We start from the raw sequence: 70379 nt of genomic DNA on the forward strand, positions 1-70379 counted from the left end.
GTGATGTGATGGTGCTAGTGACGTTTATGGAGGTGCAGATGACGAAAGAGGTGAAAATGCACGTATTGATGAGGATAATGAAGTGATGGTGATGGTGGTGAAGATGATGGAGGCATTGACGGTGATAAGTCATGGTTCTGATGATAGCGGTGAAGATGAAAATGATGATGATGGGGGACCACCTGCAACCAATTTCTTAGGCCTCCAGCATGCAGCCACCAGTGACCCTTGCTTGTTGGATGCCTGGGGTCCCTGGAATGGATTTCTCCCTTTCCTTGTTAGAGCGCTTAGCAACTGACTGAGTCACAGGAAGATAGTGAAATGCAACCATCCTGTGTGTTGTGTGAGTAGGCATTAATCACACCCCTTCTGAGGAGCTTAATCAGCTTCTCCTAATCACTCCACTTCAGGGCAGATCAGGGAATTCCCTGAGCCATTGTACAGACAGCAGTCAAAGCCCACCTGGTGCTAATGAAGGGGAGTTTCAAAGGCAGCATGTTTGATTTTGAAAATGCCTTTTTAAAATTCCTGTTAGCATTTTATTTCCTCTGATTGACAATATTTCCATATGTCTATATAGAGTAGAGACTTAATCCATGGGGACTAGGAACTGGGACAATAGAAATTAACATTTTTATGTTTACTGATTTCTGACTCAAATGGTCTTTTCCTTCTCTTGAGAATATTAGCAGCCTTGGAAGTTTGTTTCCAGTAGTTTATATTTCAAGTGTTGTCCACTCTCACTCCAGCCTCAAAGCTTCAGGGATGGTCTTCGAATATGGGCTTTGATATCCAGGACAACTTGGAGTACTCACACTGCTATCGCCCACACCTGTGCTGTTGATGTGCCACTGTAACTAGAGTTCTTTGAGGCCTTGTGTGTCTGTTCACTTGAAACAGTGGACTGCAGAATTTGTGGACAGAGGCTTCTATGTGATGCCTGACAGTGTGACTATGCCCAAACCCACGGAATGTGCAGCTCCAAGAGACTAACTCTCAAGTGGAGAGGGGATGTCTGTTGGTACAGTGTCCACACCAACCCTGCCAGACAAGTCACCCCACTGACAGAAGTGAAGGACGGGGGACCACAAAAATCACGTGGGACTCAACAAAATCAAGTCTGTTACCTTTTTTGCTTCTACTAATTGTGAAATAAAAGACCCCTTGGCTGCCAACCCCCACCACACACACACACACACACACACACACACACACACACACACACACACACACACACACACACACCATCTTGGAGCAACGCAGGAGTCTGGGAAAGAGGCTGTGGGCCAAGCCAGCAAGTCCACCACCAATTGACCTGAAGCCTGTGCCTGCCAGAACAGATTGCTGCTTACCTCTGCATGTAAGGAGCAGGGCTGAATATCATGGAGTCACTGCAGATGGGAAATCACTGGCAGTTATAAACACAGCATAGTGAACATCCATGGGCACACATGGAAGGTACCATCACACTACCCGCCTCCCACACAAGTGCCAGAATCAGCCTTGCTCTTTGACACACCTGCTATGCTCCATCCACAGCCATGAAGATCTGAAATTATTTTCCCACATCAGTGTTTCCCATTCTGAATGCACACGTGCTTCACTTTCAGCCATTCCAATTACAGTAATTAAACCAAAAAGCTCAACTCCGAGAAGAGGCAAGGTGTTTCCAATTTTGGCATCAGTAACATAATTAACATCTGTCCAACATTCTAGGCACTGTGCTGGTGGGTAAAACTATTTTCGCTCCCAGTAAACACAAACCCAACCACAAAGCCCCAGAGAGGGCAATACATTTTCCTGTGAAAGATCAGCTTCACAGCAGGCTGTGGATGTGTAACTTAATAGGGTCGTTTTCATCCATATTTTAAAATCCCGGAACCAAATGCAGCTCAACACTCAGGCTAAGTGATTAGTCTGCTTTGGAGCTGATGTGACTGAAGCTAGACTTTAGCACATTAAACATTTCAGAGGAAAACGTACAATATGGAGGAGGAGGCTGCCAAGCCAAGAAGAGGCCTGTTGTTTGTGGGAACGCTGCCAGTTAGCAGGAGCTCTAGGGAACAGCGTGTAAGACGGAACACTTACAACCAGTCAGTCGCCAGGCTGAGAGCAGCACCGTGCCTCACCTTGTGCAGAACCCAAACCACATGTGATAAGATTGCAGGCAGGCAGAAGACACACCGAGGCCAATGTGGACTGTGCTTAATGCATCAGGCACCATGTGCTCGGACTCTGCCTGCTTCATGTTTACTGCAGGAGCTGCGAGTGTGTGGACTGCCCCAAACTGCACACACGGGAGGCTAGGTGCAAGGAAGGTGATGATGACTCTGAATCAAGAGTACCTTCCTGGCTGCCATCCCAAAAGCATGCTGTCATGAGTCCAGGGCAGGGTGCAGGACTGGGCCCCTTGCTTTATCCCTTGGTCTAAGGCACTCTGAGCAGCATGTCTGCAGGAGGACTATCTGGAGTGCCTGATGGGGTCTCCCTCCCACTAGGGTTTCTGTCCCTAGTGACCACTCTTAGCAGCTAATCTAAGTCTGGACACAAGAGAGGAAGCCCAAGTGAGGCCTTGGGGTCAAGGTAGAGCTCAGCCTTGCCCTTGTCTTACCTGTCACTGTAAGTCACCATTATGGCCCCTGCTTGAAAATAACCCATATTTGTGACCCATAAGACCCAGCAACCATATACAAACCCATGTCCACACAGAAACCATGCACCAGTGTTCTTGGCAGCTTCATTCACAATGGTGTAAGGTGTACCAACAGATAGGTTATTGTGTATGCAGAATGGGGTGTTGTGGAGGCAGGTCAGAAAAAATGGACTTTCTCAACTTGTGCATGGCCTTGGGTTCAATTTCTATCACTTCAAAAAAAACACCAACCCAAAGCAACAAAAATCTTATTGCAAATTGTGGCATTCCCATGTGACAGAACGTTATTCAGTCTTAGAAAGGATGGAGCATAGGTGCATATAACTAACACGGATGAACCTTGGTAACGCACGACCCCAAATCACATGCAGTGTGACTACATGGACACAGGACATGAACCACCAGGATGGAATGACTCTCATGGCAGAAGTCAGAGTACTGGTCATGAGGGCCTGGGATAAAACAGTTAAAAGGAGGAGGGAAGGGGAATGGGGGAAAAATGTACAGCTCAATAAAAATAAGTAAAATAAATAATAAATAAAAACTAAAACAACAACAAAACCGTTAAAAGATGTGTGTTTTCCTCCAGAGGACATGGTGATGTCCTCAAATAGGCTATAGTAGTGTGTGTGTGTGTGTGTGTGTGTGTGTGTGTGCCCGTGCACGCACCCCACTCATTGTACTAGTCATTTGGCAAGCCCCACAAATGGTCAGGATGGATCTCTGTGGTGAGGGCTACCAGGAAAGACTCATACTTAACAAAGTCTACCAGGGTTCCCATGGTCCGGTGTCTTCACTGCTTGTACCACCTGCCGGCTTCTGGCCTTCCTGTTCCATGCAAGACTAAAGAAGATGGACACACTTTCTGTGGCTTCCCAGTGATCTTCAGGGGCCTTCTTGGTGAGCTTGGATCTGTCCCAGAGTAGGCCCTGCTGTGTGTGCTCCCCTCTCCCCAACCCTCTCCTGTGCAAGGATGTAGCCCTTCCGCAAGGTTGGGGATATGGGCTGCCAGTCCTGTGCTCCAGAAACCCAGGACATCTCAGACCCCTCTGTCCCCGTCCCTCTTCTTTCCTGCTACCTGGGACTACCCCATCACTACCACCGTACGGGCCTTGCTATCATGTCACCTATATACTCCAATCATCCATGACCTTTGTTCTGTGGGCAGCTACCTCTCTGTCCTAATGTCCACTCTCAGACCTCTATGTTTCCAAGTTCTGGTTCCCACCTGTGCCCTACAGACTAGGCCTCAGGCTGTGACTGCCCCTCCCTGCTCTCTTCAGACGAGCACACCGGCTCCTCAGCCTCCATGGACCCCTCCAGCTGTGGACACCGAATCTGCTCTGCCATGGACTTCATTGGGCCCCACTCCCATGCTCTGACTCCAGGTTGATCAGGAAGGTCAGAAATCCCACTCTTCCTGCTACTTCCTAGAATCACAAGGAAGGAAGCCTTCCCTGTGCCCTACAGTGGTCAGGGCCTGCCCGCCCTAGGAAGATCCCAGTGTAAAACCCAAGGCAGTGTCAGGCAGGCAGCAGCTAAAAATAAACCAGCTGGGGCAGAGGCTGGTTGGCGCCTCCAGAGGGGGCGGGCAGGAAGAGAGCCTGGGCTGGTGACAGCAGTAGCCATAGTCCTAGGAGTGGCGGGGTGGGGGTGGGGGGCACTGACTCTTCCTTGAGCCTACAGAGGCTGTGGAAGGAGGAAGTCGGTCCCGGATCAGACCTGTGGGCAGCCCCCCCCCCCCCCCCTGTAGCCACAGCCCCTCCTTCTGGCTGGGCATTGGTCAGCTCTGGAAGCTTCTTTGGGTTTCTGGGGCACAAAACAGCTTAACCCTCCTGAACAGATGACAGCCACTTTCAGCCAGGGAAAGGCCCAACCTAGCTATTCAGACAGCTCACCCCCACCTGTGTGTGTGTGTGTGTGTGTGTGTGTGTGTGTGTGTGTGTGTGCTCTGCCCTGTGTGTGTGTGTGTGTGTGTGTGTGTGTGTGTGTGTGTGTATGCGCGCTCTGCCGTGTGTACCTTCCCTCTTCCTGGCTCACTCCTTTCCATGGCAGACAGGGACAGGGCAGGGGGAGGCTCCCATGGGAGGCAATCTCATTTAAGCCATTGCTCTTACTGCAGTGTCCAGAGGGGCAAGATGCCATTAAACACCAGGCAACTGTAAGCAGCCCAGGAGTTGGGCAGGCAGGGGGAATCCCAGGACATGGAGAGACATGGGGAACATGGAAGAGAGAGCCAGGCGGAGCTATTTGGTGGCAGGAGGCCAAATCCGAAGAGCAAACATCTGTGAATGCCAGAAGACTCTGCTAAGGGGGAGCAAGGCACATGTGGGTGGAGCCCATATACTTTTATCTTCTTTTACTTTATTTTACTAATTTTCTGCCACAAACAGCGGTTACTTCAGAGTAAGAGAAAGAGAGGTCCTGCATAAACCACACAGGGTGTGGCACCACTTGGCAGCATCTGGAAGTGTCCAGACTGGGGGCTTTCCTTCTCAGTGGACAGACACCAGGGGCTAGTTGGGGGGGCCTAAGCCCTCCCTTTTTACAGTTATAGTATAGGGCCTCAGGCTTGATGTGGGACCCACGGTGTAACCATGTGTCCAGCCCACAGGAATGACTCTGCCTCCCACCTCCTCCTCCTTCCTTAGCCAGTAGACCCGAGAGAGCTAGGCTGCAGGGCTAAACAGATGCATGTGCATAGGGGTAGCTGGGGTGGCGCCAGGAATGGAGAGCCAGGTCAGGTCTGTCCTGGGGCCAGAAGCCCTGTTGTCCAGTCTCATCCTGCCCCACATCGCTACAGTCTCAGCACCAACAGCCTCCAGGGCCATCTGAGCCCACAGGTAAGGACATGTCCTGGCTGCAACCTGGACGTGCAGGGGGAGTAGAAGTTTGGTAGGCTGAGTAGAAGCAGCTCAGGCAGGGGTGGGGGTTGGGGAGGCAAGTGACTGAACTGTGTATGCTTGAGACTCCATTACTCGGGGCTCTGCCACAGATCCTCCATGTCACGCTCCATCCAGGCTGCTCAGATCATCAGGCTGCTCAAGACATAACTGCTGGCCAATCCTGGTGGAAAGAGGGGATGGTGGAGCAAACGCTGGCTGTAGAAGGGGAGGACCATGTCACAGCTGCTCACATGAAGGACGCTGGATGATTGGTGGAATAAGTCTGCTCTCAGGGTGCCACTGTGCTGGGAAGGGATTGCAGCCCCACATGGCTAGAGCCCCACTCATGCCACCTGCCTCTGAAGGTGAAGGTGTTAGAGCTTCTGTGGTGCCACTCTGCAGCGGACGACTGCAGAGACCCAGCCAATTTCTGTTCTAAGTGGATCAGCCCTTTCTTGTTGGAGTCAATGGGAGTGGGAGGAGCTCAGAACCAGCTCTCTCTGCCTGTCTTTCAAAATTCACACAGGACACACTCCCCACACGCCTGGCTAGTACCTGAAATCCAAGTGTTTGCTCCTGTCGTCTCTCTGGGAGCTCCCCGCCCCCTCCTACCAGACAGTGAGCAGAATGAGAGCTATCAACCTTGGATAGCCTGTCTGTGTATCAGACAAAAGTGCTGGCAGCAGGGCCCGGAGGCCATCAAGTGTCTGTCACCTGAGCCAGAGCAGAGCATGGCACCCAGGGCAGGTGGGTAGTGAGAGGCGCATGGAATGGCCTGCCACCACCGACTACACAGAGGCCTGCTGTGTTAAGTGTTCTAGGTGTCAGGGTCTCCAAGGGGTGATTCACCAGGACTAGGAGGAGGGTCACCCTGAGAGTTGTTCAGAAGAGTCAGGGCTCACCTTCTGGGGACCCCTCCATTAAGGTCAACCTACAGGTAAGGGAGGGCCTTGCCCTCTCCCTCTCTCCCACCCCCACATCCCCCAGCTCCTGTGCACTGCTGTGAAGTCAGACTAAGCAAGCACCAACATACTTCTTAAAAAGGGCAAGCCTCATGTTCAGGAGTAGTTGACTAACATCCAATAAATGCCACAGTTTGGGGGTTGTTTGCCTGTTTCTTTGTTTTTTTAATGTGTGTGTGTGTGTGTGTGTGTGTGTGTGTGTGTGCTTTTATTTGGTTACAGTTTGATGTTTTTCATAGATACCAGTCCATGCCACTGTCACTGGCCTAAATCCTGTCAGCAGCTCTGGCCTAGTAAAGGTTGTGTGTGGCTAAGAGCTACCCAGCAGCAGGTGCTCCTGGGCCTAAGCTCCCTTAGCAGAGACACTGGGCCCCTAGGACAGGACCTTCCCAACAGATGGGGCTAAAAGAGGGTGTCTGGAGACAGACTGCACAGGGAACTCCTCTTCTATTTTAAGGAAGGCAGTCTTCCCCTCTTCAGGCCCTACAGGCTTCAGCCAGGACCTGAGTGCTATATGTGGGTGCTATAGACAGCTATGGGCAGAGGGCAGGGCCAGCCCCCTCTGAGTTGCTATAGACAGCTATGGGCAGAGGGCAGAGCCAGCCCCCTCTGAGTTGCTATTGGTGTCTTCAGGTTATGCAGCTCACACATCATGCTGACTTGTTTCTTTAGTCCTCAGTAGAGCCTGGGGCTGGGTGCCAGTGGCCTTTCCTGGTCTTCTTTGTTTGTTGTTTTTGTTTTTGTTTTTTTTTTTGACAGGGTTTCACTATGTAGCCCTGGCTAGCCTGAACGCCACTGTTAGGTCCTCTGCCTGTTGCACCTGGCTCTGGACTTACGCTCTTGAAGGTGTGCAATGCACTCCACAAAGCACACACAGTCTACTTGGTTCTGTTTGTTTCAGATATAGCCCCACCCCGTGCCCAGCAGATCAGGCCTCCTGAAGAGACAAACCTCTGTCCCAGGCCCCAGATGGCAGGGACCACTTGGCTCAAGATAATTGGAAGCATGAATTCCCCCAGCTCAGCCTTTCCTGGGGAACCCCCAGAGGAAGAACAGCAGGCAAGGATGTGGTACAGCACGTGGCTGCAGGGCCCCGGTTGGCCAGAGGCTGCAACTCACTCTTACTAGGTTGTAGGACAGCGGTGGGGAGGCCATGCCCAGGAAACAGATGTGGGTAGCTCTTCCACCCCCCTCTCAGAACGAGGGAGAAGGGAGACATAGGCAAGGCTGGCTGTGCTCATTCTCCAAAGCCCCTCTCACGCAAGGTCCCTCCCTTTTTTTTTTTTTTTTGGCTTTTCGAGACAGGATTTCTCTGTATTGATTTGGAGGCTGTCCTGGAACTCCCTCTGTGGACCAGGCTGGCCTCGAGCTCACAGGGATCCACCAGCCTCTGCCTCCCGAGTGCTGGGATTAAAGGTGTGTGTCACCAACGCCTGGCTAAGGTCCCCACTTCTATGTGTGCGTTTTCCAAGGTTCTCAGGACCAGACCTCTAGCCATGGAGGAACCCCAGAATCTGCCAATCACCAAGACACATCCCTTCGGACGTGACAGACTCCAGGCTGGTGGGGGGAGACCCTCAAAATAGAGTGTGTGTTTAGGGCCTTAGGGACAAGTATCTGGTGTCACTTCTTCCTGGAGGGCTTGACTGTGGAGAAGGCTTTGCTGCCACAAAAAGCTGGGAAAACATTCTCCCAACTCCAGAACCTCAGGGCACCATGAGAACAGCCCTGGGCTGATCAGGAATGGATCTGCAGCAAGCTCCCTCTCCAGTGCCTGGAGAAGCCCTTGAAGACATCCAGTGCTCCCACCTTGGCCACAGGTTCCTCCTGACGGCTATGGCACCCCCAACACCCAGAATACTTTCCATTAAAATCAGAACAAGAAAAGCCACTACCGAGATCTCAGGGCATCCTCTAGCTCCGATTGAGCAAAGGGAGAAAAGGAGATGGAAGGCTTCTTAGGAAGAAAGAGCCACACCATTCCATGCCCAAGCCTCTGCCTGAGGGACTTAGGGTACACCAGAAAACCAGGAGGGAGGCCTGAGGCAGGGGGCTGAAACCACCACCTAGAACAAGGAGTGGCGCTTGTTTCAGATATGGATCCCATCAGGTGACTGCCGGTAAGCAATACAACGGACACAGTACCACCTCCACAGGGGTTGGCCGTAGCCCCTCTTCACCCCATTAGGGGACTGCAGCCTCTCTCACAGATCAGGCAGTGCAGTTGTGAGGCTATTCGGGCAGCAGACTCCTGTTTATTCCTCTTCATGCTTAAACAAAGGCGCAGAGACGGTTTTCATTTCTTTCTGTTTTCTTTTTGGTCTTGAAAGTGACAGAGGGGAAAGGAATGTGGCCTCACAGGGCAGAGCTGGTATGTCCTAACCTGAGGCCTGTTTTCAGTTCTGCCCTCCCCCTCTCTCCCCCTCACAGTAGGTGACATAGCAGCATCTCAGATCTAGGCGGCCTTACAGGCCAGGGCTGGGAGCCCAGGGACCCGTGCTTTGAGTGGAGTGTGGAAGAGATGCAACTGGGCTCCAGGCTCAAGTGCACAGACAGCCTACACCCAAGGGCTGGGTAAGGAGAAGCCCACACGTGCAATCCTCAGGCCTGCAGAGTGGCTCTAGCTCAACAGCCGAGGCCAGGCCCAGGAGGGTGTCCTGTAGCTACGCCCAGCACCCACTTAGAAGCCTCACAGGCTGGGCAGAAGGTTCTGCTTCTGTCTGAGGGTACCTAAGCCTTGCAGCTCCAGGACACTTCTCAGCTAGGAATGCTGAAGCCTGAATCGTGGGAACAGACACATTCAGTTGAGAGGAGCCAGGTGACCTGAGTTTGGCCCCTCCCCAAGCACACCTGCTCCTCTGGGGACCCGGAGTCAGGCCGAGCACTGTGCCCAGCATGTTTCTGCACACAGCCAGCCAGAGAGGCACATGGGCCACTTGGATGGAAGTTCCAAGACAGCAGCTCCGTCCTCATTGCCGGTGACCTTGGGAGAAGCAGAAAAGGTAGATGTTACCAAGCGGTCAGTTATAGAGAACAGGACCCTAGCAGGTTCAAGCATGTCCATGTTTGTATCAGTGTCTCCTCACCCGTCTCCCTTGGGCTCTATGGCTTTGCAGAGACTCTAATGGCTGTTCAGTCTCCCCACCAGCCCTCACCAGGCCGGTGAACCATACCTTCCTTGTTCTCACAACTTCTGGTGCCTATGGCTTAGCCATGCCTGAGGAAAGTAGAGGGTCTTATATAGGAGGCTTTGATCACTCGATCAACCAAGTCCAGTAGGAGGGTCAAACACTGGAACACTGTGGAGGATAGTCTGCTGTCCCAGCAATGAGCTCACTGCACAGGGAGCCCCCAAGTCCCCCATTCACCACAACATGTCCTCTGCCCCTAGGCTGAGCGAGGGCAGACCTGAGAATAGATGACGACGGTGAGTATGTGTGTAGAGGGAGAGAGGGTGTGGCACCAGCCCCTGTGTCTCTGGCTTATGGATACAGTCATTCTGCAGCTCCAAGCTTGACCGTGGCGGCTACCCAATGAGCACAGATATCTGTAAGCATCGTGCTTAGCTGAAGTGTTTTGGAGAGATGTGTCCACTCAGCAGTCTTAAGCTAAAATGGATACCTAACATGTCTGAAGCACTGAAGAACTTCTTTTCAGAGCTGCAGATTTGCAGGCAGCAGGACTATAAAGCAAATCAGACAGGAAGTAGGGCCATAGCCAACTTTGGGGAGCAGAATCCTTCATGATCTACACGAGGGGTGCCATTTACTCACACAAACACCGTCTCTCGTTCAGCAAGCTAAAACTCTGTACGTGTTGACAGGGAAGAATGCTCAAAGGACACAAAATCCCCATCTCCCATAGGAAAAAGGCTATAGGGAATGTCTAACCTGAAAGAACCTGGAAGACAGGAGCTGCAGAGGCTTGCTGTGCAAATTTGAGGACTGGAATTTGGAGCCACAGTACCCAGATGGGTGTGGCAACTCCCTGTGATCCCACTGCAGACGGCACAAAGGGATCCTCTGGTCATGTACATGCATGGGCATGTTTGTGTGCATGCCTCCATGTACACACTGAGCAATTGCAGCAGGTCATCAATCTGCAGGACCTCAAGGACCTTGGCTGTCTGGGCCTCTGAAGGCTCATAAGAATCAAAGGAGGAATTCAACTCATCAAGATGCATGTTAGAAAGCCACATGCAAACAGGATCTGGGGCAAGGAGCCTCTCCCATCACCCCAGCAGCAAAGGGCAGGTGGCCCATAAATACACCACACAACCCACTTGGTGCCCAACATTCTGACCTACCCTGGTCCCACAGGCTGACCTCCATCCAGCCTGGAACACATGTGAGGAGAGATAGCCACTGAGGGTGGGGAATCCCAGATCTCTGAATGGCCTTGGCATGCCTGTAAGGTCTGGCTAGATCTGTGCAGATGTAACATGTATAGGTGGGAGTGGGTGGGTAGCATGAGTAAAACCCACTTCTGCCCCTTCTAATGAGTACTTTAAGGTTTGAAAGGGGCTCATATTGAGGCCATGCTTTACTGCAAAAAACAAAACGAAAAAACCAAAAAACAAAACGCCTGTAAACACCCAGCAGCAGAAACCTTCATTGGGGAAAAGGACAAGCTTTGAGGAGTAGTTTCCAGCCTCTCTTTGTCCTACAACGTGGCCTTCAAAGAAGCCTTTCCCCTCCTCCTCTCAGGGAGCTGGCCCCTTACCAGCACTGTGACCAGCACAGCAGAGCAGCTTAGCTGCTCTGGGTTGCTGACACCCTAGAACACCAGGCCTCCCCAGATAATTGCAGAACATCAGCCTTATCCTACCCCAGCCCATCCAACCCTGAAGCTTGGGGCACCTCTCTACCCAGACTCAGTCTTCCCCATAGCTAAGAAACCTAGAGGGCTCACCCTTCGGCTCACCAGAGAAAGGACAGGACATAGTTGCTGTTTGCTGCTGCTCAACTCTTGAGCTGGTGTTTATGAACTTGCTTGTGCAAAAATCAGAGGGACAAGCCTCCCAGACTAGGATGCCAACTCTAGCGGGTCAGGGGGGACCATGAGGGATGCCAATCTCACAGCATTTCAAGACACAACTAGATTTTTAAAATCCAGTAATGAATGCAAATGAAGTAAACTTGTATTGTCATGTTTGTGTCACAACTTGACTCAGACAGGAATTGTCCTCAAGGCCTTTGAAACACAGGAATGTGGAGGTCCTAGACTGTTGTGTTATCACTGGGGCAATCTTGGTGGCCAGCCCTCCTGATGGATGGCATTAGTGGTCTTATACCCTAAAACTATCATATTATAATACAGTAAAGAAAAATCATGTTTTGCATATACAAAATTAGTAACTGCATTATTATAATACCATTAGGAGTTAGAGCTTTGCTATAAAAAAAATAATTCCCATTACCAGAAGCTAATAAACAGCTCAGGAGCAAGAGCAAGCCAGGAGCAACGAGCAGCCTGGACCCAGGCCTGGGTTCTCAGGAACTGTGAGGGCCTCAGGCCTGACCAGAAAGTGTACAGAGTACCAGAGTGAGATGTTGGATGTGGCAGGAAACAGGGCTGCCACGAGATGCCGTGGTCACTGAAGGCCTGGGGCTGATGGGACAAGTGACTTAGGGTGGGCAATCTCAGCGGCACAGGACTCTCGCTGGCTGCAAGCAATGGGGCATGTTCACAGCACTGTGCTGTTAGGAAACACTGGCTTGGGATGTAGCTCATGGTTCACTGGGCATCTGCCCTGCTAGTCTGTCACGAATCTACCCACTGTTCAGCCAGGCCTTGCTGGATAGCCACTGAGACTGAGGGGGTAGAACATGCATGGTTCGGGAAGGATGACACAGTCAGTTCACCAGTGACTAGGTGAGCCTTGAGACCACCATAAGTGGTAGGGACTGGAAATAGTCTCTATAGACAGCAGCCTCAAGTCACAACCTTAACCTACCAAAGAGAGTGGCTTCTTGAGGGGCAGTCCAAGGAGGGGTCTATGAGATGAAGCCCAAAGCAGGTGGGGTCAGGAACTAACATACAGAGATGGGTGTTAGGACCATGACCTCTCAACAGAAAACAGGCAGTCCTTGGCCCAAAAGGTTCAGACAAGTTCAAACATTCAGAAGTTCTGGAAAGAGCCCCTCATGTCCCAGACACTTTCACACCTGCTGTTTCTCAGCGCCCCTAAACTGTCCTGCCCGCCTGCCTGCCTGCAGGTTCTCACATGATACTCAGTGGCAGTGGCAGTGGCAGGAACAGGCCACCGGGAGCCAGTGGGTGGGAAGGCCTAAGTCCCCATAGAAGACCTAGAATTATAGTCCTTAGTTTCCTTCTGGAACAAAATAATTACAACCTTCCCAGAGAACCTGAATTCCCTGAAAGCAACGCAGAAGTCAGCTGAGAACCCACGGGGAAGCACAAGTGCTGGAAGGAGTTGGTTTGGTGCGTTCCACTAAGGAGTCTGTCCAAAGACTGCATGGGGAAGACACTGTGATGATGTGGGCGGGTCTGGGGGCATGCTCCCCTCTCCACCCAGCAGGCACAGTGCTCTAGCACCCGCGATAGACTGGATCCTGATGAATATCTACTTTCCCAGGAGAAATAAACATCAAGAAGCAGGAAGGCAAAAGGGGCCATCATGTTCCCTGAACTGGCAGATGTCTTCACAGACGGATCTTTCTGGAACAACAGTTCCTTCGCTCACAGCACAGACCCCCTGGAGCTCCACAACATAATGGCTCTTTGCAGGTGCTACTGTACAATCAGGCTGGTGTTAGGCATAGAGGCAGTGGCCCTTGATGCCGCTGTGGGTCCTGGGCCAGTCTATCCTTGAAGCTCAGTCTTCTGTCTGCTACATAAGAGGCTGGGCACAGGCAATCAGTGTGTGCAGGTACTCTGATGAACAGTATGAATGTTGACTGAAGGGGATGAGTAAGAGGTGGGTAGTATTAGACCCTAGCCTCTGGAACTTGGGCATGTCACCTTCTAGGATATACTTGTAAAGACATAACCCAATTAGATATTTCTGAGATGAGTATATTGAACTATGCCATTATGGGTCCTTGTCAGAAGGGCAGCTTATGATACCACACTGAGAAAGAGGAGGAAGCTCCAAGATTATGGAGGCAAACTAGAGTGCACTGCCACAGTCAGGAGCACCTGATGCCACCAGGAGCTGGAGAGTTGGCTACCCTCCCCAGCTTTCAGAGGGAGCCCAGCTGGGCTCAACCCTTGCTTTCAGGCCTCTAACTCCAAAGGACATGGGGGTGTTTGTAGGCCATATTTTGTGGCAGTCTGTTGCCATGGCCACAGAACAAACTGACTCTAGGGAGGATGACAGCCCAGGAAAGGGGAACGTCCAGGGCATGGGTGTGCTGTGCTCCCTGGGAAAGCTTTCAACCAAGCAGCCTGGCCACTCAAAGGTGGGGCCTGGATGCTCCCATGTTTGGGGTCTGTGATGTCTCTACTGTCCTGGGATGGTACCACATCTTCCTTGTAGGGAGGTGACATAACTTCCAGTCCATGCCGCAGCCAGGCCACTGTGTTGGCTACCTGCCAACTCTGTGCTTCTGTCCACAGATGGCCTGGATATTCCAGAAAGCAGAAGAGAGGCACCACCAAGCGTTGTAGCTCCCAGAATACCAGGGCAGGGATGCTGTATCTCTTAAGAGCACTGCGGTACCAGGTGGGCAAGGGTCCATCCCATTGCTGTCAGCCCTGAGCCTTCCGCTCTGACCCTATATGGCTTTCTGTCCTGGGGGTAGTCAGCTCACTCTCTCCTGGACCCTCTTCCTGCTTCCATGGTGCCATTCTCTTATCACTCCCACCACATCCCTGCCCACCGAGGCCCTGAATAGAGCCTTTCCTGCCACAGCAAGGTCCTCCTTCCTACTCTGTCTCCCACAGTACTGTCCCTACCAATGTCATATTGAAAGCCCTTCACCTTTAGCCTGTGGTACCAGGGCTCTGAGCTTTCCACTAGAGACACTTTAAGCCAGTCCTTGGGCACATTGTCACCTCCATTAGCCCACTGGGGTCACCCTGAGGTCAGTATCGTTGGTCAGGGAGAGGTAGCACCCTCTTGTCTGAGGATTTAACACCATACATTGCCCACCTTCCTTAGCTTGTTTCAGCACAAATGACTGGGCCTGCTCACTGCTCTGAGTCCTGTATTACAGGCACCATTGTTTGTGGGGTCAGGCCAGAGTCTGTACCACCTGGAATAGGGTCCGCCCTGGAACTGCCTCCCACAATCCCTTATGCCCCATTTAGATCTCAAGTCACCTTCTCCAGATAACGGTGTAGGTCTGGGTTCCCACCATATGATCTGCTTCAAGTCCCTGTCCCTTCCTTCCCAGAGCATGCCTGTGTGATTATGACATGCTAATTTGGGAACTGTGACTCACGGATGTCTCCAGGATTCTACCCATTCTGCTAGCCCATATCCAATTGAGTATTTGGAGGGTGGGTAACAGACACACCAGCTAGAGGAGGAAGACAGTAGCAGGGACTGTAGAGGAAGTATCATGGCCTCAAGGTCTGGTGTCCCCACAGACTCAAACCAGCCCTTTTCAGTCTTTGCTGGTCTGGGAGGTAGGTAAAGCCAAGTCCTCCATTTGGGGAGTACCCACTCATTATGTAGGCCAAAGTTGGCTGGTCAGCTTCTACAGGGCTCCAGGCAGCAGCATGGGCAGGGCCCCACTTCCATACAAGAATCCCAAGAGCTTCTTGTCCAAGTCACTAAACTCACACCAGAACCCCTGGGTAAACAACCCCTGGTGCCTAGAGAAGGTATGGTGGTCACTTCCAAAAGCAGCTACCTACAAATTCATTCCTAAGCCTACAGTGTTGCTATGACCCTCATTCACCCACAAGACAGGTGCCATTGCCACCCTGTGGCAGACAAGAATTAACTGAGATTCCTGTGTACGTGTGGAGTGGGGGCAGCCTAGTCTGTACACTGTGATCAACACTTACTTGAAATAGTCATCGAGTCTGACACAAATGATACCATGTCCCAGGAAAGACCTTGATAAGGGCCAGGACACCCCCTGCCCACCCGAGCCCTCTCAGCTGGTCTTCAGACCTTCATCAAGATGAGTACAGGGTCTCTCAGGGGTGGGGCACTGAGCTCAGTGCCTTTGGAAGGGAACGTGTGGCTGTGCTTCCTGTGATGGCTCCCAACACATGTGAGAATGGCACAGACACTCCCAGACCCTGAAGAACTGCTGTCCAGTCACAGCTGTCTTCAGGCAGGTGCGGGGCCAGATATGGCGTGCCAGTGAGCTGGACCTGGAAGCCGTTCCTCTCCATCAGGCCTCTCCTACCTGAGCTCTCTCCTGGGGCAGCTTCCTGTTCTCAAATGTCCAGGCCAGCAATTATGCCCTTCACTGAATCCCCGTCAGCATTTCAACAGCTCCTGCTTAGAGAGGGCCAGATCGCCTGTTTCTCCGCCTGTGCAAGCTGAAAGGGCTTAACTCCAATATAAAGCACATTTGTCTACCAGGGGACCCCAATTCATACAGCAGGAGGTTCTAGCTGCAAACACCAGCTCGGATCACTGATGAGCACTTGACCTGCCTGGCAGGAGCCTCCTCTCCATGTTTATAAAGTCCTTACAAAACCAAAACACCAGCCAGACAAGCACCACTGAGCACTTTGCTGCTATAGAGACCCAATGCTCTACACTCCCAGAAAGCAAAGGGCTGCTGGGTGCATGTTGGTCCAGGCACGGCACAGGACCTGGGGCCAGGCAAACCAGTTGGGTGAGATTTTTCCCTCTGCTTCCGGCCCAGAACCTACAAGGCTGCATTCTCCAAAGGGCAGCTAAGGCCTGGCTGGGCTTCCAGAGCCCAGGGGTCTTTGGATAGGCGTCTCCAGTCACCATCTGGGTCTACACAGCTGCTATGGTGGGAATTGAAAGTCAGACTAGACTCCATCCATCTCTCACCAGGAGTTGGGTTTACGCCACATAACTGGGGCACATGAGGGGGGCTCTCAGCCTTCATCCATACCGCCTCCAGCCAAACAGCTCCCTGACCAGCTGCTGAACAGTCAAGGCAGGGAAGAGTGGGGAGGGCCCAGCAAGGCAAGGCCAGGTGGGGAATGTGCCAGGACTGGGCTTGGCTGCAGCTGAGGTTCTACTATAGGCAAGATACAGGATGGGGACTCAAGGCAAGCCAGCTGACCTTTCTCTGATTAGCCTGATGGATGCCCTGCCCTAAGATATACAGAGATGACAGGCGTGGTGGTGTACGCCTTTAATCCCAGCAAAGGCACAGGGATCTCTGTGAGTTCAAGGCCAGCCTGGTCTACAAGGTAAGTTCCAGGACAGTGAGGGCTGTTACATTAAGAAACCCTATTTTAAAAAACCAAGAGAGAGAGAGAGAGAGAGAGACGAGAGAGAGAGAGAGAGAGAGAGAGAGAGAGAGAGAGAGAGAGAGAGAGAGAGAGAGAGAGAGAGAGAGAGAGAGAGAGAGAGAGAGATGCAGAGGCTGCTATCACAGCCACCATGCCTGTTTGTACCAGCCTCATCCCACACAAGGTCCCAAAACTGAGGAGAAATTAGCTTGCTTGTGTAGAGAAAGAGATGTTTATACACAATCAGGAACCAGTGGAGGAGGTAGACGCCAGAGCAGCCTGAGAACTGGCCCCAAGGCCTGCCCCCCACCCCCAGTATTGCTTCCTCTCCTGGCACCTCCAACACAACTAGAGAGCAGTGAGCAGGTTTGAGAGGTATCCCAGACTCCTCCTGAACCAGGCATCACCTGGCTCTGCTAAGGCCTGGAAGACTGAAGAAAAGATGTCCTCTGAGAAAGCACCACGCCAGAATGGTGGAGTGAGCAAGTGGCATAGGCAGACAAGTCGCTGAAGGAACTAGGATCAAGTCAGGGGTCTGACTGGAGGTAGACGCACTGCTCTTGTCTTCTGAGTATAGTCACCTGACCCAACCTCCAAGTCTCTGTACTATTTGATCACATTAAGCCAAGGATTAAGAAAAAAAAAACAAAAAAACAAAGAAGCTGCTTGGAGCCAAGAAGAGAGCCCTGGGCCAGACCTCTGTAGAGTCAGCACCAGGGCCAGGCAGTCACAGCAGCAAGTGGCTATCAGATGTGAGCATGGCCACTGAGAAGTGCAAGTTGGTTGTACCCCTCATGTTTCCAGACTCCCCACATGGTGGCTGCAGATCCACCAGAGATTGTCCCTACTCCATGTGACCACACCCCACGATGCCCCACTAGCCTGAATGACGATGACACTCCCTTACCACGCATGCTGCAATGCCCAGACCCTAGATAGTCCATCTGAGGATTGACTACTAAACTACAGAGTTGTCCTATGAGAGATCAAGACACTATATGGAGCACCCACCACTCAAAGCTGGGTGCACCTGGACACACTGCATTCAGAACCATTCAGGAGCCAACACCCTTGCAAGTGGAGGGAGGGAGCCTGCCGAAGGGAACGGCCCGCTTGAGGAGCTGAGACCAGCTCCACTGGAGGTAGGATGCTCTCCTTGCTATGTCCGGCTCCTCCCTGCCAGTCAGATGCCTGGCCACCACCGCATACACACCCATAAGCAGGAGTTTTAAGGCAATTAGTGAAGAGGATGAAGGCTACTAGGGAAGAGAGTAAAAGAAGTTCCCTCAGAGTGAGAGAAGATGATGGCCTGCCCTCTGTCCTGCTCTCCCTTTACCCGAGTCAGGCAAACTGCATCCCTTTCTCTAAAATCCTAGCAGACTCATAGGGAGGGCTTCCTTTGATTAACTGGCTGCAAACTCAAACGAAAACACACACCCGATAATCAGAGTCTCTAAAGCACCTCTGCGGGGATGTATGGGCTCCAGGGACAACATCAGTGAGGGCACTAGTGTTTAGGACAGCCCCTGCTGAGCATCAGGACCAAAGTCTGGCTCTCTGGTGGCTGGATGCTGATACAAGCTCAGGATCACTGCTTTGGGAACAGCAGGCACCAAGTGGACACAACACTCACCTGCTCCCGGAAGCAAAGTTACATTTCAAACTGGGTCAAGAGCTCCCTTATTTCTGGGGCCACATGTTGTGTGGCATTGGCAGCCTCAGTTATAGCTTTCCGATACATCCCCTTCTTCTTACGGTTAAATCTCAGTTTGAAAAATTCAGAGAAAGGGGACAGTTTTGAAATAGACAAGAATGATGTAGTTGGAGACCCAAACCATGAGACTTTCGCTTCTTGCCAAGAGGGCTCTCCATCCTCCTTCTGGCCAAGGCTGATGTCAAGGACACGTGCTGGCCACCAAGGAAAACCATGAATCTTACCCCACACAACGTCCCCTACAGCCACCGTCCTTCCATCTTCAGTCACACATTGCGAGACACTCTGCGTGTGCAGCCTGACCGTGAGGGGAGGGACTGTCTGGCGAGTGTCAGCAGAAGATGAAGGAGCAGAGGCACTGTCACCTGATGACAGGTCTCCTGTGTCTGGAGACGTCACTTCTGAACCAGATGATTTCATCTCATCCAGGCTGTCGGTGCTGCAGACAGACTCACTGGTACAATCTGCTCTCCTCCCAGGGCAGTCAACGAGAAAAGCCAAGCTATCACGTCCGTGTTTGCCTTGAGGACACCTCTTGAGGTCATCGTCCTCACCGGAACTTCCAGAAGACAAGTCCTCCAGCCCTTGGGTAGAGCCATCAGCAAAGAGAGCAGGAGAGCTGGCCAGGGGGCCTCGTGGGCCTCCATTCAGCTCCTCTACCAGCTCTGCCCTGTAGAGAGGCTCATGCGCCCCATCCCTCAGCCGGTGGGGCTTCAAGCGGATTTTGGGAGGCGGCAGGTCTGAGACAGGAGGCACCGGGCGAGTCAGTTTCAGCTTGGGAATGGAATGCCCGCTGGGTGGTCGGTCACCACCACCCTTGGGCTCCACATCCCTCACTATCTCTAAGTCCTGGCTGCCATTCTGAAGAGACTGTTGGGGGCAGAAGGGCTCCACAGAGCCGTGCACTCTGGATGGGATCTTGACCACCTCACCCTTGCCCTGTGGTGTGCTATAGGAGATCTTGATGACCGGGCTCCGTGGAACACGCTCTCCAGGAACCCTGTCTTCTTCCCGCTTCTCCCTCTTGCTCCTCCTTGGGGTGGCTGCAGCTACGGAGTCACTGTCCTCTGGCTCCTCTGGCTTCCGGTGCTCACTGTCCGGGCCACTGCCTAGCCGCCGGCGGGGTCTGGAGGTGGCCAGGGGGCCAGGACTGGCCTCCTGAGGGCTCACAGTACTCTTGCACTTCTCACACAGTACTTGGCGTGGCCGCAGACGTATGGTGCTAAGAATGAGTCTACCAGGATCCCGGTTGCGGGATAGTCGCCTACGGGTCCGCTTGATGGTCCTGGGGGGGGGCTGAGGCACCCACTGCTGGTAGGTGTTCCTCAGCCATAGTGGGTGGGGAAAGGGAGCACCCTCAAAGTAGGGTGGAAAGGGAGGCAAGTTCCCAGCAGGCAGAGGAGGTATGAGTGGTGGGGGAGGCTCGGGCCCAGCTGTCGTGGGAGGCGGATCCTTCTCGGGGGACTGGTCTTTGTGGTGAGGAGGCAGAGGTCCTGTTCCCAGCTGCATTACTTCTCCAGTTCCCTCCTCGGGCACCTGGCCATGACAGCTGATGACAGAGGGGTTGTCAGCCAGAGGCAGCAGAGTAGAGGGAGACAGGCCAAAGAGGCCAGACCTGGTAGAGAGGAAAATCAGAGTGAGAATGGTGAGGGTTCTAGCTACGCCCAGCACCTGTCACCTAATAAGCTCTTAGCCTGGGAAGCTATCTCTATCTAGATCCAAAGTGGTAGATTAACCTTAAATAGGTAAAGGTTGACATTAAACGGGTACCCACGCCCCCACATGTCCTGTGACATGTGGTTTGAAGGCCGCCATGCTTCTAGAAGACTGAGAAGAACATCTGTACCCTGAGGCAGGTAGTGGCCTGAGAGGGAGCCCACCTGCCCCTTGGCCAGAAGCCACAAAACCCAGGCCCTCGTGCATGTACCTCAGCTGTCCTTTCCTTTAAGAGAACTAGGGGCTGGGCTTGCTGGGGATCCCCAGGCTGGCCTCCTGACCCAAAGAATGGCTTATGGAGCATCCTGGTCCCAAATGTGTTCAACACATATGTGCAGGGTGGGAGCCAGAGTCACAGCCACAACTTCTGCTGCCTAGAGGCCAGAGGTGCCAAAGTAGAACCTTTGGGCTCTGTAACCTTCCAAAGTCTCACAACTGACCTCTACTTCAATCCCCTAGAAAACACTCATCGGCCAACCTGTCACCCCCCAAACACACGGGGGGGGGGGTTCTAATGAGGATGTTGGAAGAAGGGGGAAGCTGGAATACCTGCCCCGGGTAGCACCAGCATTCCTGTGAGAAGAACATACTTCCAGGTCCTGGGGAAGGGAGCAGAGGGCAAGATGATCCCAGGAACTGGGAACTGCCGAGATACACCTAACAACTAGAGGAGGCCATAGGATACAGGAAGGAATGGCAAGTGGCCGTTTTGGGAGGCAGGACAGACAAAGGACCAGGGACGGAGAGTTACTGTCTAAAGTCCACTTCCCTGCCTGCTTCCACGGTCACCTAGGGCATGAAGCGGGCATTCCCTCTGGCTCCTCCTCATCTCTGTCCATCCCTCCAGCCTCCTTGTGCTGGACGGGCACTGTAGCAGAGGGGGATCCAGCGGGTCTGCTTGCTACAGCTCCAGAAGCCTAGGCAGACTCTGCATGCTGAAGATAGACACCCAGTTCTTGGCTGCAAACCCAGGTCCCTGACATGGGTCCGAGCCCTCAAGCACCACCACAGGCTGGAGCCGGTCCTTTCCCAGAGTCCGGGGCCAGATTCTCCTCAGAAATGACAGGGCCCTGGCAGCAGGCGGCCACTCTTCCCTCCTAGAGCTGCTGCCCTGCCCCTGCTCCAGCCACACCCAAGGCTCGCCTGGTGGGTAAACATCAGAACAGCTCACCCTAGGTCAAGGCAGGCTGGCTGATGACCTTCCCCTAGAAACCAATGAAAGTAGTTGAGGCCAACTGCTAAACTTTGGGAGGCCACGGAGCTCGAGGCCCCTGCTTTAGTGCTTCCAGCCTCTAGACAGTCAACAGAGCCCGTGGCCCTCACTAGTTCCATGCAATGACCAGCAGTGACAGTCCCTCTTCACAGATAAGACAATGAGGTGACGGGACTGCAAACATGTCCCAGCTGCCCAGTCCTGTGATGCTGGATCCATTACCTCCAAGCATGGAGAAGGCCATGGCACAGGGAAAAACAAAGTGGACAAACTGTGACCTGGCCTGGGGCCCGTGGAGGGGGCGTGTGCTACAGCCTGTGGCTCCCAAGGCTTGGCAACCCCAGCAAGGCCAGGCTGTGGCCCAAGCTGGCCAGTCTCAAGGACAGAAGCCCACAGGAAGTTCTACAGGCTGTGGCAATGAGAGGAACCTGTTAGGGTTCACAGTGGATGAAGAGGGCCTGTTGAATGGGCGCAGCCTTGGGGGTGGCTAACTTTGGATAGAGGGTGGGTATGTAGGAGAGGTGCCTGGAGACTGCGGGATGACTCACCAGGATAGGAGCCAGTTATCTCCTAGAAGCATAGCGTCTCTGGGGAACTCAGAGGCAGAGCAAAGAACCTCCGATTTCAGGAAAAGATGGGGAAACTGAGCAGGGTGAAGCCCAGGAGGTTATAGGAGGGGCCATATCCCAAAGCAAAGGCAGTACTAACAAAGGGAATAGGGCCCCCAGGGATACTGAGGCTCTCCTGTTCTGCATGGTGTTCTGATGAGGACACAGTCCTGAGAGCATAGGGCCTGGCCCAAAGTCCTCAGCAAGTCACCAGGGACCAGATCATGTCCTTGGGGACTCACCTGTGGGTATGGCTCAGTCACTAACCCAGAGTAGCCTGGCTAAGGCCAGCCCATGAACAGTAAGAAATACAGTTCTGGCTAACTGCCAGAACTCGGGGCTGCCCCTGCTTACAGCTGTCTCCATCCGGCTTCCCAGATCCGCAGGCAGACCTAGGACTCATGGGGCTGCTGGCGCCCAAGTGGCAACCCCCAGCCCCCCATGGCTGTCTGGGACCTTCCTCCCTGAGTCTGTGGTGGCAGAGGCCATCCTGCCACTGCCTGAGGGTTGAGTCAACAGGCTCCTGGATCAGAGGCATGCGGATGTGCAAAGTTGGGCGGGAGCCTGCGGAAACTTCTCCACATAGCTATGTTGCCAGGAGCCTGAAGCCCCAGGAAGGCCCAAGTCCAAACACCCAAGGCCCCACCTTGGGCTGTTCACCAGGGCTTGCTTAGTTTAGAAACCCCCCCTCCCCACAGCCTTTCTGAGGCTCAGCAAACAACCAGGGAGCAGTAAGGCTACAGATGGAAGGTCTTATAGGAAACAGTAGGCTGCGCAGAGACTTCCAGGGGTCTTCTGCTCTGGGAGTCAAGGTGAGTAGGTTTTCAAGATAAGTCAGAGTCTGGACACCAGAGGAGACCCTGCTCCAGAGCATACAATTGGGCCTGCACCACATCCTTGGGCACTGACCCCAGATTTCCAAGGGAGAATGGCTGAGGACCATGCATCCTGCATAATCAAAGACTTATTCGCACCAATACAGTTCCTAAAGCCTAAGGCTTCCCTAGAAGTTCAGGTCAGGCCCACCCCACTGCCCATTCAGTCAGCCTACATCTCATTGGTAAAGCCTCCAAGACCAGCATGCCAGCCAGGCCCCCAGCACACCAGCTGCCCTTCCAAATCCTTGAGGGCAGAGAGGACACCGGAGTGCTATTGTGACCTCTGTGCCTATCATATAATCCCATGAATACCCATCAGCAGCTGAGCCTTCCAGGAGAGAACTTGATGCTCTTTAGCCTGGTGACAGGCAGTGGCTGTGGTCTTGGTCACAGAGGATGCCATGATGATCACCCCAGCAGATGGGCTCAGGGGTTGTGGTGACATTTAAGAATCAACAGCTCAGATGAGAGAAGTCCTGCACCAGTGAGCCTTTGCTGTCTGCAGGCCACCCTTCAGCCAGGGTGACCTCACCTGAGGTGCTCAATAAGAGACAAACCTCTATGTGTCAACCCCACCCCTTCATGAATGACTTGAGTCAGCACATTTTGGAAGGGATCCTCAAATTTGTAAGTAGGGATCACAGAGGTATCTTGGCAGAGGCTCCGCCCACTCCCTGGCACAGTGTAGCTGCTCAGTGAATGTACAGGAATGCACAGGTACCCAGAGCAGCAGGGAACTTGCTTCAGGATGCTCTACTGCCAGGCAGCAGATTCAGGCTATAAGTGGGAAGTGATACTTGGCACTGTACCAGGTGGCTTGCAGGCAAGACCCCCTCAGAGCTCCCCAGCCATCTGTAGACAGGGAAGGGAATCAAAAGAGAAAAATTATTTCAGCCTAACTCCATGATGAACACCAGTGGTGGCTGGATCCCGTCTCAGCCCCTTCCACCCAGGAGCTTATGTGAATGGAGCCATCTGGGTGACACTTCCAATCTAGCAGGAGGGACAGACAGTGATCAGGAACCATAAAGGACAACCAGGCCACCAGGTCTGTATCCTAACTATAGGAGCTCTGATGCCTATAAAGCCCACCAGTACTCCAGGAATGTTGATCCACTTGGTGCTTTGAGCCCCAAAGTCTCCCCTGAGGTGGGAGGAAACAGGACTTGGGAGCTCTTCCCTGGCTCACATCCAAGGCCTTGGGCCCCCATAGCAGCATGAACAGGTACTGGATGCTGAGGAGAAACTGTCAGCATGTGGACCCTGTAGGCTGAAAGCAGACCTTGCTGCCCCTAACACTCAGAGCTCCTAAGCTGTATTAGGTCCTGCCTGACAAGCAGGGCTGTAAATATTAGCTTTGAAACTCACAATACTACGACTAGAACACTGGAAACAGAGACCAGGGGTGGCCTGCAGGAAAGGTTATGGGTGGGGGAGATGGAGGAATAGTTTCAAGGCCAAGCCTTGGAAGGCTGGAGGGGCAGGGAATGGCAGCTCTAATCTTCAGATTCTCTGCAAGGGCACAGCCGCAACTGAAGCCACTGCAGAGAAGAGCTGTGACCACTGACGCTGAGCTCCTGGCTCCAAGGGGCTCTGGTTATGGTAGTCTGTGGGGCACAGACACCCATGTACCCTATGCGCCAGTTCCCATGCTCAGGACCCAGCAGCAGCTTCTGTAAATCAGGTTAACCACGGGCCTCAGGGCAGGGATCCCATTATTTCTATACAGTCTCAGTCACAAGCTAGGACTCCCTTGGTCTATCTTATTCTGAGCACTGGAGCCTGAAGAGCTGGGGAAACGCCGGTCCTCAGCTGCAGACACTCTCTAGGGAGAGAGGCCAGAGCAGGCAGCACAGGTAGAGCAGGGGTGCAGCCCTGCAGGCTCAGGACTGAGCCAGACCTGCCTAGGGAAGACAGGGCAGTCATCAGCAGGGTGGGGGAGGGCCTTCACTAGCCGCTTTCAGGTGGCTATTCTGCAGCCCCTGAATGTCACCCCATCACATAGGCACACCCTGTGCTAACCAACAAGAGAGGGGGCACCAGTCACACGGGAGGCCATATGTTAAGTCACATGACTTGTGCATAAATGGCTTCTGGCACATCTAATGAAGACATGTCAGCAGGGTAACTGTCAAAGGAGGAAGGGCTCTACTCTGTGCTGGGAACCCTGGAAAATCTGGGCTTTCGGAAAGGAAAAAGTTGGATCTTTGAAAGCAGAGCCTTTCTCTGTTCCCAATTCCAGAATAAAGCCCGGCTGGAGCAGAAGAGTCACAGCCTGATTAATGCCTAATCATTTATCCGGCAGTGACAGCGCACTGCCATGTGACTCCGGGTTCAGGTGGCTGCTCTGCGCCTCAGGAATCCCTGCAAGGGGTGCACAGGTGGTCTCAGGAGCTGAGCCCAATGCGCCCCTCCAGCAGAGGCACTGGTCCTGTAACTTGTATCTTCCACTCCCCCGCGAGGTACCTCGCCCACAGCAGTGTTTCTACACCCCGCGATCGTCGCAGTTGGTCCCCACCAGCCACTCCTACAAGCCTCGGGACCCACGACAGAGACAGGGCTTCTTCCTTTTGTGACAGGTGGGGCCACCGCGTAACTGACCCCCTTAAACGAATCACAATTCTGCAAACAGTCGAATCAACAGTGCTTCTGAACAAAGAAAAGTGTGTTAATTATGGCAGATGTGCGGAGTTTCAGGCAATGCTTCCCGTGAGTCCCGGCCGGCTCCCGCAACCCCTCTGCGGGGCCGCATGCTCTCCAGCCCCGAAAGTCACCGCGACTTTGGGAGAGAGCCACTTTCGCACCCAGACCGGCGGCCAGCTGGCGCGCCTCGAAACCCCGGCCCGGGAAAAACTGAAAGCGGGCGCCGGGCTTTGCTCCTCTGCCCAGAACCCGCATCGGAACCTTGATTCGGCGGGGGAGTGTCCCGGAGGATTCCGAGGAGTCCCGGGCCCGCGACCCTGCCCCGCTCACTTTTTCGTGCAATCCAGCAGGATTCCAGCGAAGCTGCGCTCGCCACAGCTCACGGTGACCACCAGCGCGCCGTTGACGACCTGTTCCACCCGCACCGGTAACCGGCAGCCGGCCCGCGGCTCCATGCTCTCGCCGCCTCCGGAGGCCGCCCCCGCCCGCCCGCCACCGCCGCCGCCGCCGCCGCCGCCGCCGGGTCAGCCCCGCGTGACGCCGCCTGACGTCACAAAGCTCTCTCCGCCGGCCGCCGCCGCGGAGCTGGGCTGGGGCGCGCGGCCGCGGGCAGCGATCCCGGGAGCCGGAGGGCGTGAGGCGTTCCGCCCGCAGCGTGCGCCCCGCAACCGGCTCTCAGAGCTGGGCAGGCAACGCATTGCGGGGCCCCACCGGGCGAAGAGGAGGGTTCGTTAATCTCGCCGCCACGCTGGCTAGGAATGCCCCCTAGGAGGCCCTGCCAGGAACCGAGGGGTGGCAGGGACACTCCTTGGGCCCAGGCCCTTCCCCCACTCTGCTGCTCTGGGTCCCACCCCGGGCCCCACCTCCTTCCTGATCCTGTCCCGGGGCCACTCCCTGAACCCGGCGCAGCCTGGGGCCCTTCCCCCATGCACCCTGGGGTCCCCTGCCTATTAGTCTGTGCCAGTGTACCCTGGCAGCGTCTCCTACGCACGACTCCTAGGTCCACTCGGTACTTGGGAAAGTCTGTGGGCGCGTGTTTGAAGCGAGTCAGTCCTGGCCGAGGAGACTCAGGGTGCCGAAGGACACCAGTGGAACTCTTGCAAGAGGCCTAGTGTCGCCCTGAACACAGGGGCGACCTGGCACTGGGTTACCCAGGTGTGTTCGACGCCTCCTGGGCTACTATAGGGCTCGGGCCAGTTTGAGGTCCTTTCAGAGCGTGGGGGTGGCCAGCACTAGCGTTAGGGAGGATTATAACAACCAGACCTAGAATCAGTCTCTTGGGTCTCCCAGGATTAGGCGTCTCAGCGTGCCTCGCCTAGCGTACATTACAAAAAGCCGCCTCCGGAGAGCAAGAGCCAGGCTTCCAGGCGCTCGCAGCCGAGCCTGCCTGCGGGGGTAGGCTGGCCATGAGTGGGAGGTGGCGCCTGGCCGACGCCTGACCGCCACCCCAGACCTCCCCCGGCTTCCGCAAGCACTTGCACTTTGGATCCGGATTCGGAACCCGTTACTGACTTTCCCTAAGGGTGGGCTGCGTTGCAGTGACCAACGGCGTCTGCGACCCGGGTCCCTAAGCCTGGTTTACATCGCCTTGACTGGTAGCACCAGGAGGGAAGCGAGGCCCTAACCACCGGTCTCCTGAGCCCTTGCCCATCTCAGTTTGGGAATGGAGTTCTGCCCCGCTGGGACCTACTTCGGGGCTGCTACCATTGATGCCGCAGAGGACAGTCGAGGCCACCTCTGGCGCCACTCTATCTAGCTTTAAAGCCGTGGCCCTAGTTCCAGAGCAGTTGAGAAAGCCTGGGCGGAGTCTGGTTGAGGAGCACCCCCGCGGTCCCGTCCTCCCCCCCCAGCGTCTGTTATCCTCACGCCTTTTCAGAGTTGGGTGCGGCAGAATTTGGAGCAAAACTGGTGGCTGCAGAAACCATTCCCAGCCCAGTCCCAGGTGGATGACTGGTGGGTGGCTGCCCACTCGCTCAGCCCAGATACCAACTGAGCATCTGTGCCTGAGTACTGGGGCTGCCTGCTAAGGACAAAACGTGTCAGGACCCCTCCCCCAGTTGAGTAGCTCCCAAGCTGGGGACACCCACTGGCTGTGAGCAACTGGGTCTGTGAGGGAAGGGGCAGTGGAAAAAGCAACTTGAGTAAGCACACGTGCCCTTGTGGAGGAACCCTCGGGAGACGGAGGGAAGGGGTGGATGGCATTAAGACCACTAACTGTCAAGCTCTGATGTGGGGTAAGGACAGAGGACACCTTGCAAACGTATTGTTTCCGGATGTCAGCAAGAGTAGTTCAGTCATGGTAAGGGACAGAATTGGCTTGGAGGGACACAGACACGAGGGACATAGGGAACCTGGGGTTCACCCCGTGGCAGGAAGCTCCTGGGCTGCTGGTGGTCAGAGCTGGGGAGTAGAGAGGAGGGGCCACGGCCGCCTGTGCTGCTTTCTCTGCCTGCCTGCCTGCCTGCCTGCCTGCCTGCCTGCCTGCCTGCCTGCCAGGTCTGTGAGTTCTGATGTGTGTTTGGAAGCCATTTTTAAAAACCTGTTCTCTGTTTGGTAGAATATGTAAGCAGTTAACAAGGGGATGGATTTGCAATTTAAACACAGGGCCATTCAGAGCCTCATCCCAGCCCCCAGTCACCTGGACCGGGAAGGAGGCCAGCAGCAAGCTGCTTCCCCTTTGGAGTCTAGACTTGGCTTCAAGATTCACGTATGTCTGGCCCCTACTTGCCACTAGCCGGGTGCCTGCCTCCATCTTGCGGATGACTTCTTTGCAGGTCCTGGCAGAGCACTGCCCTTCTGAGTCTCACTGACTCACTCCATACTCGAGTGGGGAGACTCACAGTGTTCCCAAACTATGACCATGAAGGGTGCTACCACAGCCACAGGCCTGTCCCAGGGTTGCCTGGCCAGATAACTGGTGATGCACAACACACACACACTCACTCACGCCAGCATACCTGGGCCTGCCTCCGCTTCCTTTTTCTGGATTTACCAGGCCCTGCCTGCTGGGCAGTCCCTTTAACAAGGCCTGGCTTGGTCGGAGCCGAGGCTTCTGAGATAGAATCAAGGGCCTGGTCTGGGTGGAGACACCGGAATAAGGGTAGTGATACACAGGCCCTAGAGCCTGGCTCACTAGGTCCTGTAGAGTGGGGCGCCAGGTGCTGTGTAGAGTATGCCAAGGCTCCCTGGGGGGAGGGGGAGCACTGTGGGCAGGCCACGCTTCCCTGGACGTCCTCCATGGCAAGGCCTCTCGGAGTCTTTGTAGCTGAAATTCCTGGACCTCCCACAGGTCACAGAGCTTTGGAAGCTGGACTGACTCCCTTCTGGCCACCCTGCTAGGGCTGCTCTGAAGAGATCCTGCCCCCTAAAAATCAGGATAATTGTGGCATTCTCCCATTAGGAAATGTCTCAAGATTAGGAAAAGAACTCACCAGAAAACCACTGGCTAAGGGTATGGACTTTGGGTTAAGATTGCAGTATCCTGTGTGACCTTGGAGGGGTGGGGGCGGGGAGGGGGTGGAAGCTGCCTGCCGGTACCGGCAGAGCAGTGTCTGGAAACAAGGCCGGGCCCCACGCTGCCACTCCAAGCAGAGATCAGAGGTCTCCCATTCAGGGGAAGCTGGGATTCATTTTCCTATGAAGCTCTGAGTTGGGGAGATTTTAACATTTAAACAGTGGGTGAGGTGTGGGAAAGGAAAGAAACCCAGGGAAAAGCTAAGACTGAACCGAGCATGGGTGTGGCCCTCGTAAGAGAGTCACACTGAAGTGTCTTTACAACAATCATACATATGAATTTGGTGGCTTCTGAAGTTGTGTCTCAGGGCTTGCTAAGGAGCCTTTTTTTTCCCTGTGAATAAGAATGAGAAGGTTCCTGGTGTACACTGGCTAGGATAACAGCAGATAAGGTAAACCCTAGGTCACAAGAGCTACTTTCAAAACTTTATGGTCTTTGTGAGATTCCCAGAAAGTCTTAGGTTTCTATCTGGCAAAGGAACCAGGCCATATGTGAAGGTCATATACACATGAGCCTTAATCATGGTTCATTAACATTTTAACACTCTGATTTATTGTGCCTTGTGAGAGGAAGGTAGAGGCAACAGGGCTTGGGAAAGCTTGAGAAAGCATGACTATTTTGATTTAAAAAGTTAGCCAGGCAGTGGTGGCATATGCCTTTAATTCCAGCGTGCAGGAAGCAGAGGCAGGCAGATCTCTGCAAGTTCAAGACAAGTCTGATCTACAGAGCGATTCCAGATCAGCCAGGGCTACACAGAGAAACTCTGTCGCTGAAGACATATATTACACACACACACACACACACACACACACACACACACACACACACACACACCTATGTATATGAGTGTAGACCCACATATGGAATCCAGAAGACAATGGAGGGGTCAGTTTTTGCTTTCTGCCTTGTTGAGTACATCAGGGTCTCTTGTTTCTGTTGATATACAGCAATACCTCAGAGTAGCTGGCCTGTGAGTTTGTGTAATTCTCCTGTCTCCACCTTCTACTTCATCTGTAGGAGTGCTGGGATTACAGATGTATACCACCTCATGTGGTTTAAAAGATGTTAAAAGAAATTGGAGGGCTGGAGAGATGGCTCAGATGTTAAGAGCACTGGCTGCTCTTCCAGAGGTCCTAAGTTCAATTCCCAGAAACTGCATGGTGGCTCCCAACCATCTATAATGAGATCTGGCGCCCTCTTCTGGTGTGCAGACAGACATGGAGGCAGGATGTTGCATTCATAATAAATCTTTAAAAAAAATATGGAGCTGGGTGTTGGTGGCTCACGCCTTTAATCCTAGCACTCGGGAGGCAGAGGCAGGTGGATCTCTGTGAGTTCAAGGCCAGCCTGGTCTACAAGAGCTAGTTCCAGGACAGCCTCCAAAGCCACAGAGAAACCCTCAAAAAACCAAGCAAACAAACCATAAAGAAATATCCACCTTATTTTTTAGCCAGGCAGTGGTGGCACACACCTGTAATCCCAGCACTTGGGAGGCAGGCAGAGTCATCGAATCTCCATGAGTTCAAGACCAGCCTGGTCTACAGAGCGAGTTCCAGGATGGGCTTCAAAGCCACAGAGAAACCCTGTCTCAAAAAAACGAAAAAGAAAGAAATTGGGCTTTGCCGGGCATTGGTGGCTCATGCCTTTAATCCCAGCACTCAGGAGGAAGAGGCAGGCGGATCTCTGTGAGTTCAAGTCCAGCCTGGTCTACAGAGGGAGTTCTAGGACAGCCTCCAAAACAATACAGAAAAACCCTATCTCAAAAAACAAAATAAACAAAAACAAACAAAAAAAACAAGAAGTTGGGTTTCAGCAATTGAACTTGGGTTGTTAAGGCTTGGTGGCTAGGACCTCCCACCAACCCCTCTTTTTCTTTTATTTTTAATGTTTCCTGTTAAAAGAATAAGATCTGAGTTGTACCTCTGGCCCCAGGTGAAGACATGGTGTTCTATGCTGCCCAAAAGATCATGAGATTACAGAGTTAACCCAACCTGGCCTGTCAATCAATGGAGGAAAATCTCTGTAATAAGAATGCAAACTGTACCAGCCAGAAACCCCTCCCTCATTGCAGTTGCTTAGAGATCTTTGCTGCTAAGCCTGTCTTTTTCTGAGTTCTAACTCTGGAAGTGTAACTTGTCTATCTCTTTTCCTTTTCTCCTTTCTTTTTTGAGACAGGGTTTCACTTGCTCTTTACACCAAGGCAGACATAAAACTCAGAGATCCACTGTCTCCTGAGTGCTATGATCAAAGTTGTGCACCACCACTCACACCCAGCCCCTGTTAATTAAAATTTAAAATCTGTGTGTGTGCATGTGTGTGTTCCAGTGTATGCCATGGCTCTTTCCTACCGTGTGGGCTCTGGGGACTGAAGTCGGGCCATCAGGGTTGTCAGCAAGCGTGGTTACAGCTGAGCCATCTCTCTGGCCTCCTCCCTCTCTTTTTTTGAAAGTCAGACAAACTCCTAAGCCTGCTTGCCCTAACCCATAGGTCATTCTCACTCTTCTCTGAAGCCCCCCCCATCCCCACACAGCTGCTCACAGCTGATTACCACTGGTTTAAGGGCTAGCAAGATGACTTTGCCAGTAAAGCCTGATGACCTGGACTCCATTCCCTAGGAACCCACATGATGGAGAAAGAGAACTGACTTCCTCAGATTGTCCTTTGACCTCCATGTATTTCCTGCACTCACACACACATACACACACACAATTATTTTATGAGATGACTTTCTTATCCCTTTCCTTGTGCCAGAAACTCCTGGGGTTTCCAGCTTTGTTTTTTTCTCAAACTCTAATATAATGATCTTTGAACTTCTTTCCAAGTTTTTTTTATTACTTTATTTTGTGTGTGTGTGTTGCCTACATGTATGTTTGTGCACCATGTATATGCCTTGTGCCCATGGAGGCCATAAGGGGGTGTCAGATCCTCTGGAGCTGGAGTTACAGATGATTGTGAGCTGCTGTAAGGCCACTCTGGAAGAGCAGCCAATACTTATTCACTGAGCCACCATCTCTCTAACCCTTCAAACTTGTTTTCAAATTCTTTTGTTTCAGAAGGGGACCCTGTTAACCAGAACTGACACAAGAGGAAACAGAAAGTCTGAATAGTTCTATGTCTGCTCCCAACATCCTGAAGAAAAAGCCCTGAATTTAGTCACATCCAGAGCTGGAACCTGCCATGCAGCCCCTGAAGGTGTGGCAGAAGGATTACAGGGGTGGATGGGAGGAGGTTTTAACTTTGGTGGTACTGGGCTGCCCAAGGCTCCTACAGGGTGGAGTCATGCCTGGGGCTAGGTGTCACTGTCCCTGCACAGACAAAGGGCGGAGCCCAAAGGACACTTTGCTTTGAACAGATAGAGCTGCAGAAGTCAGGCCGGCAGCCTCCCCTTCCCAGGGGTCAACAGAATCAGGGACACCTTTGTGGCTTTGGCTGAAGGCCCCTGTCCACTGGATGGTGGAAACAGTGACTGAAGAGAACAGTTACGCATGCTTACAGCATTCTTCCTTTTAATGCAGTTGAACCTACAGCCTCAGAAGAGAGTCAGGCCTGTCCAAAGCTGCCGCCTGAGGGGCAGCTGAAGACCCACTAGTCGTCCTCCTGCCCCTCCCCATACCACACAGGGGAGAGCAGCTCCTCACTGTGGGAGGTACTTTGTCATCCCTGCTGACAACACCACTTTCCTAGTATTTTGTGTTAAAAAATATATTTTGAGGCTGTGATGCTGGTGGGTGAAGCGAAAGGTTTCCAAGGAAAGTTGCAAATGAATGCTCTTTGTTCAAGGTCATCTCCAGTTTCAATTTCCTTAATTCCTCCTGAAGTTTCTTGGCCTTTGGGGAGAATACAAGAAGGCTTAAGTTAGACAGACAGGACAGGCAGCATTTTCAAAAGACAGAGTAGAATTTATACCACTTAACCCAGTCTCCACGATCCTCCTAGCAATGAGATTATCTGTCCTTAGGACAGCAAGTTACTACTGCGTAGACTACTAGGGCACCCTCACACACCTATAATTCTTTGTCAATAGCCTCTCTGCTAGGAGTGGGACTTGGTACCAAATCCATGCTGGGATTTGGTCTGAGTTTGCATTCTTGTGTTTTAGGCTTCTGTAGAGTGACTCTCATAACTGGTTGGTGTTTTCTCTCCTAATACTGTACCGCCAGGGACTTTCTTCTTACAAAACTTTGCTGTGTTAGGGTACAGACTCAGCTGTTATGCCAAAGGTCAGATAACAGTGACTGAAGACCTGGGGGTGTGGCATCTCTGGGAGGCCAGAGCCCAGTGCTGCAGACACCTTGCAACTGTTTGTTACTGGGCATCCAGGGCTTTCGCCTCAAAGCTGTTTTGCCCCTACTTTTTCTGTCTAGAATGGTAGCAACAGTTTTGCTTCTTTGTGCTGTGGTGGGGTGAGAATTAATCTGGGTCAAATGTGATGGGCTAATGTGGAAGGCTCATGGTGGCTTTGGGTTTACCTTTGTCCATCTGGACAGGACAGAGACGGAGTCACAGATAGGTTGTGGAGAAAACTGGGTCTTGACTCAATGGCAGATTAACCTGGAACTAAGTAGTGGTGGGGTCATGGACACCTAAGTACCACTATCACAAAACCTTTTTCCTTCCACCAGCTTCCTCTGAGGGCAGGAAGGGCCTCTACTCTGTGATTCTCTCACAAGCAGGGACATTGAGGCACAAGGTTGGAAAGTGGTTAGACTTGAGTCTGGGAAGAGTTTAGGGGCACAATTTGCTCTCTTTAGGAGCTCAGGGGCGTGGCCATTCAGATCTCTGTGGATTTGGCCCACTCTTCTCTTCCCAGACAACAGCAATGAGCCGTCTCTAAGCAGCAGCTCCATTTCAGCTGGAACAGGGCTTCGGCCTTGTCTTTGGGTCTTGAACAGAGACTACACAGACTTGTGGAATGGACCAGTTCTGTCCCAGAGGCCCTAAGCTAGCATATACATCCTATTATACCTAGTGCAGCTGAAGGCTAACAATACGGCCAGGATATTTTTCTGGAGACCGCTAATACATGTGTGGTAGGCAACCCACATTGTTACAGGGTATCTGCTCTGTGGTGATGTAGAATCCCCTTCCATTAGTGAGACATTATCAAACAGGGCAACAGATACTCACAGTTTCCAAGTCTTGGTTGGCCATCTTCATGTCTTGCAGTGGGTTGGTGCCCAGGAAGTTTCGAGCACGGATCTGCTGTGTGTGCCGCCTTATCTTCTCCTCCAGCTCTGCTAATGGCGAGGCACTGGGGCACAAGACACTCACTGCTTGGATGCTGGCCTTAGGCTAGTAGTCCTCATTCCAACCACAGAGAAAGCACCTTTTCCCCTGCAGCCCACAAACCACTGAGGCAGCAGGTGGTTCCCTGCCTCCCCCTAGAGATGCTGGGTCTGAGGCAACATCTTTACCTACAAGGTCACTATGCTTAAACACCCTCAAATAGGGGCTGGAGAGATGGCTTAGAGGTTAAGAGCATCGTCCATGGGACCTAGTTTTGGTTCCCAGTACCCCCATGGCAGCTAACAACCATCTGTAACTTCAGTTACAGAAGCTATGTGGGTATGCCTGTTTTTAGGAGCCTGTTTTATATATGTGGAGAACATCATCCCTTTTCATAGGTAAAAGTTTTACTGAACCTTTAGACAGAGAAGAACATCTCATTAATCTGAGATTTTTAAATATGTCTCTATCAGCCGGGCGGTGGTGGTGCACGCCTTTAATCCCAGCACTCGGGAGGCAGAGACAGGCGGATCTCTGTGAGTTCAAGGCCGGGCTGGACTGACAGCCTCCAAAACAATACAGAGAAACCCTGTCTCGAAAAACCAAAAAAAAAAAAATATGTCTCTATCTCCATTAAAATTGGGCTGAGACTCCAAGGTTGCTCTTTGAGGACTGTAAATACAGTGATTTAGAATGGCAGAAAGAGGTCAGGAACCTCTGGCTAAATGCCAGGAGCCCCCTCCCGTCCCCACACAGTTAGTACTCTGCCACCTGCGCTGGACCCTGCACAGCTTCTATACTGTCCCAGTTCAGGGCGGGGCTTGGTTCAGGGCGGGGCTGCTGGTGCCTGCAGCTGCACCCCTGCATTGTGAGTTGCCTGTGTCCAGATGGGCATTGGGCAGGATGATGGAACGCCATGGGTGGGGACTGGGTCTTTCCAGATCACCCACTACACTGGGTGCTCACAGCAGGTTAGGCAGTCTGTGGCACTTGACACATGCATTGGACAGCCTGTGACATTGAGCTGGAGAGCCGGAATGCAGAACTGTCACCAACCTCATTTCTGCACTCTTCTGTGCTGCCCTCTCTCTGCTGTGCTTCACTTTCCCGAATGGATTCACTGGCATTTCCCCATGGTCTATCAGGTCTGTGCCAAAGGGAATCTTTGATGCCATCTAGAAAAATGCAACAAGGTATTTCTTTTGTTTCTTTTTTCTTTTTCTTCCCCCCCTCCCCCGAGACAGGGTTTCTCTGTGGCTTTGGAGGCTGTCCTGGAACTAGCTCTTGTAGACCAGGCTGGTCTCGAACTCACAGAGATCCACCTGCCTCTGCCTCCTGAGTGCTGGGATTAAAGGCGTGCACCACCACCACCCGGAACAACAAGGTATTTCTAGCAATGCATGAAAAGGTTGCTCTTCCCTACAACCTCACTTGCCTGGCTCATGAGCTTGCCCTTGACCCTGCTGGGCCACCCAAGAGAACATTCTTTATAGGCACCTAAGTCCTATGGCTTGACATACAGTCACTCCCACCTTGTTCCTTGTTTCAGGCATCTCTCAAATGCCCAAAAGACCAGGCTGAAGTGGAGGCAATATATAGCAAGGGACCCTAGGTGTGCTCAAGGTAGCTACAGTTGACCTAGGACTCTCTGAGACTTTGTCACATGGAAGAAAACACATTACTGTAACAGGACCCAAGTCATTTATATGGTGTGAGTTGGTTTTAAATCACAAAGTTTCAAGCTAATACATAAGTGCTAATACAAACCAAGTATATAAAGCACAGGCCTTGAACTTGGCCAGCTGCAGGACAGAGTTTCTGGCCATGGATCTAGACATCATGAGTAGGACAGGTGACGAACCTACAAGTGACTCAGTTTCCCCCTGATAAACTGCATCCTGAGGGACACCAGGGAATGTCCAGATGTGCCCATTGGCACTGCCCACCCTCCTACCTCCTCCTAGCCCCCGCACTCCACAGCCCACAAGGCCAAATAGTGCTAGATCTTTCCACAGAGTACTCTGTGTGTTTCCAGGACATTCCACAGCCCTTCTGCCATGTCAGAACAACATTAGTTCCCATCTCAGACTTCACTAAATTCTAGGAAGTGAGAACAGAGCATGGGGAGAGAGGCCCAGCCCAGAGCAGAAACTTATGTGCCCTTTGTAATGTTAATGAACTACCTGAAGTCATGGAAACATAGCCCTACTCCTCACAGTAGCCCAGGCACACTCCTTATTTCTGGACCGCCTGACGTCACTTAGACTGATGGCCACCCATACCCCATTTGGCCTTCCTTACCCACTGTGATTCATGTAGACATAGCCTGTCTTCCTAGCAGCCCTGCCTTCTGCCCTACAGCCTGGGTCACCCTGTCACGTGACTGCTGTGGTCTTCCTCCAGGGCCTCTCTGCTCTATGTCACAGACACACCTTCTCCAGGCTAGTCTTCAAATTCTCCTCTAGTTATGACTTAAGATCTCCCGTCTCATCCCAGCTCCCCATGTCCAACCAGTCCTTCTGTGTCTTCGCCGCTCTGCTCAGTCTTAAGAGACAAGCTAAGGCTCAGTCCTAATCCTGGTTTCTTGAGAACCTGAGCTGTCCTTTCCCCTCGTAATGCTAGAGGTAAGGGAGTTTCAGCCTAGTAATTACAGAAACAGAAGTCGACACTAGAGACATTTCGATCTTACTCCCAGGCCTTTTGCTGTAGTGGCCAGCTTCCTGCAGAGCCATCAGATGGCATCTGAAGCAGTGTCTGCAGTTCCAGCAAGCAGATACACCCGGACAGAACATGCTGGTAAGGGCAACAAAGGTCACATGACCAGCGCTGCTCACTGCTGCCTCCATGGGATGAGGTGGAGAACTAACCCAGCCCCAGATTGAGGAGTTTACGTGTGTGCGTGTGTGTGTGTGTGTGTGTGTGTGTGTGTGTGTGTGTGTGTGAGTGTGTGTGTCCCACGCATCTATCCACAATGTGCAAGGTACGTGCAAGAGTGCCTGTTAGGGGAAGGCATGCTCTCAGATTCCAAGACTGACTAGATAGAGTGAGATTGGGAGGAAGGTGTGAGGCCTGGGGAGGGGTGAGGCTCCTGCCAGGGTTCCTGCTGTGTGCTATCTGCCTCCAAAGGTGGACTTTGAGCTTGGCCAGACGTGCCTCCCTATCAGACCTGTATCTTCCCACCTCAGCGGAAGATTTCCAGGGCTGCGGTATTATCTGTCAGCATGTGTAGTTCAAACCCAGAATTCCTGGTGCTCTGAAAGGCCTGGAACCCAGGAAGATACAGTTAGAGGACAGGAGCCACCACACCCTTCTTTTACAGACAACCCCACCCCGGAAATGCATAGGGCTGGGACACAGCAGAATTCCACATGCTTGCTGGCTGTGACAGCTGCTTTACCACAGGAGGTCAAAAGTCTTCCCAAGAAATTCCAACAGAAGGAAATGCATGATGCTAAATCCAGGTGGTTTCTTTTTTCCCCCTCATTAAAGTCAGATATTTCTTTTTCCGTTCTTTTTTAAGAATTAAAAGCATGCATTTGTGGGGGAAGCTCATCTATACATATTTTTCTATTACAGAAAAACACAGGCAAGAAAAATTCATCCAAATACCCAATTCTCTAATAACAAAAAGAATGCAAATGCTTGAAAACTGGGCAAATCTTTAGGCACAGAGAGTATTGGTGGCTGGGGGTTGTTCTCAACAGCTTTACAAGAAAGTGTCAGACATGCAATTGCTATGAAGGCTCAGAAAAACGGGCTCAAAGGTCACAGGCAAGGCTGTTGGCTTCAGAACAACATGGAGAAGAGAAATGTCATCCTTTTCTGAATAGGGCAGTAGATCTGGGGTCCCACCCAGTGTCCAACCTCAGAAGTCTTTTAGCAGTCAGTGCCTGCATGGGATAGGACCTGCACACTTAGGGGGTCGCAGGAAGCAAGCACAGGCAAGGCAGGTGGGCTCTGCAATGGCAGGCTCTCATCCCATGTGCTAACTACCCAGGCTTGGCACACAGTACTCCAGGCTGGAGTATCAGCTCTGCCCAGCAGCCTCCAGCCATGCACAGCACCCTGGCACCCTCTAGCGGTCTCCAGCCCAATAGCAGCAGCCTGTATAGGCTATGAGCTTCCCCTAAGCTGGCACAGGGACATGCCATCTACTGTGAGTTCCTAGTGTATGTTTGTCTGTTCAGATGACAAAATACAAAACTAAGCATATTTGTTCACATGTTTCCAATTAGATAGCTGTCATCTCTGATAAAAGAACTCTCCAAAGTGTCCAAAGAACACTAGTTGATTTTTTTTTTTTTTTTGAGACAAGGCCTCATGTGGGTCAGGGTGGCTTCCAACTCAATCGGTAGTTGATTCTTCTGTCTCCACCATCCAATATCATGCCCAGCTTCTGCGGTACTGGGGCTCCTATCCAGGGCTTTGTGTGTGCCAGGAAGGCACTCGTCAACTGAGCAACATCCTCAGTCTGTCTGCCCCATTATTGAGATGATTTCCCAGGAGGCTGCTGGGGACTGTGTTCACAGACTGTTCACAGTACAGGGCCTTAGCTGGACAGCTGGGGCAGCAATACAGAATGACTTTCTAGCCATTGGGATTTCCTATTGTGAACCCGCTTGCCACTTCCTCTCTCCATTTCTCTTTTAATCTTTGATTTCTTTGAGATATTTTTAAAGATTTATTTATTTTATGTGCACTGAATTCTTTGCCTATATGTATATATGTAGAAGAGATCACTGGATCCCTAGAAACTGGAGTGACAGACAGCTGTGAGCTGCCATGTGGGTACTGGGCACTGAACACAGGTCCCCTGTAAGAGTAGCAAGTGTTCTTAACCACTGAGCGTTCTTTCCAGCCCTCGTTGCTTTCTGTCTGTCTTTCCTTCTTTCTTTCCTTCCTTCCTTCTTTTTTTTTAGCCACCACCTGGATGATAGAAGTATTTTTAAATTCTGTACATCGAAAACAAGATGGATGCAAAAGTGAACACTTGGCATAGCACATGGTGTTAAATGAATAAGGAACACACAGCCCTGTCTTGACGTCTTACACAATGCAGAAGGCAGTGCCATGCTGGACCAGAACAGAGCAGCCTGTGGGATGAACAGTGACCAAGGCTGGCTTTCAGCAGGCTTTCCCTAAAAGTCTCTGTGGTCCTGACCACATCATTAGAACGATCCTGCTTCAGGCTCCAGGATGACTTTAAAAAACTACTCTTGAGAAAGGCCTCCTGGGTGAGAAGTGCATGTGACATGAGGTAATAGGTCCTGTTTGGGCTGGAGGAACCCAAATCTCTTGAACTTCCATCCCAGGATTGGCCACCCCTCTGACCAGAGATCAAGCAGTAGCACACAGGTGACAGAGCTGTGCCTATGCTGACCATGAGCATGACCTGGCTGGCCTCGAACTCACAGAGATCCACCTGAGTGCTGGGATAAAAGGCATGCTCCACTACTACCCAGCCTTTCTTTTTTCTTAAGGTAACAAAGCATTGTTTGAGTTGGATGAAAAATGGTAGCCTGGGGAGTGTTAGGTGGTAAAAGAACCCAGTGACAGAACTCTAGCCAGCCATCAGGTGCCAGCCCTACTGCAGATGAGCCTCACCAGACACCAGTGACAATGGGTCCTGCTAAGATATCAGTAGTGGTCTCTGCTTCAGACAAGGTGCACCAGAACTCAGTGACACAGGGACATGACACACTGCTAGCAAGGCCCTACTGAAGATTTGGTGATGAAGGGTCCTGGTAGGAATCAATAAGAATGAGTCTTATGGCCTGGATCAGCCATGGAGGGGAGGGGGCAATCCTGCGCCCCTGAAAGGGGGTCAAGACTGGCATCTTTCTTTTCTAATACTGTGAAGACACACCTTGGCCAAGGCAACTTATACAAGGAAGAGTTTGTCACAGTTTCAGTGGGCTAGTCCACAGCCATCATGGTGGGGAGCATGGGGGTGGGCAGGCAGGGAGCAGTGGCTGGGAGCTTACATGTTGAGACAACCACTGAGCAGGAAGAGAGCTAACTGGGAGTGGCGTGGGCTTTTGAAACTCCAAAGCCCAGCCCTGGTGACTCTGCCTCCAACAAGGCCACATATCCTAATTCTTCTCAAACAGTTCCACCGACTGTGGACCAAGCATTACAACACAGATGCCCGTGGAGACCATTCTCATCCAAACTATCACAGGGTACACTATGAACCCAGGGCAAGCTGCTCAGAGAAACATACAACATTGCTTTGTGGTATCCTTGTCTCCAGTACAAGTCTCTCACTAAACCCTAGGACGTGAAATCAGATGACAACTGACAAAAATCACTGTTCAGCACTATCCCAAGGCATCAGTCAACAGAGTCACCCAGACAGAGCACACCAGGGAACAATGCTAGGTGACAAGAGGACCCTACTACCAGAGAAATGTGTGAGGGGCAGTCTTCCTTTGGGTTTTCATACCACAGCACCAGGAATGCCTATTCTGAAGATTGCTCTGTGATCTGGGAAGACGTCAACATCAGAAGTAGGGATGTATGGAACTCTGCATTGACTTCAGAACTGTACTGTAAGTCCTAAAATTAATTTTGCTCGCTTGTTTGTTTTAAAGAAGATTTGAACTATGCATACTGACCTCACCTGCAGGCCAGCATAATTTGGTCAGAACAGCCTGTGCAAAACCCTGGAACCTTCTTCAGCTATTGACTTAACCAATGGCTTACTTAATACAAGGAACTTTTTTTTTTTTTGACACAGGGTTTCTCTGTGTAGCTCTGGCTGTCCTGGAACTCACTTTGTAGACCAGGCTGGCCTCTAACTCTACAGAGATCCAACTGCCTCTGCCTCCCAAGTGCTGGGATTGAAGAAGCACCCTGCCTGCCTGGAACCAAGTACAGAGGACAGACACCAGGCGCATTCTGGAGGAACAGCCAATGGTGTTGATTGTTCCCTGTGCCCTACCAGAGCAGCACCTGTAAGCGGACTGGAAGAAATTCAGAGGGGTGCTGCACAGACATTCTGTGAAACACAGACTGAGAGGGGGACTCTGGGCCAGGGACAGTGTGCAAGGCTACTCTGCTTTAGGTCCCAAGGAGACTGGCAGTGCAGAGTTTACAGGATGGCGCCCACATGTCTCAGCCTAGTGCTGTTTGATCGTTCCTCCTCAAGTCCGTCCTCTTTCCTCTCAGAACATCGAGTCCTTAAGATGGAACCAGTAGTCAGTGGGCAGAGGGCAGCCTCAAAGGCCAGGTCCTGCACATAGAGGCCTCAGCCACAATGCTTGCAGAGCGGGGCTATGTGCAGCACCACTGACTTAGAGGGATGGACCAGACACTGTGTGTGAACCCCACCATGCTCACACATGGGGCCAGAGCCACCTGACCTGCCACGTACCATGTTCTTATGTGGAGGCTGGAATTTATTGACCTCCCTCCTGCTCCTCATTAGCTGGGTCTGCTCTCTCCACTCCTGCAGAGCTCTCTTGTCTCTGGAGAAGAAGCATGGTCACATTGAAGTCACAAGCTATAGGTTACTTCAAGCAGAGCTTGCAAAATCTGCTGTCATTTCAGCTGCACAAGGCCTTCTCCCATCAACCTGTTCACAGAGTTAGTGGGAGGCTGGGAGTCCCTTCCCTTCCCTTCAGCTGGGCTTCTTCAAGTCACTTTGAGCAGAGACCCCCCTGGATACAGGGTGCACTTCCTGCTGCAGGTTGATGCCTTGTTGTGGCAGCCGGGTTCCCCAAGTCTCACTGGCCAAGGAGACTCACTGACTGCATCACAGGCTGCAGACCCTGCTCGGGGTCACCCCAGCTTCTCACAAGACATTGGTCTTTCTCTGTAAAGAATGTGCATCTTCCATCTCACTCAGGCCCAGGGCCAAGTGAGCATGTAGGTATAGAGTTCAAAACATCTAGAGTGGCAGGGATACAATGAGGCCTTGCCACATTGAAACCCCTTCTGCTGTCCCAAGTACACCAACTCTAGCCACCGGCTCCAGTGGCTAGGGCCCCAGATCCCGTTCTAGATCAGCCTCTTCTTGCCCTCCTCCTCAGACACACCTGTGCACTGACTCATGCTTACCCTGTCTGGGCCTGGGCCTGGGCCTTCTCATCTCTCTTTTCCCTCCTCAACTATCTCCTGTCTAGGTGCCAGGGTTCCCCTGGGTTCCAACATGGGGTACAGAGCTGTGTCCTTTCCTATATCTTCTCCCAGGTGTAGCTGTATCCTGCTACTTCCTAGATAGTCCAAGTCCCCAGCCCCCAGTGTTATAAATCTTCCACTTAGCTCCCGGATGAGGATTCCATCCACTCTGCCACCTCTCCATCACAAGGAGCAGAAGGGATCTGTTCACCCTGCAGGTGGCGGCTCCTAATTGGGAAAGTGGGAGCCCCATAGTGCTTCACCAGGGAAAACAACACAGAGGCAGGACGATGAAGATAAATCGCTGGTTCTTTGTATACAAGGCATGTTTTCAACAAAGGTGAGTGACCCACTATGGAATAAGACAACCAGCTACAGGGTATCTGGTATAATACTGACCATGGGCCACCATGGATGCTGCTTGGGAGCAGCTTGTCCCCATCAGGTCCCAGACAAACAGAGGCAAAATTCCTTATTGTGGCCTCAGGAGGTTTATTTATAGACAGACTTCAGAGGGGAGAAGTGGGAGGCTTCAGATATCTGAGCCTGATGTTGCCAGGATGCCAGATCCTGACAGGACGGGGAGGAACAGTGAGGAAAACTAAGTGGGAGACAGAGAAGATGAAGCCAAAGGCATTGTGTGGGATGTGACTAAGGCGCTCACAGAGGCAATGGACATAGATCTACCTTTGCTTTCACAACCCTGAAAATGTCCTCTGGGATCCCCCACTGGCCAAACCCAACCATGAAGCTTGGGGCCCTGTGGTACTGTGGATGTGGTCCATACTGGCTGGCATCAGGGGGCCCGTAACAGGACACAGCTGGATTGTCAGTGGAGCTGTAGGACAGAGGAGAATAGTTGTTGAGAATGGGATAAGTGACAAGGTGGCCACATGAAACCAAGGGTAGGAGTGTGTCATTGTACCACCAACATGAGAGAAGCTCACAGGTGACCAGTCACGTCTGACAACATTCCTTAGATATGATGGCAGGCCCTAGGGATGGGCAGGGAAGGAGAAAGGCACTTGAGTGGGTGGGTAGGTGGGGCTCACACAAAAAAGCTCAAGGCACTTGAAAATGCATACAGGGGACAGTAAACTGCCCAAAGGATGCCCATTACCTACCACGCTGTGCAAGTCCAAAGAGAAGTCTCTGGACTGCTGAGCAAGAGCCTGGGCATTTACGAAAACTACAAACTATGTGAAGCATGCGAGGGCTTCCAAATGAGGGAAGGAGCCTGGCCAGGAGAACAGAAGCCACCAGAGCTCTTCTGAGACTGGTGACATATCATGCCAGCACAGTTGGCCAATGGGCCCCCAGTCCTGACCTTATCCCATCCAGGCACGCACCTCCTCCGCTGCTCCAGTATTGTCTCCTTTCCTTGGAGTTCCCTCAGAGTCGACACATGACTGCTGTCCAGCCTTTTTGTATGAGCTGTGTTTTGGTATGTTGAAGGGAGGTTGGGCAAGATGCCTCTGAAGGAGGTAGACCTCTTTCTAAAAAAAATCACAAAATGATTAGAGCTGAAACTGTAACTTCATGATGGTCACTCATATCTGTGGGAGATACAATACTGAATATGTACAGATTTAAAAGAAGGGTTATAGAGCCGGGCAGTGGTAGCACACACCTTTAATCCCAGCGCTCGGGAGGCAGAGGCAGGCAGATCTCTGTGAGTTCGAGGCCAGCCTGGTCTACAAAGTGAGTTCCAGGACAGGCTCTAAAGTTACACAGAAAAACTCTGTCTTGAAAAACAAAAACAAACAAAAACCGGTTATAGTGTATGACCTTGACTCAAAAAACAAAAAACAAAACAAACAAACAAACAAACAAAAAAAAAAAACAGGAGCCGGGCATTGGTGGTGCACGCCTTTAATCCCAGCACTCGGGAGGCAGAGGCAGGCGGATCTTTGTGAGTTTGAGACCAGCCTGGTCTACAAGAGCTAGTTCCAGGACAGGCTCCAAAGCCACAGAGAAACCCTGTCTCGAAAAACCAAAACCAAACCAAAACAAAAACAAAAAAAAAATCCCAGAACCAAGACCCCAACTCATCTCCAATAAATAATGGAAAAGCTTTAAAGGAGGCCTGGTGGGTCCACTGGATACTGAAATCGTCACTGGCCCCAGCTACAGCAACCCAGGGACGGCATCAGTACTGATCCATGTCAGTTGAGGCTGTCCTCCAGATGTCCACCAGCTACTGAAGTCCATAGGAAAGGTCATCTTTAAACCAGTCCCAGGAGGTGGCACAGTGTCAGCAGGGAAACCAGAGGGTGTGGCCACACACTCTCAAGCCACATCAGTCTCCCAGGGTTGAGGCTGTTACCTTTGCCTGAGAGACACAAATTTATGAAGTACTTCTAGAGCCATGACTGCTGGAATAAATTATGATTATTATTCATCACAGTCAGTGTAAAAGAGGAAAGAGGCTTCTTAACAGCAGAGTAGATGCTACTGCTCTCCACCTGTGACTTGGCACTGAGATGAGCCCCAGGCCACCAAGACCACATGCAGGGTGCCAAACACTCCAAAACTTCTTGATTGCAACATGTATGAATCCTTCAAGGTTTAGATGAATACTGCAGCCCAGGAGCTGCAGGGATAGTTTAGTGGGCTAAGTGCTTGCCACACAAGTGTGACTACCTGAGCTTGGCTCCCAGGCACTCATGTATGGGGCGGGGCAGAGGCGGATGGATCCTAGGGGCTTGTTGATTGGATAGAAATAGCAAGCTCCAGGTTCAGTGAGAGACCCTGTTCCAAAGATCAAGGCAGAGAGTGAGACATTTGAAGTCATCCTCTGGCCTCCATATGTGCACACATGGGCAAGTACACACATACATACACATATACACATCCCACAAGCAACATTTACAATGTTTAAAACCACAGTGTAGTGTCCAAGAAGGTCCCTGCCTGTCATCTTCAGATTCCCAGCTCCTGTGGATGTCTTCCCAAATGCTCAGGTTTTTTTTTTTTTTTTCGAGACAGGGTTTCTCTGTGGCTTTGGAGGCTGTCCTGGAACTCGCTCTGTAGACCAGGCTGGCCTCGAACTCACAGAGATCCGCCTGCCTCTGCCTCCCGAGTGCTGGGATTAAAGGCGTGTGCCAAATGCTCAGTTTTAAACCACTGGCTACTGACAGCTCTAAGACTGTCACCCTCAGGAGCCCATTATTGTTCCCTGAGATATGACGGCACAGCTCATTCTCATTCTCCATACATGCGGTACCACATACCACACACATCAGCTGCTTGTGCACACGTTGTACACCACACTGGAGCTGACTTTCATCCACATGGCCTACTCGGCTGAGTGTGCCCTGTGACACTGGTCTGTTCTGGGCCTATACTCAGGACTGACTCAACATAGCCTAAATAATGGATTCAGAATAGACGAGCATTTTAGAAAGAGGACGCTGTGCTTCAGACAACTACGAAATAACTTCACAGCTTTGTGAGATCAGGCAAGCCTGCCTTACCTGCATGCGGGCCCTGGCTTCCGGGGCCTTTTCTCCTTGGCAGTTAGTGCTGCCCTGAGATTTGGAGGCAGCTCGACAGCCAAGAGCTTCTTCTCCAGAGCATCCACCTTCTCATTCTCTACAATCTCCTGCCTCAGCTTCCAGAAGCGCTTGATCTCCTCCTCACTGGGCCAGTTCTCAGAGGAGGCGCTGGGTCTGCGGAGCTCACTCAGGTCTAGCCTGTCCATAGGCGGGAAGAAGTCACCCTTCTCCTTCATCACGGCTGCCTCATGGCTTGGGGCATTCAGGCCGTTTTCACTGGATGTGCCTTTCTCAGGCTGCGCCAGCACAGGGCATGGAAGGTCACTGAGGTTCATCTTAGCCGCAGAGACTTCTGTAGAGTAAAATGACATTTTAGTGCTTGTGGGACCAATCTTCATTGTCAGCTTGTCTGGATTTGGAACCACATAGGAGACACACGTCTGTCACAATGGGGGCATTTCGGGAAAGGTTTAACTAGAGGGAAGACACACCCTGAATGTTGGGGGCACCATCCCATGGGCTGGGGATCCAGACTGAATAAGAAAAGAGAACGTGAGCTGAGCATCCGCCTTCATCTCTTTCTGCTTCCTGACCACAGACACACTGTGGCCAGCTGCTTCATGTACCTGTTGCCACAACTTCCCCAGGTGGACTGTATCTTCTCAAACCCAAAACAAGCCTTTATCCTTAAGCCACGGGTGTCAGGCAACATGAGAAGCTGCCTACAACAGTGACCTGTAAGTCAATACCACTTTGCAGATCAACTGGCAGTCAGGGCTGCAGCCTTGGTACTCTTTGCTGAGATGTGTGGAAGGAGGGAGGGAGTCCACTCAGGTAAGGACTAGCTGGACCCCACAGGTGCCACAGATCCACAGCAGCTCCTGGCAGGGATGGACACTGCTTGAAGAGCCGTGACCCCTGCACCTTCTCCACCTATGCTATCTTTTAGACCACGTACATGAGGCATTCTTGCCGCCCTTATGGACATTTCTGCTTCCTGCCTCCCTATGCCAAGTTGTCTTGAGTCTTTATTTCTAATTAAGAACTATCCCATGTGCCTGCTGTTCTTTGGCGATGCGTTGCTGACTTTTAGAGATTTTGGTTCCGTGTGAGCTACTGAGAAAAGACAAGTTCTGACTTAGTGTGGCTCCCACCCACTGAGGACATAGGCTGCAAGCTTGCCCTCAGATGGGCGGGCAGAGGCTCCACACCATGAGCCAGGAGGTGCAGGACTGGACAGGACTGGACCCCACCATCTAGCCCCTTCTGATCTTAAACACTAAACATCTTAGCCACTATATGGGTGATAACCCCTTCCTTAAATTTGAGTAAAATACAGAGCAGGGGTGACATCCAATCACAAACTTTACCACAGAGCCAGGGTGTCACACGAACTCCCATCATCTGTCACATCATGGTGGACCTGCACCCCTACAGCTGTCACAGGACACTTCTTGCACCATTTCCTGTCCCCAGATCCAGAGCTTTCCTGGAAGTGTGGTGTATCCAACCTCCTGTACATTCAGCCCCTCCAGTCTGGAGCAGGGTTAACTCCTCCCCATGCCATCCTCACTTCAGCAGCACAGATTACCTGCCAGAATGCTGCTTTCTCTCTGGGGTCCGCCATGTACATCCTCTAGTATTCTGTACCATGTGCCAGCAGGTGTTGCTCTAAATCCCTGCCCCCAACCCCTAGCATAGTGGTTGCTGCATCCAGACTCACTCCTGCCTCTCAGTAACCCATAATCCCATGCTCACACCTGCTCCTGCCAAGCATGAAGCACTTCCTACACTGCCTTTCCTCTCTTATCCTGTCCTTGTCAACCTGTCCTTCAGGGACTTCAGGTGCCATTGCAACCTCTCAAAGTCCTGCTACATGCTGCCTTTTCCTAAATTATATGCCTTTACATCGGCAGTCTACGGCACCGGAATTAGATGCCGCCTAAGGATGAGCCCTCAGCTAGGTCCCCATGCAGGTACAGGAACCATGAGACTCAGCACCAGCACTCTGTAAGCTGTCCTGCATACGTCTCCTAGGGCCTTGCAAAAGTGCAGTCCCTCACCTTCCCTGATTGCCCAATGCCACTTCAGGTTTCCCAGGACACCTCTAAAACCATCAATGGACCTTTGAACCTCTGTCTCAGAGCTGATTTTGGAGACACAAACTAAGGCCTTTTATGAATGATTGTTTTAAAACACTGCAAGCCAGCATTCATAATAGGTCAAGGCAAAGATTGATTCACCATTCCTTTCCCTTCCCCTCTTCTCTGACTGGACAATATGTTGACAAAATTGGACAGTTTAGTAAGTATCCTGCAAGTGGACAGCATTCTTAAGCTAGTTTCTGTTATCTAGGTAGGAACAGGATATGCTTCTTGGAGCCTTTTAAAAAGCTTTCTGGAGGAACACAAGGACCCCCAAGGCAATTCCTTGCTAGTGGCTATAGGCAATCACTGTTCCACTTGCTTTCTCCCAGGAACTTTTGCCACATCTACCCAGACAGGAATGGACTGTTCAGAGTGGACTTGAGCCAGGGCAAGGCATGGCATTTGGGCCAGTGTAAGGGCTGGCATTTGCCATGGGAGCCCCACAGAGGCTGGAGAAGTAGTTCTGTCTGGTTCTGATAATCTAGTCATAGAAAACTCTACAAACCCTGAGGTGACTCATCTCCAGGGAAGGCATTCTCCACCGAGCAGATGCGTAGGAAAGTCAGAATGGCTACCAAGCCTTTCTGCACGATCAGGTGAGGAGGGAATTCCAGAGGGCAGTGTCTCAGGTTCAGTGCCTTCAGTGTGGTGACGTGCCCTGCAGTAGAGGGGGAGCTTCTTAGTGGGGGACCCAGGAGGGAGAGGAGAGCAGAGGAGGTAGGTGACAGACATCTGATGTCTTCTTTTAAGAACTCTTCAGGTGGGTCCAACAAGATGACTCAGTGGGTTAAGGCACTGCCACCAAGCCTGATGACTTGAGTTACATCCCTGGGACCCATATAGTGGAAAGAGAACTGACTCTTACAAGTTGTCCTCTGACCTGCACCTCATGCCATGGTACAACTGCACACTCACAAAATAAATGCAATAAAAATTATGAACGAAACTCTTCAGGGGAGACAGATAATTAATGATAGATAATAAAAACAAACCAGTCAACAGCAACCTTCAGGTGAAATTCATAGCAGAAAGTGGCTACATTACCAAAATGTCCCTTTGTAACATAAAAGCTATGTGACATATAAAGGAAAGAACAGGTCCTATACCGAGGAGACAAATGTCACAGACATTGTCCTTAGGTGGCCCAGATGCCAGGATTAGTAAATAAAGTTTTCAGCAGCCATTATAAATACAGCCAAAAAATGAAAAATAAAGATGCATAACCAATTCAAGGAAAATAAAATAAAACACTTAGACAAATAGTAGTGCTAATGAAACAAAGTATCAAAAAGTACCAAGAGTTCTAGAATTGAACATGGCAATAATTGCAGTGAAAAGCTTAGCAGAGGAACTCAGCAGTGGATATAAGATGGAGCAAGGATGCAGCTAAGTTGGTAGAGTTCTTGCCTAGTATGTGCAAGACTCTGAGTTCCACGCCCAGCATTAACTGGGTATGGTGGCATGCGCCTAAGATTCTAGGTAGAGTCAGGGAGATCTTGAGTTCAAGGTTATCGTCAGTTACTTGGGGAGTTCAAGGCCAGCTTGGGCTACAAAAGACTCTGTGTCAAAAGAAAGAAGAGAAGGAGAAAGAGATGGGGAAACAGGTGATGGTGATTGACATTTATCATTCATTTGCTTTTACATTTGTTTCTGTGGAGACAGAGTCTCACTCCACTGTTGCCCAGGCTGGCCCAGAGTTCACTATTTAACCCAGGTTGTCCTCAAACACACAGCAATCCTCCTGTCTTATGTCCCAAGTACTGGGATTACAGGTTTGAGTTACCAAATCTGGTTGAATTGACAATTTGTAAGAATGTCTTAGGGATTACTTCCTACTCCAGTCTCCAGCCTAAGTGAAAACAAACCATCACCTTCCATATTTGCTCTTGTGTATGACGGACCAAATCATGGTCTTTATTTCCTCCCATGTGTGCCCTTTTGGGCTCCTTCCCCCACACTCCAACTTCTAAATGGGCTCCATGGTCAACTGATAATGCCAAGAAGACCAAGGCAAGCCAAAGATGGCTATCCACCTTCTTCAAAACACACAATGTTTTAGTGACAGAATGACACCAAACACTGTTACCTGCTTACTGAGAGCATCTGACTTGGTAAGCAGCTACATGAAGTCACTCTTGTCCTCATGCCTGCTGCTTCCTTTCCCTTCCAGCTGCCGGTGCTCAAACTTCCTGCCTTTTAGTAGCCGTGAGTGGCTTGCACGCAGTTGACTTCTGCATTTTTATCTTGACAGTCTCTGCCTTTTAAACGGCAAAGCACCACTCACCACAGAAAGTTAGCTTGAGCATCCCTACTGTATAACTAAGCACCAAGTTGTGCCAGCTATTCTTAATAATTAACTGGAGTGATTTGGAGTCACCTAGGAGACACACCTCTGATGGGTCTGTGAGGTGTCTCCAGAGAGGTTTCACAGGGGGAGGGGACACCACTCCATGGATCAGAGTCCTTGACTGAAAAGGCAAAAAGCAGAAAGCCATGAGCACCAGCATCCCCTGCTCTCTGCCTCCTGACCTGTTTCAGCTGCATATCCTGCACAGTGAACTCTGTCATGTCTTCTTTGACGTGAGCCAAAACAAATCCTTCTACCTTCAAGCTTTGTTGTCACGGATTTTGTCACAGCAGTGAAGAAAATAACTTTAACATAGCCCATGGGTGAATTGCACCAGAAAACATGTTGCATTGAATGACAAGTCACAACATGTGGACACAGTGAGGGCAGTGTTTAGGACAAAGTGCAGTTCAAATGTATGTTGGAAAAGAGAAATGAAAATCCAAGTTTCCCACTCAACAAAGTTGAAAAAAAAAGCAAATAAAACTTAAACAAAGATAAGAGAGAGTAGAAACCAAGGCAAAGCAATATGTAAGGAGAAAATTTGTGTCTTCCTCATCTACAGCAGAGAAAATGCACACAAGGGAGTGAATGGCCTCACATACCCACTTGGGCCTCAGAAGCCATGTGAACCAAAGAATCAAGCAACTGAGATTAAGTTCAAAGGAGGGCACTGAACTTAAACAGCTAGGACTCAAGGCTGGCTCCCATGAGAGTAAAGTCACATGCCGGCAGCACGCAGCATGATATGACCAAGTGTCCTTAGGCTGTGTGCTATATGCAAAGCTCATCTGGCCTTGGCACAGACAACACATGTAACAGTGTTAACAACTCCTCTGCCTAGAATAGGCATGCACTCTATAAGGAACTTGGAGACAGTCCTCGGGACAAGCCTGTGGGAGGAGTGTTCTGATAAGGATAAATGAAGGAGAAAGCCCCAGCCACCATGGGTAGCACTGTTCCCAGAGCTGGGATCCAGTGCTGTAGAAAGGGGAGAAAATGAGCTGGGTACCAACATTCGCCCCTTTCTGCCTCCTGCCTGGGGATGCCATGTGACCTCCTGCCACTGTCACTTCCCTGCCATGAACCTTTGAGCTGTGAACCCAAACAAACCCTTTCTTCCTTAAGCTGCTTTTGTCAGAGCATCTTATCACAGTGACTGGAAAAGTAACTCATAAACTGGGAGAGCCCCTTTGAACATCTTGCTGCCTCCTCTCCCTCTATCATGCCTCACCCCTCCATCATGAGCCCCAGGAACTTTAAAGCATTTAAAGCCACCTTTCACTTTATTGTGGTACTTACCTAGCTCAACGGGTAACGTTTTGATAGGATTTCTTTCTAAAAGCAAAGTTTTCAAATGTCTTTAAAAGAAAACAAAACAACACTTTAGAAAGCAGAAGATTAAATGACCATCTGTAAAATACAGTGTCAAAGTCCTCATCTTCCTTTTCTTGGTTATTGACGTCCTAACACATCCACAGTATGTACCATCAGCAACCACTTCAGAATCGGCGGGCAGCAGGAGAGCTCCATTGAACTCTGGCCTGTACTTATTCTGGCGTTTTGTTTGTTTTATTACTGTTTTTCAAGGCAGGATTTCTATGCACAGTCCTGGCTGTTCTGGAACTCTCTCTGTAGACCAGGCTGTCCTCAAACTCACAGAGATCTACCTGCCTCTGCTTCCTGAGTGCTGAGATTATCATATTTAATTCTTAAGAATGTACCCATTATTAGCCGGGCGTTGGTGGCGCACGCCTTTAATCCCAGCACTCGGAAGGCAGAGGCAGGCGGATCTCTGTGAGTTCGAGACTAGCCAGGACTACCAAGCGAGTTCCAGGACAGCCTCCAAAGCCACAGAGAAACCCTGTCTCAAAAAAAAAAAAAAAAAAAAAAAAGAATGTACCCATTATTAATTTATTGTTTTCTCCTCTTTACTTCTCGGGGACGCTCAGCTAAAAACTGGCACAAGGTCTCAGATGGCCTCTCCTTCACTGTGCTGTCTAGTTGGAGATACGGTCCATCTCATGGTTGTCTCAGTGCTAGCAGAGGGCAGGGCTCTGCGCCTGAGCTACACCCTGACTCTGAATGATGCTGAGCCCATTGCCCTCTGGATTGGTGGGCTCAGTGTGACCATATCTGATGGGCCTGAAGCAAAGAGAAAGCGTGCTGTGGTGGAAAGCACTATAGCCTCAGCATCCTGGAGCAAAGCTCATGCCTGCTTACTTCATCACTCACCATGCTGCTACTTTCTCAGGCCTCCTCCTCCTCCTCCTCCTCCTCCTCCTCTTCCTCCTCCTCCTTCTTCTTCTTTTGGTTTTTTGAGACAGGGTTTCTCTGTAGCTTTGGAGGCTGTCCTGGAACTCACTTTGTAGACCAGGCTGGCCTCGAACTCACAGAGATCTGCCTGCCTCTGCCTCCTGAGTGCTGGGATTAAAGGTGTGTGCCACCAACGCCCAGCTCGTTCTTATTATTTGAAGTTTGGTTTTGAGACAGTTTTACTCTATAGCACAGCTGGCCCTAGACTTTGCAATGCAGACCAGGATGGTCCCAAATTTTCAACAATCCTCCTGTCTCTGCCTCTCCAGTGCTAAGATTACAGGCACATACCATATCTTGCCTTATCTGACATTTTTATGAATAAACTTTTCATTTTGAAAGATTTATTTTTAAAAAATGTTTTGTGTGTGTGCACGATTTTCATGGCCTATGTGTACATATGTGGACCATGTGCCCACGGAGGCCTGAAGAGGATGTCAGATCCCCTGTAACTGAAGTTACAGATCGTCCCAAACTACCCATGTGGGCCTTTGCAGAGAGCCTAACCTTTCAACCACAGACCTATCTCTTCTGCCCTAAGAAACTTACCCTGATGTGCACAGAATCTGGCTACTTGAGCCTCCCTGACTCAGCCCGTCGGCGTTGCTGTAGGGCCCTTTAAATCTGCTCATAGGGCAATAGGAAATAAGCAGCAAGGATGCATTAGCTCTCTGTGAGCTGACTGCAACTCAGCAACGTGCCCTGGACTTACGGCACACGCACAGGCATTCCAGTTGATTGGCTTGAGTTCTTTTTGAAGAATATTCAGGGTATTTAATATTTACCAAATATTAAGCTAAAAGTATGTGGGGGGGTTTCTACCTTAATATAACAATACCCATATGATGACGAACACCTCAGTCTCCTATGTTCTGTCACTAATCAGACTGTCCTCTGTGTTTACCTCAGTACCAAGTTACAAGGGAGCATACACCTGCCAGCTTGTAGCCTCAGGAGAACGAATCAGCGTGCCTTGTTTTAGTCTCTGCGCCCACACTCACATGTCCACACATAGTGGAGGGGGCCTCTGTTTTAAATATTTTTAACTCTAAAGCCTTTAATGAGCCCATAATTACTTAAAATTTCTAATTAATATGTTTCAGCCCTTCAGCAAGTGGATCCAATTTTAATGACATAATGGGTGTAAAATCAGAGGCTCCATTATAAATTAAACAACACAAAGCAGCTGGCTTGGACTGTCAAAATCCAAGGATTCCAAATCTGAGAACTAAGCACACCTTTTGGGAAGAAACAGCAAGTGGGCCCCCTCAGCAGCAGAGTTCATGTGACCTTAACCCTCATGGACAACTACTCGACAGACTGAGCACTAACCATAAAATAATTTGTGAACAAACTCCACTCAGCTGTCCCAGCACAGAAGATGGCGTCCTTGTGAAGAAGGGAGTCACTGTGCACAGGCCACAGGCCCAGAAGACCAAGCGGCCTGGCCAGGCAGGAAGGACTGGGTGGAAACAGCCCAGATATCCATTCAAGATATCCAGCTCTGCTGTCTCAACCACCTGCTGGCAGGCACATGCTCACCCCTCATCAGTCCTCACATGGCTTATCCTGCACGCTCCAAGGTCCCCAGGCCTCCAAGGAGGGTTCCTGGTGCAGCCCCAGCACAGAAACAGCAAAACAAGCTGCTCCCTGCTGAGCTGGAGACAGAAGGGCCAGGGCATTTGCTTTCACTGTCCTCTGTGTTTAGCGGTCACCCCCATTATTATTTAAATTTTTCATACAATACATTTTGATTGATACTTAAGAAATCAAGCCAGGCCTCTGCAAACCTTATGCTGACACGTGTATCTCCTCACTGGGATATCCGTCACTACACGGGAACAGGGGTGAGGGGGGTGGGTTGGGTGGGGGGTGGTCAACCTTGACACCTCTGTTTTTTAGCCTCATATCAATGTCAGTCCCCAAAACTCTGTCTGAGGTGCCCTGAGGCCCTGTTGCAGTCACGGCCAACCCTCCTACATGTGCCACTCCCTCCTCAGGCAGTGACGGGGGCCAGGTCTAATTCTATCTCTACCCACATTGAGTTCTTTCAAAATAAATTTCTAAGTTGAGAACACAGATCCCAAACCTTGGAGGCCTTCTCAGCCTCATCTCCTACCCTGCCCCTGGCACCTGGTACGTTTATCTGTCCTTTCCTATGCCCAGATGTGTGAGGTGAGAGGAGGGTCTGAAGTGAGTGTCTAGGGCAGATTTAACACTGGCACAGGGGGATGTGACACAGAGAGAGGACCCACGAAAGGAGGTGATGAGTCTGCAGCTGGCCTAGGGGGTGGAAGCCTGGTTGTCAAGGGTGGCTTGGACTGGGCTCTGTAACTGGGAGTTCCAGGAAACCCTGGGAAGCTGAAGGGCAGGAATGTGGCAAGACGGTCTATACTGCTTGCTTGGAGGGTTTCTAGCTTTCCAAAAGAGGGCAAAACTCTTCCCAAAAGCTAGGGAGGGTTCTCCCGGGCCCATGGCAAAGCATGGCTGGGTTTTTACATATCCCAGGGTACTCCTGATCTTAGCTGGCTTCCCATAGCAGGGTCAGGGTGGAACCAGTTGTGCAAGAAACCATGTCAAAGAGCCCATCACAACACTTAGCCAAACCTGGAAAGGCTGGCCATGCACCTGTCACCCGTATCTGAATCACCTGGACTCTTTTCGTTTACGACCTGCCTCTGAAGTGCTCAGCCTATTGGCACATCTGAGGAGCAGACACTTACCTGTGAGAGCCGATTCCAGAAGGAAGAGCCCTGATATTGTTGTAACGGAGGTCCAGCCATGTCAGGTTGGGCAGCAGCTGGAAGAAATCCTTTGGAATCTCACTGAGCGAATTCCTCTGCAGGTGTAAATGCTTCCACAGAAGGGGACCAGAGGATGCTTTGTCAGCCAGGGAAATTTAAAACAGGATGTATCCAAAAACCATCTCCAAAAGGACTAAAACAACCACAACTACATGTCAACCCCCAAAAAATTACCCTTAAAAAATATAACAGTAGACAAAAGAATCAGAGAGACTTAAAACCTAAAGCTGTTTTCCTTTTCCCCGGGTAACCCAGTACGATTCCCACAGCAAACCCAGTGAACCAAACAGTAAGAGCCACCACGTCTGACTCATTCCAAGTTGGCAGTTAGGAGGAAGCTGGGGGAACACAGAGACATTCTACGTTGGCATGATCTGTGAAGATCAGCCACACAGAAATGAGCCATCACCCAGGTAAGAACATATGACCCAAGTGGCTTGATCCAAGCCCTGTAAAATTTTGTCTCAACTTTGAAATCGCAGTGGATACTTGAAGCCACAGACAGCACTGGGACATGTTTTTTTTCTTCTGTGCACTCCCACAATGAAGTGTAGTAGGTGAAGTCTGCACAGCAATAACCAATAATGCAATAGAATGGTTATAAGAACACATTTTACAAGTTATTAAAACATGATTTGTTCCTGTTATCTTCTATTGGACATTCCTGGATAAGGGAAAATACTGTATATACTTATATGAATTATATGTGTAATATTTAATATATATAACTCATATATATGAAATTTTATTATTATGCATTACATGTAAGCATGGTGTGCATGTGTGCAGCAGCATACATGTGAAAACCAAAAGGCAACTTCGTGGATCCAGTTCTTTCCTTTCACCTTTACATGGGTTCTGGAGACAGAACTTAGGTTTCCAGGCTTGCTTGAACTTACCTACCCAGCCATTTTGCCAGCCCATATATGTGTAATTTTATAATCACACTGTGGTTGGATTATAGGGCATTTTTAAAATGCCTCCATCAATGTTGCTGTTATATGCTGTAAAAGTAGTATCATCCGCATTTACACCCGTATCCATACTTGTCATGTTGTCATGGGGCAACATCAGATGTCCAGAGCACTGACCTTCACGTCAAGCTGCTTGAATTGAAATCTAGGTTTCAAAAACTATTAGCTCTGTGACCTTGGGCAAGGTCCTGCACTCCTCTGTTCTCCAGTGTCCTCGCCCACAGAGTGGGGGTAATGGGACCTCCCTGGCAGGGTAGCACAGGAAATGTGTGTGAGCCACAGTTGTGCTGCTTTCCTACTCCAGGAGTCAGAGGCGCCCCATCCTTTTACCTGGCTCTCTCTGTTGCCTGGCACCGCATTTCAATTGCTCTTTGTTGTGGTCAGCCTATGAAACCCCAGTTAACCCTCCTGCTCCTACTAGAATTCACCTTTCCTCCAAGAGGGACAAAAGCCCAGCGCCGATTCTGTTTCTGGCTGCAGACATTTATGTACCACACCCTCCCAGGAACCGGGCACTTACTTTAAGGTTGGGAATTTTAAAGAACTCTCCCAAGTGGCATAGACCTCTTTGACTCAGGTCTAAAATTGATGAGGAAGAGAAGATGGCTCCCTCAAAACCTGTTTCATTAGCATCTCTGGAAAGGGAACCAGGTATGTCCTTGACAACAGCGTCTTCCTCGGGATCCTTGGCAGCCTCTTCGGCCACTGCATAGGTGCTGGTGTCCTCCATCTGATGCCCTGCAGTGGCCACCGCTCATCCTTCTTGGTATGGAGTCATCTGGAGACAGGAAGGGGGGGGTCCTAGCAACCAGAAGTCACATGGGGCAGGGCTCATCTGCAGGTGCTTAACTTGTTGAAAAAGCAACAGTACTGTGAATTTGACTTTTAAACCTGTAAATATTGGAACACAATAATGCACTGGTTAAATACTTTGCTCCTCACACTGTACCACAATATTTAAAGAAAATGATGATTGAGATCTGAGAAGGAGGTTCAAATAGCCCAGACTGGTCTCCAACTCACTGCAGTGAGTTTTGAATTCCTAATGTTGCATCTACCTTCAAAGTGTTGGTATTATAAGCAACTACACACCTGGCTACAATTTAACTTTAACTGGAAAGTACCAGTTAAACAAGCATGCTAGGATGAAAACAGATGGACCTTTAAAGTTTGCAAAACAACTGGGAAAGAGCAAAGGGTTTCTGGTAAACCTGTTTCCTATTTCAGTCCTGGTTCTCTGCTCCATGTGTCCAAGACCCTGAAGACAGGAAGCCAGCCTCGTGTTCCCAGTCTGGCCCAAGCCAGACCAAAGAGGTGGGCACTGGGGAAAACCTAGACGATGTCAATCTTCCATCTCAGTTCAATAATCCTTTTGCTTAGTCAGAGTATCCTTTCAAAACAATCCTAGCAAAGACGATGACTGGAATGCTAATAGATTTGAGGTCATCTGTCAGCTAGTCAACCTAAAGACTGGCACACGTGCCTAAGTGTCACTCTCCTTTAAGGAGAAGGTAACTTTTCAGTTAAGGAGTTGGCCTCAAAGGTGTACAATTCACGAGGAGCCTCGATCTGCTTTGCCGGAGATGAGCCGTCCACCTCCACACCGGGGACGGGGCTCCCTAAGGTCTCCAGGTCTTTGCACAGTCTATGGTTTCTTGTTTCCTTTTTCTGCACCTTGGAATTAGGAGGAAAGGACTCTGCCTCCAACAGATTATATTGTAAGGAAAATGTGTTGACAAGTGGGAAACGGGACTGGTGGTGCGGATTCCACACTGGGACTGTGTTAGGCGGAACTCGACATCTGGGCCTCCATTTCCATCCGCGGGGGGGGGGGCGGCCACTGTAGAGAGTCAGGGGACCAAGTCATAGTCGTCTCCCACCACCGCTATGTTTAAAGGACCCCAAGCGTGGATACCCCATCAGGCCCGGAGTTCACGCCTTCCATCCCGGTGGCCCCGCCCCACAGCCCTGTGGGCCCGTCCTACATCGCGCAGTCAGGTGCCCTCTCCCATCCAGTCTGGCAGGGCCAGCGGTGATTGACGCCGCAGAACCCTACCCTCTTCCCTACGAGCCTCCTCCACGCCCACCTGTGACTCCGCGACACGCCGGCTGTCCCGCCTCCGAGAGGCCCAGGCACCGTCTAACAAAGGAGCCACGCGGCACACGCCGTCGCCACGGAGATGCAGCTGCCGTACGGTGGCCCGAGGGTGTCAAGCCGCCGGGCGGGGGTGGGGTGGCTTCGGTACGTGTGCGCTTACGACCTCTTACGCTGGAGGTGGGCGACAAGGCTAGAAAAAAGCTAAAGAGAGCAGGCTGGTGGATTCAGGGAGGGCTTGGGGACCCGAAGGAGACTGAGCGATGCTTCTGCTGACCAGACCAATGTCTTCCAGGGCAATGGACTCTCCGGCCGCAGGCTGCCTGCGTGCCTGCGCAGAGTCAGCAGCCGGTGCAGGATTTGATGCAGAGAGGTGTCCCTGTCGCAGCCGGGCCTGGTTGGGCACAGACCCTCCGAATATGGGAAACCTGCAGGGCAGGGCATTCTGGGAGGCAGGTCAACCAGGTCCATACCCCCCAAACCACATCATGCTCCAGAAAAAAGGGACCAAGATAGACGAGAGATTACCAGAACATGGTGAACTGCCCTAAAACATGATTAACTGCCCTCAAACCAGATCTGGTGGGGATAGAAACTCTGTTGCGGGTCCCAGAAGACCCTGAGCACTGGCATGATGACACTCCTTTCTGGAAGCCAGAACTTGAGATCTTAGAAAGTCCCACCGTTTTTAGTGAGAAATACGTCACACACAGGGCATCGTGACACGTGATCAAATCCACTGGAAACCCCCCGGAAATGAACTGATCTGGACAGTGAGGTGTGCCCTCAGCTGTCGTGCACATTGATGTAATTTTGCTAAACATTTTTGAAGCAGCAAAGGCAGGAGCTGTGCTGAAGGTGTAAGATGGAACCAAAGCGGAAGTCTAGAGCTGAAAAGCAAGCAAGCCAACAAATAATAGCAACAAAATTGGTATATTCGGGTGAGCAAGATGGCTCAGTGGGTGAAATCATTGAGCTAATTCTTAGAACCTAGGTAAAGGTTGGAGGGAACCAATTCCACAGAGTTGTCCTGTGGCCTACACACATGAACCATGGTAACCCCCCCCCATATATGCAATAATACATTTAAATAATAGTTTTTCAATTTATTTATTAGCAGATTACTTAGAACTGAAGGTGAGATGGGGAGAAAATTGTATTTAAAAAAAATCCTCAAACAAGAAAACTTCTGAACTATGGGAGTCCAGTGGTATGTGGTGGCTGGGTATCCTCTGACCAACTGTCTTCAGGTGTCCCGTCAACACAGCAGAGGTGCATGCCGGCAGCTGGATTCTATTTGGTTATATGTTGGTAAAGGCTGGGGCCAAGAGATGTTGAGCGACTTCAGGAGGCAGAGAAGGCAGGTCGTTGCAGCCTGGCTATACATGCCATCAGAGAGCCCTTTCTGTTGGCTCAGTCAAATGGAGTGCTTACTACAGAAAAGCTTGGTGTAATGTCCATGTGCTGACGATCACAGGGTCCCCCTCTGGGAACTGGTGTCCGCAGGCACCTTGGGGAGCCAGGGGACACTCCAGCACAGCACCATGTGAGCCTGTTGCCTCTTTCTACTGTTATCTTAAGTTTTGATTTCACTTAAAAACCCACAGAATTAGTTTTTGTATTTAATAGTTAATTATATGTAGGTTATTTAGCCATTTTTTGTGTGCTCACTCATTATCTAGCTAAAACGCCTCTGTTGAGTAGTTCTCTTGGCAAGTGTTTCTGAGCTATTCTCCTTAAGCTTATGAATGTACCCTCTTTATTTCCGTCTAATTCTTGAATGACTGTTTAGCTGGTGCAGAGTTCCCTGGTGACAGTGATTTTCTATCAGAGTTTTAGAGATGCTAACTTGTGGGCTGCTGTTGAGAGGCTGCTGCCAGCCCCACTGCAGTTTCAGAGAAGGAGTCTGTGTCTTCCATCCCCATCCTTGCTCTGAGACCGCATTCCTGTGTCTCAGAGCGCACATGCGGTTTCACTCTACCTGGCGAAGTCTGTGTCCTCCATTCAGGCTTTCCCCAGCCTTTGGGTCATCTCATTGCTTGTCTGCACTCTGACATTAACCCGCATCTGTGGGAATTCCTCACTGTGTTCTCCCCCAGCTCAGAACTGTCCTTCCTGAGAGTTACCCATCTCTGCCCTTAGGGACCACGAGCATCTTCTAGCTCACTAAATCTTTCCACTAGGGTGCAATTTGCTTCAATTGTTGAGTTTCTCAAGTGACCTCATTTTACATATCTAATTCTCATCTCTTTCCCTTCCCTCCTCCCTCTCCCTTCTGCCTTACACACACACACACACACACACACACACACACACACACACAGCACGTGTGTGTTCAGGTACACACATGAGGTTGGAGGACAACCTCACAGTGCCATTCCTTAGGTGCCTTCTACTTTTGTGTGAAACAGGGTTTCTCATTGGCCTAAAAGGTTGCCACATAGGCTAGCTGTCCAGAGAGCTCGCGGGATCCACCAGTCTCCTCCCATTTTTCTATCACTGGGAACATAAGTGCACACCATTGTACTTAGCTTTTTATGTGGTTCTGGGGATCTGAACTCAGATCCTAAAGCTTGTGAAGCAAGTGCTTTACTGACTGAACCATCTCCTCAGCCCAATATTCAAAACATAAGGAAAAGCTATAATTCAATAAGAAAAATATGATAATATATCTAGGCTAATAAGTACAACAATAAGAACCAAAACTTACAATACAAACACAATTATATAATTATGTTTTATTTATATATGGCTATATATAGTATATACACATATACAATATATACACACACACATATATATATATATATATATGCACTTATGTATATGCACCTTCTTTCCAGCTACTAGGGAAATAAAATTTTACCCAAACCTGGATGTTGCCAGGTGGTGGTGGTGCACACCTTTAACCCCAGTACTTGGAAGGCAGAGTCAGAAGGATCTCAGTGAGTTTGAGGGCAGCCTGGTCTACAAAGTGAGCTCCAGGAGAGCCAGTACTGTTGCACAGAGAAACCCTGTCTCGAAAAACCAGACTGGATATTCTTTTATACACATTTGATTGACAAAATGAGAAGCTTCATGTAATGTCCATGTGCTGGGTTCCCCTGCTGGGAACTGGTGTCTATAGGCACCTTGGGGAGCTACTGGATACTCCAGAACAGGAACTGTATAGCTCTTGAGTTCTGGGTGCAATGGTCACATGCTGTGCTTTTAGACTCTTCTCTAGAGCGGGCATTGGAGATGTGTCTCTACTGTGCCAACATGCCAGCAGTGTCACTTGACTAGTCAAAGAACAAGAGAACACACGGATTAGTGAATTTCATGAGTCAGTGGAGCATGTCACACTGAGTACTGAGTGAGCAATGACCACCAGCAGCAGGGACAAGGAACCTTAGAGACAGTGGGCAGGGGCCTCAGTATGACCCACCCATGTGAAGGCTAAAGCTAAGCAAGGTAAGTGACAGAGTGAACGATAAAATAGAGGAGCATCTCATAGCCCGAGGCTGGGAAGAAGGGAGACCAGACATGGGTAGGGTGTACAGAAGGGGTTATGTACAGGACATGAGCTCAGGTTGTCACAGAGAAGTAAGGCCAGACTTGTGAGGGCTCAGGATAAGCTAAGCCTGCAGTAACTACTGCAATGGGGCGGAGGTTGAGGCAGCTGAGCCCATCCTGGACTCTGGTCTCTGGGACTCATAAAAGGAGAAAGAAGGATCAGGGAGGTGGAACTGGGCTCAGTGAGAAGAGGAAATGTACAAGAAAGTGGGAATGGGCTGGTCCATGCAATCAGGGTTTGCTCACTGGCCCTACAGAAGTGACCAGCCTGCAGGTGTGCGTGGATCATTAAACAAGAAATACCTTGGCTGTCTTGAGGGCTCCAGGAAGGACCTGGGGATATGATCTTACTAGTGAGGCTTGAGCTGTTAGAAAATTCTTTATTGGCTGAAAGAGTCTCTTGCTGGGGCTCTATCGGGGACAGATTCTTTGTTTACACATTAGAGTCCTGTTCATAGTGTCACCATTTGGAAACAAGGCCATTACAGAGGTCATCAAAGTAAAATGGGGATCTGTAGTGGGCCCTGATCCAGAGTGACCAGTGTCCTTATAAGAAGAGCTCAGGACACTGCCATGGAGGTTTGACCACGTGAGGACATAAGGAGATATCTACAAGCCAGGGAGAGAGACCTCCATTTGACCACATGAGGACATAGGGAGGTGTCATCCGCAAGCCAGGGAGAGAGACCTCCAAAGGAACCAGCACCACTACACCTGCGTCTTTTCTCCCAGTCACCACCAAACTCAGAAATAAACTTGACTTGAGAACCAGGCTGCAGGACTTGCTGTGGCAGGGAGAGCCGACCGAGGAGGGAGTTACTCAGTCCAGGCCACAGAGAGGCAGGAAATGGGTGTCGGAGACTTACGATAGAGTCAGAGTGAGGCAGGTAAGGGAGGGAGAATCCATTTCTTCTGGGGCACGAGGCGGAAGTTAAACGCTGTCAAAACACTTGAAATCATGATTAATGCTCATGATAAGTTCTTTCATTTCTTACTGTAAGCACTCCTTTTGATGTTCATCTTCCTGTTGTCTGTAAAAGCCATGGGGGATGGGTCTATTTGAATCTCTAGCATCTGTTGGACTCTGCTGCCCTAGCTGTCTTGAGCCAAAGGACTGTCAGTCAAACCATCAGTCTACCCATAGACCACCACAACTGTTTTGAACACATGTCCTGAGACAGCTTCAACTATTTGCTCTAGCTCCTGAAGGAAAAATCCCATTACTTTAATTTGGATAGTTAACCTGCAACCATTTTCACCTAGGCCAGAGGTAGCACACTGCTCCCTGGTGGCCAAGAAGAGAATCACCGTGACTGGTGATATAGAGATCATGTTGGGGATGAGGGGGAGGGCTGCCAACTGCCTTCAGATGGTCATGGCAGCTGGTACTTGTCAGAGGCTACCAACAAAGGTGGTCTCTGGATGCCACCCAGAGCTAAAGTCCATTGATGGAGACTCAGTGCAGGAGTCTTCGCATAATGTCAGGTATACAAATGACCAAGATTCTTGTTTTTAAATATTGTTTAAGAGGATTAGAAAGTGAGCTTCCATCTGTTTTGGAGTGATATGTGTCAGTAGTAACATTGCTGAAGCCACATTTGGTAAAAGTTCCTGGACTGATGGGAGACTTCAATTACTTAGAGACTGTTTAGCATTTTATTTCTGGTCTCCGTGGCTATCTAAGAACTTGAAGTTTGAATTTTTCTATTTCTTTTGAATTCTGCTCATTTCTGCCCCCTCAGCTTGCTATACTGGTTTTCAAAGAGGCTGTAAAACAGATGGTAGTTGTCTTTGAAAAAAGAACTCACAAGCTGTATGGTCCAGAAACAATAGACCTGGGGGAACTGTTGCTTTATGGGGTGCATCATGTGTAAAGGGGACAGTTGTGTCACTTTCAACGTCAGCTTGCCCACTTTTAGGAAGTGCTTTCGTGATTTGCATTCAGAACTCAGTATTTGTTAGCCCAGCTTCGATGATGAAGCTGCCATGCTGAAAATGAACAACACACAGACTATGGACCCCTGAGCCAAGGTGTGGGTCAGTGGGCAGAGTGCTCTCGTAGCATAAACAAGCCCTGGGTCCCAGCGCTGGCACTTCATAAAACTTATGCGGTGGCTTACGCCTATAACTTTGGACTCTGGAAGTAGAAGATCCAACGTTCAAAATACCAGCCTGAGATACCTGAGACCCTATCTTGAGAAAACAAAACAAAAACAAAATAAAAAGCTTGCAGGTGCCTCTCCTCTCACCCCACTCTATTCCCTAGGGACTTGGCTGAACCTTTTGTCGTCCTGTGGGTCTAGAGACACTTTCTACCTGGGGCCCTTGGTAGTCACACCGACTAGGACTCAGGTCAGCAAGTTGCATTCTCTTTCCCTTCCTCTGTTACGATCTCTGGTCTTACTTAGAGCCTACAGCAGCCTGCCTGCTCATTTGTGTTAGGTTCCCCTATATAAGCACAAACATTGACAGTACAGAAAATATCTTTCCACCCCACATAGCCCAGGAGAATGTAATTTAGCTGAAGCACAAGAAAAGGACTTGAAGATAGCAATTAAGAATATGTTCCACCAGAGGAGTAAGAGGTCTGGAACTTTCTCTGGTAAGAGAAAACCACGTGGAAATACTCAGATTAACAGTTATGGGTTAATAATTAAGTCAGTGCTAGCCGATAAGAAACCAAGCAAATGGCCAACAGCTTCATAATTAAAAAAAAAAAGAATATGCTCAAGGGCCTTAACGATATGGATAAATCCCTTAAGTCTGTGAAAACACAAACAATGGAACAATGGAAGGAAATAATGAAAGCAATTCACAACATGAAAGAATTTAACAAGGAAATAGGCTAAAAACACTAAGGAAAACCCAAACTGAAATAAAACTGGAAATAAAAAAATCAAGGAAGTCAAACAAAAAACTCAGAGATAAACCTCACCTATCAAAGACTTGGAAGAGAAACTCTCAGGCATTGAAGACAAGGTAGAAGAGATGGTTATCTCAGTCAAAGAAAAGTTTAAATCTGGGGGCTGGAGAGATGGCTCAGAGGTTAAGAGCACTGACTGTTCTTCCAGAGGTCCTGAGTTCAATTCCCAGCAACCACATGGTGGCTCACAACCACCTTGAATGAGATCTGGTCCCTTCTGCTGGCACACATGCAGAAGAATGTATACATAATAAATAAATAAAATATTTAAAAAAAAAGAAAAAAAGAGAAAAGTTTAAATCTAAAAAATTATCCAACCACAAAACATTCAGGAAATCTGGGACACTATGAAAAAAAAGCAAATCTATAAATAATAGGAATAGAGGAAAAAGATGAAACTTAAGTCAAAGGCACAGAAAATATTTCCAACAAAATCATAGATTTCCCTAACCTAAAAAAGAAGGTACCCATCAAGGTACAAGAAACTTACAGAACAACAAATAGACACGAACAGAAAAGAAATCCATGGCACATAATAAAATAATCAAAACACTTAACATATAGGATAAAGAAAATGTTAAAAGAGGCAAGGGAAAACAACCAAGTAACATAAATGAAGATCTATTAGAATACCACTTGATGGCTAAAAGCCAGAAGCACTCTGTAAACTAAGGGACCACAGATGCCGGCCCAGATTACTATACTCATCAAAACTTTCAATTACAGTACATGAGAAAGACAGTCTATGAAAAAAATGTAAGCAATTTATCAGTCCAGCTCTACAGAAGGCACTAGAAGGAAAACCAGTCAGAAGAGGTTAAACACACTCAAGAAAACACAAGAAATGAATAATCCCAGAGCAGCAAATCAAAAGAAGGGGGTGTGGGAACACACAGCACAACAACAAAATAACAAGAATCAATAAACACTGCTCATTGATAATTTTCAATATTAGTGATCTTAGTTCCCCAATAAAAAAGATATAGACTAATGGATTAGAAAACAGGATCCATCTTTTTGCTGCATCCAAGCAACATGTCTTACCATCAAGGATAAGCATCACCACAGAGTAAAAAGATATTCCAAGTAAATGGACCCAAGAAATAAGCAGGGGTAGCCCTTTTAAATATCTAAAACAAAATAGACTTTAAACCAAAATTAATCATAAAACATAGGGAAGGTCACTAATCATACATGCACACACACACACATTCATCAAAGGAAAAATTCACCAAGAGGGTATTGTAATTCTAAACATCCACACACTAAACACAAAGGCATCTAAGTTCATTAAAGAAACATTATTACTGCTAAGAATCCTAAGAATCACATATTGGCCCTTACACAGTGATAGGTGACTTTAGTACCCTATTCTTGCCAATAGACAGGTCATTCAGACAAAAACAAATAGAGAAATGCTGGAGTTAAATGATACCATAAATGGACCTAGTAGATATCTACAGAACATACCTTTTTTCTCAGGAACTCATGGAACTTTCTCCAAAAACTGACCACATACTTGGGCAACAGACCAAATCCCAACAGATATGAGAAAATTGAAATGACACTCTGCATTTTAGCTGACCATCATGGATTAAAGCTGAATATCGCCGGGTGGTGGTGGCACATGCCTTTAATCCCAGCACTCGGGAGGCAGAGGCAGGTGGATCTCTGTGAGTTCGAGGCCAGGCTGGATCGACAGCCTCCAAAACAATACAGAGAAACCTGTCTTGTAAAACCAAAAAAAAAAAAAAAAAAAAAAAAAAAAGCTGAATATCAACACCAGCAGAAAGTATGGAAACTGAGCTGAATGAAAAATGGGTCAAGACAGAAATTAAGAAGGAAACTAAAAACATTTTAGAATTGAATAAAAATGAAAACAGTCGGGCATTGGTGGTGCAGGCCTTTAACCCCAGGACTCAGGAGGCAGAGATAGGCAGATCTCTGTGAGTTTGAGGCCAGCCTGGGCTACAGAGTGAGTGCCAGGATAGCCTCCAAAACTACACAAAGAAACCCTGTCTCGAACCCCCCCCAAACTGAAAACACAATTGAGTGGTGGTGGCACATATTTTTAATCCCAGCACTTTTGAGGCAGAGGCCTGTGGATCTCCAAGTTCAAGGCCAGTCTGGTCTAACTAGCAAGTTCCAGGGCTCCTCAGAGAAACCCTACTCAAACAAACAACAACAAAACCCCAAAACCCAAATAAATAAATAAATAAATAAATAAATAAATAAATAAATAAATAAATAAAAGAAAACACAACATAACCAAATCTATGGGATCCAGTGAAGGAAGTTCTAAGTTCTAAGAGGCAAGTTCATAGCACTAAGTGCAATATATAAGTAAGTAAGCAAGTAAGTAAATAAATAAGACATATTAGTGGTATCACCTGAAAACTCTAGAACATAAAGAAGAAATAACACCCAAAAGAATAGACAGCAAGTGGCCGGGCATTGGTGGCACATGCCTTTAATCCCAGCACTCGGGAGGCAGAGGCAGGCGGATCTCTGTGAGTTCGAGGCCAGGCTGGACCGACAGCCTCCAAAACAGAGAAACCCTGTCTCGTAAAACCAAAAAAAAAAAAAAAAAAAAAAAAGAATAGACAGCAAGAAACAAACTCAAGACTCAATTAAGTGAAATAGAAATAAACAACAAAAACAATACAAAGAATCAATGAACAAAGTTGATTCTCTGAGAAAATCAATAATATTGATAAACCCTTAGCCAAATTAACTAAAAGATGAAGAGAAAAGATCCAAATTAATAAAATTAGAGATGAAAATGGGTGCATCAAAACAGACAACGAGGAAATCCAAAGAATCATAAGGACATCAAAAATCTGTATGCCACCAAACTGAAAAACCTAAAAGAAATGGATACATTTTTTGATATACTCAATCTACCAAAGCTATATCAAGATCAGATAAGCAATGTAAAAACAACCATAGAGAAATAGCAGCAGTAATTAAAAGTTTCCCAATCAAAACAAAATAAAACAGTGCCTGATAGATTCAAGGTGGAATTCTACCAGCCCTTCAAAGAAGAACTAACATTAATACCCTCAAATTATTCTGCAAAATAGAAACTGAAGCAACATTGACTATTTTTTATGAGGCCATAATTATTCTGATACCTAAACTATTCAAAGACCTAGGAAATATAATTACAGATTGATTAATATTCCTTATGAATATAGATACAAAAATTCTCAATAAAATACTTGCAAGCTAAATCCTAGAAATATAAAAAAGATTATCCACCACAATCAAGTAGACTTCATCCCAGAGATGAAGGGATAGTTTAATATATATAGATTGATGAATATAATCCACCATAAAAACAGAATAAAGGATTAAAGTACACATGATCATCTCATTAGATGCAGAAAATGCCTTTGACAAAATCCAGCATCACTTCATGATAAAAGTCCCAGAGAGACTAGGAGTATAAAGGAAATACCTCAACATAATAAAGGTAATTTAGAGCAAGCTCATGGCCATCATCAACCTAGATGGAGAGAAACTCAAATCATTCCACTAAAATTGGGAACAAGACAAGACAATGATGCCCATTCTCACACTTATTCAATATAGGTACTTGAAGTCTTAGCTAGAGTAGTAAGATAACTGAAGGAGATCAAAGGAATACAAATAGGAAAGGAAGACATCAAAGTATGATTATATAGCAGATGATATTTTTTATACATAAAAGACCCTAAAAACTCTACCAGGAAACTTCTACAACTGATAAACACATTCATCAAAATAGCAAGATAGAAAAATCAACACACAAAAATCAGCAGCCTTCCTATACACAAATGATAGATTGAGACAGAAACATGGAAACAGTACCTTTCACATCAGCGAAACAAACAAGCAAATCTTGGGATAATTCTAACCAAGCAAGTGAAACACTTGTATAATAAGAAAATTAGAACATTTAAGAAAGTAATTAAAGAAGACACCAGAAGATGGAACTATCTTCCATGCTCATGGGTCAATAGAATAGATGGCCATCTTACCAAAAGCAATCATACAGATTCAATGCAAATTCCCATAAAAATTCTAACAAAATTCTTCACAGAAAATGGAAAAGACAGTCTTCAGCTTCATATGGAAACAAACGAACAAACAAACAAACAAAAAAAACCCTCAGAATAGCTAAAAACAATCCTGAATAATAAAAGAATGCCTGGAGACATCACCATCTCTGATTTCAAATTGTACTACAAAGCTGTAGTAATAAAAACATCATGGTATTGGCATGAAACATACACATTAATCAATGGAATCAAACTGAAGACCACTCATAAGTGTGCACACCTACGGACCCCTGGTTTTTGATAAAGAAGCCAAAAGCACACAGGGAAAAAGAAAGCATCTTCAACAAACAGCGCTTGTCAAACTGCATGTAGAAGAATGAAAATAGATCCATATCTATCACCCTGTACAAAACTCAACTCCAAATGGACCAAGGACCTCAGTATGAGGCCAGATACACTGAATCTGATAGAAGAGAAAATGGGAGAATAGTCTTGAACTCATGGGCACCGGAGACAACTTTCTGAACAGGACACTGGTAGTGCAGGCACTAAGATCAACAATTAATAAATGGGACCTCATGAAACTAAAAAACTTTTGTATGGCAAAGAACAGTATCATTTGGACAAAGTAACAAACTACAGAATAGGGAAATATCTTTACCAAACACATGCAGTAGAGGGCTGATATCTAAGACACATAAAGAATTAAAAAAAGAAAACCCAATTAAAAATGGGATATATATACAGAGAGTTCTCAAAAGATGAAACACAAATGACAGAGAAACACTTAAAGAAATGTTCAGCATCCTTAGTCACCAGGGAAATGCAAATCAAAACTACTTTGAAATTCCATCTTACATCTGTCAGAAAGGCTAAGATCAATAAAACAAATGACAGCTCATGCTGGTGAGGATGTGGAGAAAGTGGGACATTTATTCATTGCTTGTGGGAGTGCAAATTTGTACAGCCTCTATGGGAGCCAGTGCGATGGTTCCTCAGGAAGCTGGGAACCAACCTATCTCAAGATCCAGCTGTACCACTCTTGGGCATATACCCAAAGAACCTCACATCCTACTACAGAGACACTTGCTCATCCATATTCATTGCTGCACTACTCATAACAGCCAGAAATTAGAAACAGTCTAGTTGCCTATCAACAGATGAATGGATAATAAAAAATGTG

General features: G+C 49.5%; 2 protein-coding genes and 1 long non-coding RNA gene across 12 annotated transcripts; 1 reads left to right on the top strand and 2 right to left on the bottom strand.

Annotated features, from left to right (window-relative positions):
- Positions 1-8793: 8793 nt before the first annotated feature.
- On the bottom strand, positions 8794-26117 carry Pwwp2b (PWWP domain containing 2B). 3 transcript variants are annotated; one of them, XM_021228104.2, is made up of 3 exons: positions 25965-26117; positions 18801-20191; positions 8794-9483 (listed from the first exon to the last, which is right to left on the bottom strand). In XM_021228104.2, the coding sequence occupies exons 1-3, from the start codon at positions 26087-26089 to the stop codon at positions 9470-9472; spliced, it is 1530 nt and encodes a 509-aa protein (XP_021083763.1). In that variant the 5' UTR covers positions 26090-26117; the 3' UTR covers positions 8794-9469. The 3 variants fall into 3 exon arrangements, with proteins under 3 accessions (XP_021083763.1, XP_012966731.2, XP_040608113.1); XM_013111277.3 differs by having other exon boundaries at positions 18496-20191; XM_040752179.1 differs by lacking the exon at positions 25965-26117 and adding an exon at positions 20842-24598 and having other exon boundaries at positions 18496-20191.
- A 76-nt stretch (positions 26118-26193) lies between these two features.
- Positions 26194-32932, top strand: LOC106020979. Of its 5 annotated transcripts, XR_005879417.1 has the most exons (6): positions 26194-26360; positions 26635-26789; positions 27511-27690; positions 29035-29085; positions 32202-32340; positions 32664-32932. It is a non-coding gene; the product is annotated as an uncharacterized LOC106020979 (long non-coding RNA). The 5 variants fall into 5 exon arrangements; XR_005879418.1 differs by lacking the exon at positions 27511-27690; XR_005879414.1 differs by lacking the exons at positions 27511-27690; positions 29035-29085.
- On the bottom strand, positions 32638-58786 carry Lrrc27 (leucine rich repeat containing 27). Of its 4 annotated transcripts, none has more exons than XM_013111967.3 (11): positions 58668-58786; positions 57101-57471; positions 55526-55656; positions 51789-51847; positions 48645-48797; positions 45972-46344; positions 43845-43991; positions 41750-41843; positions 35431-35549; positions 34276-34399; positions 32638-32975 (listed from the first exon to the last, which is right to left on the bottom strand). In XM_013111967.3, the coding sequence occupies exons 2-11, from the start codon at positions 57308-57310 to the stop codon at positions 32829-32831; spliced, it is 1557 nt and encodes a 518-aa protein (XP_012967421.1). In that variant the 5' UTR covers positions 57311-57471; positions 58668-58786; the 3' UTR covers positions 32638-32828. The 4 variants fall into 4 exon arrangements, with proteins under 4 accessions (XP_012967421.1, XP_040608135.1, XP_040608131.1 ...); XM_040752201.1 differs by having other exon boundaries at positions 57101-57358; positions 58668-58771; XM_040752197.1 differs by lacking the exon at positions 58668-58786 and adding an exon at positions 58637-58658.
- Positions 58787-70379: the final 11593 nt, after the last annotated feature.

The sequence above is a fragment of the Mesocricetus auratus genome, unplaced genomic scaffold, assembly GCF_017639785.1.
Source record: "Mesocricetus auratus isolate SY011 unplaced genomic scaffold, BCM_Maur_2.0 Super-Scaffold_4256, whole genome shotgun sequence".
NCBI classification, from domain to species: Eukaryota; Metazoa; Chordata; class Mammalia; order Rodentia; family Cricetidae; genus Mesocricetus; species Mesocricetus auratus.

Coding starts and splice junctions, on each gene's coding strand:
- Pwwp2b (XM_013111277.3), bottom strand. CDS start 26,089: ATGGAGCCGCGGGCCGGCTGCCGGTTACCGGTGCGGGTGGAACAGGTC. Junction 20,192..25,964: donor CTGCTGGATTGCACGAAAAA/GTGAGCGGGGCA, acceptor CCTCTCTACCAG/GTCTGGCCTCTTTGGCCTGT.
- Lrrc27 (XM_013111967.3), bottom strand. CDS start 57,310: ATGGAGGACACCAGCACCTATGCAGTGGCCGAAGAGGCTGCCAAGGAT. Junction 55,657..57,100: donor TTAAAATTCCCAACCTTAAA/GTAAGTGCCCGG, acceptor CTTCTGTGGAAG/CATTTACACCTGCAGAGGAA. Junction 46,345..48,644: donor TGGAGATGAGTCACCTCAGG/GTTTGTAGAGTT, acceptor TTTACTCTACAG/AAGTCTCTGCGGCTAAGATG.